This window comes from Balaenoptera borealis (genome assembly GCF_965194805.1).
Source record: "Balaenoptera borealis genome assembly, chromosome: 14".
Lineage (NCBI taxonomy): Eukaryota > Metazoa > Chordata > Mammalia > Artiodactyla > Balaenopteridae > Balaenoptera > Balaenoptera borealis.
The window spans coordinates 32,787,146-32,859,234 of NC_138875.1; positions in this window are offsets into that span (position 1 = coordinate 32,787,146).

Here is a 72,089-nt window from a genome sequence, read left to right on the forward strand (position 1 = left end):
CTCCCTCACTCCTGGCAACCAACTTTTTGTTCTCTGTATTTACAACTCTGTCTCTGGTTTGCTATGTTTATTCTTTTTTTTTTCTTTTTATTTCACATATAAGAGAAATAATATATTATTTATCTTTCTCTGAAAATTATTTCACTTATCATAGTACCCTCTAGGTTCATCCAAAGCAAATGACAAGCTTTCATTCTTTTTATGGCTGAGTAATATTCCTTTGTATATATACACCAAATCTTCTTTACCCATTCATCTATTCATGAGCACTTAGGTTGCTTCTATATCTTGGCTATTGTAAATAATGCTGCAATGATCATAAGGGTGCATATATCTTTTCTAATTAGTGTCTTGGTTTTCTTTGGATAAATACCCAGGAATGGAATTGCTGGATCATATAGTAGTTCTACTTTTAACTTTTTGAGGAATACTCTTACTGTTTTCTATAGTGGCTGCACCAATTTACATTCCCATCAGCAGTGAACCAGTGTTCCCGTCCTAGCCAACCCTTGTTATTTGTGGTCTTTTTGATAACAGACATTCTGACAGGTGTGAGGAGACATATCATTGTAATTTTGATTTGCACTTCCATGGTGATTAGTGATGCTGAGAATCTTTTCATGTGCTTGTTGGACATCTATACTTCTTCTCTGGAAAAATGTCTATTCAGACACTCTACTCATTTTTTTAATCCAGTTGTTTGTCTTTTTTTTCTTTTTTTGGGTGTTTGGTTGATTTATCTCTCTTGCAATTAAGAGACATGGATGCACCAGGGGTGTGGAGAGCTCTCTTACATGGTAAAAGGACTACAAGGGGTCAGCCAATTCACCCTCCTCTTTGTTTTTTATTTTAATACATCTTTATTGGAGTATAATTGCTTCACAATGCTGTGTTAGTTTCTGTTGTACAACAAAGTGAATCAGCTATATGCATACATGTATCCCCATATCCCCACCCTGTTGAGCCTCCCTCACAACCTCCCTATCTCACCCCTCTAGATCGTTGCAAAGCACTGAGCTGATCTCCCTGTGCTATGCTACTGCTACCCACTAGCTATCTATTTTACATTTGGTAGTGTATATATGTCAATGTTACTCTAATTTTGCCCCAGCTGCCTCTCCCCCCATCCCGTGTCCTCAAGTCCATTCTCTATGTCTGCATCTTTATCCCTGCCCTGCCACTAGGTTCATCAGTATCATTTTTTTTTTAGATTCCATATATATGTGTTAGCATACGATATTTGTTTTTCTCTTTCTGACACTTCACTCTGCATGACAGACGCTGTTTATCCACCTCACTACAAATAACTCAATTTTGTTTCTTTTTATGGCTGAGTAATAGTCCATTGCATATATGTGCCACATCTTCTTCATCCATTCATCAGTTGATGGACACTTATGTTGCTTCCATGTCCTGGCTATTGTAAGTAGTGCTGCAATGAACATTGTGGTGCATGTCTCTTTTTGAATTATGGTTTTCTCAGAGTATAGCCCAATAGTGGGGTTGCTGGGTCATATGGTAGTTCTATTTTTAGTTTTTTTAAGGAACATCCATACTGTTCTCCATAGTGGCTGTATCAGTTTACATTCCCACCAACAATGCAGGAGGGTTCCCTTTTCCACACCCTCTCCAGCATTTATTGTTTCTGGATTTTTTGATAATGGCCATTCTGACTGGTGTGAGGTGATACCTCATTGTAGTTTTGAATTGTAATTATCTTTGATGATTATAAAGTTGCATAATAAATTGTATTTGTATTTGTAGGAATATGAGAAAAGTTAAAGATCAACATTCATTTGGTTAGAGACAGCATAACATATGCCAAATAGTTTATGTGATGATTCACCAAATAAATGCTACAGATTTTTATGTAGTAACAATTAATTGAAGAATGAAAGCACTTCCAAATTCAATGAGAAATAAAATGAATAAAGCTATTCTAATTTTCAATATTGTTTCTTTTCTAAAAAACACATTAGGTAACCTTATTTGCTGGGTTTGGAGGCCAGTACATTAGAAAAAATAAAAAGCACAAGACATAATTCCTCTGTTTTGAGCAAAGTTAAATGGACCCACATGTGAAAATATTTTCTCTGGCTAGTCCACATGTTCATTTATGACAATGGATGGGTCATAATACTTGAGGGTGAGGCGGGTTCCCTTTTCTCCACACCCTCTCCAGCATTTGATGTTTGTAGATTTTCTGGTGATGCTCATTCTAACTGGTGTGAGGTGATACCTCATTGTAGTTTTGATTTGCCTTTCTCTAATGATTAGTGGTGCTGAGCAGCTTTTCATGTGCCTCTTGGCCATCTGTATGTCCTCTTTGGAGAAATGTCTATTTAGGTCTTCTGCCCATTTTTTATTGGGTTTTTGTTTTTTTAATATTGAGCTACATGAGCTGTTTATATATTTTGGAGATTAATCCTTTGTCTGTTGATTTTTTTGCAAATATTTTCTCCCATTCTGAGGGTTGTCTTTTTGTCCTGTTTATAGTTCCCTTTGCTGTGCAAAAGGTTTTAAATTTCATTAGGTCCCATTTGTTTATTTTTGGTTTTATTTCCATTACTCTAGGAGGTGGGTCATAAATGATCTTGCTGTGATTTATGTCAAAGAGTGTTCTTCCTATGTTTTCCGCTAAGAGTTTTATTGTGTCCGGTCTTACATTTAGGTCTTTAAGCCATTTTGAGTGTATTTTTGTGTATGGTGTTAGGGAGTGTTCTAATTTTATTCTTTTACTTGTAGCTGTCCAGTTTTCCCAGCACCACTTATTGAAGAGACTGTCTTTTCTCCATTGTATACCCTTGCTTCCTTTGTCATCATTGACCATAGGTGCATGGGCTTATCTCTGGGCTTTCTATCCTGTTCCATTGATCTATATTTCTGTTTTTGTGCCAGTACCATACTGCCTTGATTACTGTAGCTTTGTAGAATAGTCTGAAATCAGGGAGTCTGATTCCTCCAGTTGCATTTTTTCCACTCAAGTTTGCTGTGGCTATTTGGGGTCTTTTGTGTCTCCATAAAAATTTAAAGTTTTTTTTTGTTCTAGTTCTGTAAAAAATGTCATTGGTAATTTGATAGGGATTGCATTGAATCTGTAGATTGCTTTGGGTAGTATAGTCTTTTTCACAATATTGATTCTTCCAATCCAAGAACATGGAATATCTCTCCATATACCATGTTTGTATCATCTTTGATTTCTTTCATAAGTGTCTTATAAAAACTTGATAGTTTTTTGATGCTATAAAACTAGAGATAAATGGTGGTTCATAATTATTGTTTAGCCTAATATTGGGCTGAATTTCTTAACATTTTTAATAGAATCTGTTCAAATACATCAGAGGAAAAAATAAATTTTCCAACAGCAAAAATAAGCTATAAATACAATTTGCTTAGATGTACTAAAGTCTAATAGACAGCAGTCTCTTTAAAGTGGCCTTAAACATGACATATCCATAAGATGATATGGTTATTATAGCTGAAATAAGAATGAGAATAAAAGGAACCACAGAAAGTGGAAGAATATTAATCTATGTTTAAAGAGAATTTCTGACATATGTGGAGTAGTATTTTGGTGTAGATAAGTTAAGCACTACATGATTTGCTATGAACCAGCAAACAGGATTAATCTCTACTCATCTATCAGGAAGACTGATGGTCTCCTTTGTCTGGTTAATGCAGGGTCCTTTTTCAGTATCAGTTTTCTTAGTGATGCAAGTTTTATGGCTCAACAATTTTCCAAGGTTACTCTATTTATAGTGGAAAGTAATTTTCCAATTTAACCACTGTTGTTTGGAGTAACATTCATTCTGCTCTTCAACTATACGTTCATATTTATTGTGATATGTGATGATTATATGTCACTGTTGAGTAAGATCCAGAACGTTTACTGTGGTGACTAAAAAGCTGTCAAAACTCAACCCCAAATTTGTTTCTTTGGATTTAATATATAAAAGAGCTTATATACACATTTGTTGTTAACTAATTCTCTTATTTACCTCTTTATGCTACAGCATTTCTATTATCTTTGTTCTGTTCTTTGTTACAATTGGTAAAAATAGAGCCAGTATTTTTTAAAACTTCTCCTGGAAATTTGTATTAAAATTTAGCCAGTTTAAATTATGCTTTATAAGATGCATTTGGTCTGGAAGGAAGAAAAAGTTAAAAATATATCCAACATCTATTGGGAGCTTCCTGTCACATGTATTATTTCATTTAAATTATAAAATATTTTATTACTGTGAATATTTCATAAGTGTCTGTAGGATGCAAGAGTGAGCTGTATTTTGGAAACAGTGTAATAAATATATCTATGGCTCAAACACAAAGCATTTCCACAGCTAAATTGCAAAGCTATTCTAATTTAAATGTGAGCAGTAGCCAATCCAGAAATCTGGAATAAAATACATAGAAGGTCCTGAATTCAACTATTATTTACAAAATGCTGCTGAGGGAGCAACACTATTAAAGTCTGTGTGGCTATCAAGTGATAATTTAAAAATTCATTGAAAGGAGATGACACCATGGACCAAGTAGTTTGAGAAGGCTATAGAGGGATATTTGTAGAGAGAAAGGTAAGAGAAACAAGGGGTGCAAGGTAGAGATAAGGAGAAAGTACATGAGTCAAAAAGCAGAGGTAGGAAGGAGCAGGTGGGAATCATGTTTCTAAGATAAGGACAAAGTGAAGATTGGATAGACATTGGATAAATATATGTTTCCTCATATAGTCCTTTTAATTTGATAACTTTTTGTCTGTCAGTCTCTGATTTCTCAATAAAAATGTTTCCACAGGCCCCTTGTAATATCAGTTGGTGAGAGCTCTCCCAGAGATCTCTGTCTCAATGCTAAGACTGAGCTCCACTCAACGACCAGCAAGCTCCAGTGCTGGACAACCCATGCCAAACAACTAGCAAGACAGGAACACAACCCCACCCATTAACAGAGAGGCTGCCTAAAGTCAGACTAAGTTCACAGACACCCCAAAACACACCACTAGATGCAGTCCTGCCCACAAGAACACAAAATTCAGCCTCATCCACCAGAACACGGGCACCAGTCCCCTTCACCAGGAAGCCTATACAACCTACTGAACCAAACTTACCCACTGGGGGGAGACATCAAAAATAAAGGGAACTACGAACCTGCAGCCTGTGAAAAGGAGACCACAAACAGAGTAAGTGAAGCAAAATGAGAAGACAGAGAAACACACAGCAGATGAAGGAGCAAGGTAAAAACCCACCAGACCACACAAATGAAGAGGAAATAGGCAGTCTACCTGAAAAAGAATTCAGACTAAGGATAGTAAAGACATTCCAAAATCGTGGAAATAGAATGGAGAAAATACAAGAAACGTTTAACAAGGAACTGGAAAAACTAAAGAGCAAACAAACAATGATGAACAACACAATAAATGAAATTAAAAATTCTCTAGAAGGAATCAATAGCAGAAAAACTGAGGCAGAAGAATGGATGACTGACCTGAAAGATAAAAGAGTGGATATAACTATTGCAGAGCAGAATAAAGGAAAAAGAATGTAAAGGACAGCCTCAGAGACCACTGGGACAACATTGAACACACCAACAATTGAATTATAGGGGTCCCAGAAGAAGAAGAGAAACAGAAAGTAATTGAGAAAATATTTGAAGAGATTATAGTTGAAAACTTCCCTAATATGGGAAAGGAAATTGTCAACCAAGTCCAAGAAGTGCAGAGAGTCCCATACAGGGTAAATCCAAGGAGAAACATGCCAAGACACATATTAATCAAACTATCAAAAATTAAATCCAAAGAAAAAATATTAAAAGCAACAAGGAAAAAGCAACAAATAACATACAAGGGAATCCCCATAAGGTTAACAGCTGACCTTTCAGCAGAAACTCTGCAAGCCAGAAAGGAGTGCAGAACATATTCAAAGTGCTGAAAGAGGAAAACCTACAACCAAGATTATTCTACCCAACAAGGATCTCATTCAGATTAGACGGAGAAATTAAGACATTTACGGACACGCAAAAGCTAAGAGAATACAGCACCACCAAACCAGCTTTACAACAAATGCTAAAGGAACTTCTCTAGGCAGGAAACACAAGAGAAGGAAAAGATCTACAATAACAAACACAAAAAATTAAGCAAATGGTAATACGAACATACATATCTATAATTACTTTAAATGTAAATGGATTAAATGCCCCCACCAAAAGACATACACTGGCTAAATGGATACAAAAAAAAAGACCCATGCATATGCTGTCTACAAGAGACCTAGTTCAGACCTAGGGGCACATACAGATGAAAGTGAGGGGTTGAAAAAGATATTCCATGCAAATGGAAATCAAAAGAAAGCTGGAGTAGCAATTCTTATATCAGACGAAATAGACTTTAAAATAAAGAATGTTAAAAGAGACAAGGAAGGACACTACATAATGATCCAGGGATCAATCCATGAAGAAGATATATAACAATTATAAATATATATGCACCCAACATAGGAGCACATCAATACATAAGGCAAATGCTAACAGCCATAAAAAGGGAAACTGACAGTAACATAATCATAGTAGGGGGATTTAACACCCCACTTTCACCAATGGATAAATCATCCAAAATGAAAAATAAATAAGGAAATACAAGCTTTAAATGACAGATTAAACAAGATGTATTTAATTGATATTTATAGGACATCCCATCCAAAAACAACAGAATACATTTTCCTCTCAAGTGCTCATGGAACATTCTCCAGGATAGATCATATCTTGGGTCACAAATCAAGCCTTGGTAAAGTTAAGAAAATTGAAAACGTATCAAGTATCTTTTCTGACAACAACACTATAAGACTAGATATCAATTACAGGAGAAAAACTGTAAAAAATACAAACACATGGAGGCTAAACAATACACTACTAAATAACCAAGAGATCACTGAATAAATCAAAGAGGAAATCAAAAAATACCTCGAAACAATTGACAATGAAAACACAATGAGATAAAACCTATGGGATGCAGCAAAAGCCATTCTAAGAGGCAAGTTTATAGCAATACAATCCTAGCTCAAGAAACAAGAAAAATCTCAAATAATCAACCTAACTTTACACCTAAAGCAATTAGAGAGAAAAAACTAAAGTAAACTAAACTAAAAAAAAAACCTCAAAGTTAAGAGAAGGAAAGAAACCATAAAGATCAGATTAGAAATAAATGAAAAAGAAATTAAGAAAACAATAACAAAGATCAATAAAACTAAAAGCCGGTTCTTTGAGAAGATACAAAAATTTGATAAACCATTAGCAAGACTCATCAAGAACAAAAAGGGAGAAGACTGAAATCAATAGAATTAGAAATGAAAAAGGAGAAGTAACAACAGACACGGCAGAAATGCAAAGAATCATGAGAGATTACTACAAGCAAGAATAGGCCAGTAAAATGGACAGCCTGGAAGAAATGGACAAATTCTTAGAAAAGCACAACCTTCTGAGCCTGAACCAGGAAGAAACAGAAAATATAAACAGACCAATCACAAGCACTGAAATTGAAACTGTGATTAAAACTCTTCCAACAAACGAAAACCCAGGACCAGATGGCTTCACAGGTGAATTCTATCAAACATTTAGAGAAGAGCTAACACCTATCCTTCCCAAACTCTTCCAAAAAATAGCAGAGGGAAGTACACTCCAAAACTCATTCTACGAGGCCACCATCACCCTGATACCAAAACCAAAGATGTCAAAAAAAAAGAAAACTACAGGTCAATATCACTGATGAACATAGATGCAAAAATCCTCAACAAAAATGTGAGCAAACAGAATCCAACAGCACATTAAAAGGATCTTACACCATGATCAAGTGGGGTTTATCCCAGGAACGCAAGGATTCTTCAATATATGCAAATCAATCAATGTGATACACCATATTAACAAACTGAAGGATAAAAACTATATGATCATCTCAATAGATGCAGAAAAAGCTTTAGACAAAATTCAACACTCATTTATGATGAAAACCCTCCAGAAAGTAGGCATAGAGGGAACTTACATCAACATAATAAAGTCCATATATGACAAACCCACAGCCAACATCATTCGCAATCGTGAAAAACTGAAATCAATTCCACTAAGATGAGGGAGAAGAAAAGGTTCCCCACTCTCACCACTATTATTTAACACAGTTTTGGTAGTTTTAGCCACAGCAATCAGAGAAGAAGAAGAAATTAAAGGAATCCAAGTCAGAAAACAAGAAGTAAAACTGTCACTGTTTGCAGATGATATGATACTACACATAGAGAATCCTAAGGATGTTACCAGAAAACTACTAGAGCTAATCAATGATTTTGGTAAAGTAGCAGGATACAAAATTAATGCCGAGAAATCTCTTGCATTCCTATACACTAATGATGAAAAATTTGAAAGAGAAATTAAGGAAACACTTCCATTTACCACTGCAACAAGAAGAATAAATATGTAGGAATAAACTTACCTAAGAAGACAAAAGACCTGTATGCAGAAAACTATAAGACACTGATGAAAGAAATTAAAGATGATACAAACAGATGGAGAGAGATACCATGTTCTTGGATTGGAAAAATCAATATTGTGAAAATGACTATACTACCTAAAGCAGTCTACAGATTCAATGCAATCCCTATCAAACTACCAATGGCATTTTTCACAGACTAGAACAAAAAAAAATCACAATTTGTATGGAAACACAGAAGATTCCAAATAGCCAAAGCAAACTTGAGAAAGAAAAACGAATCAGGCTCCCTGACTTCAGACTATTCTACAAAGTTACAGTAGTCAAGACAGTATGGTAACTGGCACAAAAACAGAAATATAGATCAATGGAACAGGATAGAAAGCCTAGAGATAAACCCCCGCACATATGGTCACCTTATCCTTGATAAAGGAGGCAAGAATATACAATGAAAAAAAGGCAGCCTCTGCAATAAGCGATGATGGGAAAACTGGACAGCTACATGTAAAAGAATGAAATTAGGACACTCCTTAACACCATATACAAAAATAAACTCAAAATGGATTAAAGACCTAAATATAAGGCCAGACACTATAAAACTGTTAGAGGAAAACTTAGAACACTCTATGACATAAATCACAGCAAGATCCTTTTTGACCCACCTCCTAGAGAAATGGAAATAAAAACAAAAATAAACAAATGGGACCTAATGAAACTTAAAAGCTTTTGCACATCATGGAAACCATAAACAAAATGAAAAGACAACCCTCGGAATGGGAGAATATATTTGCAAATGAAGCAAATGACAAAGGATTATCTCCAAAATATACAAGCAGCTTATGCATCTCAATATCAAAAAAACAAACAACCCAATCCAAAAATGGGCAGAAGACCTAAATAGACATTTCTGCAGACAAGATATACAGATTGCCAACAAACATATGAAAGATGCTCTACATCACTAATCATTAGAGAAATGCAAATCAAAAGTCCAGTGAGGTATCAACTCACACTGGTTAGAATGGCCATCATTCGAAAAATCTACAAACAATAAATGGTGGAGGGGGTGTGGAGTTTTACCCTCCTACACTGTTGGTGGGAATGTAAATTGATACAGCCACTATGGAGAACAGTATGGAGGTTCCTTAAAAAGCTAAAAATAGAACTATGACATAACCCAGCAATCCCACCATTGGGAATATACCCGGAGAAAACCATAACTCAAAAAGGGTCATTTACCACAATGTTCATTGCAGTGCTTACAATAGCCAGGACTTGGAAGCAACCTAGTTGTCCATCAACAGATGAATGGATAAAGAAGATGTGGCATATATATATAATATACACAATGGAATATTACTCAGCCATAAAAAGAAACAAAATTGAATTATTTACAGTGTGGTGAATGGACCTGGATTCTGTCATACAGAGTGAAGTAAGTCAGAAAGAGAAAACCAAATACTGTATGCTAACACATTTTCATAGAATCTAAAAAAAATAATAAAAAATGGCTCTGAAGAACTTAGTGGCCAGACAGGAATAAAGATGCAGACCTAGAGACTGAACTTGAGGACATGGGGAGGAGAAAGTGTGAGCTGGGATGAAGTGAGAGAGGCATGGACGTATATACACTACCAAATGTAAAATAGATAGCTAGTGGGAAGGAGCTGAATGGCATAGGGAGATCAGGTCGGTGCTTTGTGACCACTTAGAGGGGTCGGTTAGGGAGGGTAGGAGGGAGACTCAAGAAGAAGGGGATATGGGGATATATGTACACATATATTTGACTCACTTTATTATACAGCAGAAATTAACACACCATTGTAAAGAAATTATACTCCAATAAAGATTTAAAAAAAAAAAAAACTTTCTATAAGTCATGACACCATTATGCTTTTCTATCCGGCACTTTATAAAAGCTAAAGTAAATGATGAGTCTTCCTTTAATAAAAAAGTTGATAGTTAATAAATTTTCATGAGGGAACCCTCTTGCACTGTTGGTGGGAGTGTAAATTGATAAGCCACTATGGAGAACAGTATGGAGGTTCCTTAAAAAACTAAAAATAGAACTACCATAGGACCCAGAAATCCCACTACTGGGCATATACAGAGAGAAAACCATAATTCAAAAAGAGTTATGTACCACAATGTTCACTGCAGCTCTATTTACAATAGCCAGGACATGGAAGCAACCTAAGTGTCCATCGACAGATGAATGGATAAGGAAGATATGGCACATATATACAATGAATTATTACTCAGCCATAAAAAGAAACGAAATTGAGTTATTTGCAGTGAGGTGGATGGACCTAGAGTCTATCATACAGAGTGAAGTAAGTCAGAAAGAGAAAAACAAATACCGCATGCTAACACATATATATGGAATCTTAAAAAAAAATGGTTCTGAAAAACCTAGGGGCAGGACAGGAGTAAAGATGCAAACGTAGAGAATGGACTTGAGGACCGGAGATGGGGAAGGGTAAGCTGGACGAGGTGAGAGAGTGACATGGGCATATATACACTACCAAATATAAAATAGCTAGAGGGAAGCAGCCACATAGCACAGGGAGATCAGCTCAGTGCTTTGTGACCACCTAGAGGGGTGGGATAGGGAGGGTGGGAGGGAGACGCAAGAGAGGGGAGCTATGGGGATATATGTATATGTATAGCTGATTCACTTTGTTATAAAGCAGAAACTAACACACCATTTTAAACCAATTATACTCCAATAAAGATGTTAAAATATATATATAATTCAATTAAAAAAATAAAATAAATTTTCATGGTCCGTTTTATCTATTGCTCTAGTAAATATCCAAGTTTTCACTATTTAATCCTAGAGAAAGGGTAATTTTCAGCAAATTAGGGGACATTGTAAATTATATAACAATCTATAAGTACAAGGCTTTATTTTAGACAAAAAAAAAAAAAAAAAAACCACCAAAAGACATAAATGACAATGAACAAGAAGTCAATTATTAAATTGTTTGAAAATGATCTAAGTGACAATAGGCTTCATCAAGAAAGTACAAGTTAAATAAATAAAATGTATTTGTTGTTTCTATTTTATGGCATATTATATACTCAAGAATAAAATCAAATCAGCAAGGAAAACAAACATAGAGAAAGTAAAAATCACCCAAAATCCATCACACAGAGTTAATCACTATTTTGCTAAACAAATTTCCAGGCTTTTCTCCCTTTGTGTGTGTGTGTGTGTGTGTGTGTGTGTGTGTGTGTGTGTGTGTGTGTGTGTGTGTGTGTGTGTGCATGCTCACTCATGTTCATGTGTATGTGAAAATTATATAGAAGTATTATACATGATCCTTTTTGATGTGCCTTTTCTATTCTAAAGTACATCTTGGAGATGTAGCTTTCAATTTCAATAAGTAATTTGTTTAGTTAGTGATTATTTCATCATTGGAGATACCAATAAATAAACTCCTATTGTAAATGAAGGATACAGTATATATAACATCAATATTAATATCTGCATGTACACAAGTACTTATTTTATTCTTTTCTGAAGATAAATGCTTATAATTAATTTTTTCTGTATAAAATACTATGGACAATTTTAAATTTATTTACTTTTGACAAATGCTCATTGATCAACTATGATAAGCCAAGAATCTTCTACACTCAGGATGCAGCAACAAACCACATACAGTCAAACTCCCTGCTCTTGTGGTGTTTACATTCTAGTGGGGATGAGACAATAAACAGATACATACTAAATCAAGAAAGGAAATGTGCTATGAAGAAAAAGAAAGTAGGCTGTTGACATAAAGTTGACAAGGGAGAGCATTATTTTAGGTGAGCTTTGAGCAGTAACCTGGATGAAGTGAACACTTAATCATCTGGTGTTTAGGGAAGATTTGTTCCCACAGAGAGACTGGCAAGTGTAAGTGCAATGCCTCAGGAACACTGTTGGCTCATCAAAGCAGAGTGGTGGTGCTGGATTGAGCAAGGTGGAGATGAAGGCCAGGGTGGCCACGGACCAGATCACACAAATGCTGGAAGGTCACCTGTACTACTTTATCTCCAAAGGAGACCCCAGTAACCAAGTCTACTTGGAGGATGGGGACTCATACCCTTCCACACTGAAGCTGTCTGGGCCTCGGGCACAGATTAATAGATGCACTGTGACAGAAGTGACCTTTTGGGCCTATATCCCTAACAGGCCTACAAGTTTCTGCTAGTGGTTCTCTGGGGAGCCCTGAACCTCCATACAAGGAGTCGAACTACCCTGCTGGAGAGGCCACATGGAGGTAAAGAAGGCTTGCGATCACACGTGACATACATTCCTCAATGGTGATAAAAGGATTTGTAAATTTTAATTTTTATATAATAAAATTGTGCTTCAACATATTTACACAAATTCTTGCTCACCAACAATGTGCAAGCTATACCCTTTCTTAGAGAATTATTCTTGGCTGACAGGAGCCTTCTGGCCAGGGAGTTTAAGGATGTCCTGTACTCCACTTCCTCCTCCCAGCCGCCTATAGCAAATTACTGATTGAGGGAGGAGGGGGATACAGAAACCTGTTCCTCTGCCTAAAGAGGAAATAACCTTGCAGGGTTGTACTCCAGAGGTTCCCCCCTCCCCACAATAGATGAGGCAAGGCTAGACTTTTCCTGAGGTCACATCCTTGCTCTGCTCCTTCATCTTCCCTATCCTGCTTTATTCCTCACTTTTGGTTTTACTCATGAGCCCAAATTCTTGTCTCAGGCTCTGTTTCAAGGAAATCCAACTTAAGACGAGAAGAATCTTGTGGAAAAGAGATCAGCAAACTACTACCTGAGGGCCAAATTGGGTCAGTTGCCTGTTCTAGTAAATGAAAGTCTTATTGGAACATAACTATGCCCATTAACTTATGAATTATTTATGGTTGCTTTCACATATGATAGCAGATTGTTACAGAAACCATGTGGTTCTGCAAAGCTGAAAATATTTACTCTCTAGCCCTTGTCAAAAAACTTTGCTGACCCCTGATTTAGTGCAACTTTAGAGGATTTTATTTATTACTATAGTTTATCTATATATTAAGCAGCTATCTTCTCTACTTCATAAGGTATAAAAAATAGTAAGAGCAAGTTTTGCCTCTCAGAAAATTTGCCATCTAAAATAGGACAAATACCATGAAAACCAACACTAAGTTATACCAGAAGAGAGGTTACCTCTTTCCTCCTCTACACTCTATTCCTGGACTTAACCATCACTTGGCAGATATTAATTAATCATATACTTGTGAAATTAAATAATAATATGACTATTAAATTAAATATGATTTCATGTTAGACTAAACATAACTAGACTAAACATAAACAACTTATTGGAGTTAATATCTGTTGAATAGTGTTTTTTAATACTAACAACCACTTTTGTGGTATTTTTGTATTTGCCTTGAAATATAAATGTCTTTACTAATTTTCTTCCATCTTAAGACTATGTATATAAGAACTTTCATACTCATTGTCGTTAAAATCCAAAGGTCATTAGACATTTTCATGGGCACTAGGTAATTCCTTAGTGTTATGTATCCCTTCTTCAGTCATTCTACCACACCATTCTCACCAGCAGAATATGATCATGAAATTATTTGAAAAATATTTAGTGGAATTGGGACATTTACTCCTATAGCCACATTCATCATTGAAATGATGGGTAAAATTTCAACTTAAGCAATTTTAAAAGAAAGAGTCCTTAGTAAAAAAGACAAAGTAAGTGTCAAGGTTGGATATTACTAAGAAATGAAACTCCAGTCTTCAGTACCTCTAATTTTCCTGTTTCCACTGATGAACAGTCATTTGCAATCTTGTTTCACTGTCTTTTCTGGTAAGATACAGATTTTGTACTTTTGGAAAGTCAAAAATGATACACTTTTAAAAAGTCTAATATTGATTTAGCTGTTTATGAATAGTAAATATATAAAAGACTGTAACATGGAAGATCATATAGATAGATAAATGAGAAGTTGGCTAATGGGTGAAGACAACATATACATAGAGTTGAAACATAATAGCTTATGATTACTATTGTCAACAATTATAGTTAAGACTAGATGAGTTGAGAAGGTAGGCCAAGATCATGCCCAGAAATTTGTAGACTAAATAAAATTTCCTGTATCATCATTAAAATGACCTTTACTGCTGGATAAAAGGGTAGTGTGGACACAGTGTTGAGGTGTTGTCACCCTAAAGATGTAAGACACTGATAAACACTGAGATTATTTTAATGAGGACAGAAAACTTCACAAAGGAGCAGTTTTAGGGGGTTTTGCCATGGAAGAGGGGCTTATAAGTGTATGACTGTGAGAATTCAGTAGGTCTGGGTTGTCTATTTAAGGTGCCATGAGACTGTTTCTAAAGCTGAACTGAAAGAAAGGATTGTTTAGAAGTTGTGTTCACTCTATTACTTCGGATGCCCAAGGAGATATCAGTGATTTTCTGGACAGGGTCTCAGAGTAAAAACTCTCCCAGGATTTTAAGATCATTTGTGGAAAGGATTTTTAGATGTTTATTTACATAGCACCAGTAACTAATTCAGAACCTTGCACATGGTGGTTCAATAATTTTTTAAATTTAGATCAGTGAGTAACATATTCATTTGAAAGTGAAGTTTTAAGGAGTTTAAGAAAGTTTCAGGGGAAAAAAATTTTTTTTCAGTAAAATAACAGCAATAAGTCCAAAGGAACTTGACTTTGTCAAGCTCTAAATTTGGTCACTCCATTTTGGGGAAAATTTGATGGTTGAAATGTTTCTGAAAACTCAACTACAAATGATTTAGGTTTCTTGATGGGTTTATACAAAAGGAATATAATGTTTTAGACATCTAAGAATATTTTATGTCTTTCCCCTTAGTGGTCATAATTCTTACAGATTGCTTATTTCTCATGCTATAATCCAGAGCAAAAATTGAAATTAAAAATGTAAAAAGTAATTTGTGAAACTCAGTCCTGTTTCACAGTGGTCCTGGGTTAATGTGAACCATTAAGAATAAGCACATTAAATATTCACTTGCATTTTTCTCTGTATTTTATTATTATTTTTTACTTTAATTTTTTAACTTATCTCAAAATCTTTTAGAATATGGTATAAGATGAGGTGATAACTTGATTATTCCTCTAAATAATGTGTTAGGTAGTAAATAATGTGTTAGGTAGTAAATAATGTGATGTTTCTCTTGCCTTGCTTGTATTTCTTTATATATATATATATATATATGTAAATATATATATATATATATATATATACAGACATAGACATGGCACAGTATCTGTTTTATTCCAATAATCTATCAATTTTTACATTGTTGTTTGAATATTGAGTAAAAATACCCCCTTTTATTAATTTTTATTTTTTCAAAATATTTTAACTGCTCATTGTTTCAGACAAATGGATTTCATTTATTTTATTCAAGTAAAGTCTGTTTCTCATGACACCTTAATTCTCTTACTATAGTGTGAGATCAATAACTCACCAGATTTCTGGTTTTCCAGGATGCTTTGAACTCAAATCCATGCCCAATTTCAACAAGTGTCCCTAGCTGAAATTTTCTGTTAGAATTACCACACCCATTCAGTTATGGCTCTCTCTTTTTGTACTTTTGCAAGAATATGGTGTTAAATCTAAGATCCTTTTGTGAAACCTGATAAAAAACATAATAATACAAAACACATTAATAAAAACTGTAATTAAAATGTACAAACATCTTTGTACTCTTAAGCAAATTAAATTTAAATATAAAATAGAATTTATCTTTAAGGTAAATTATTGCCTTTTATTCTCAGAAAGCCTTTTAGCAGAGTTTTGCCTCTCTGGTCTTTAATGAAGCTTTCAGGATAGAAAGCAAAATATGCATTTGTCCACACTTCCTTCATATTATAGACTATTTACTGGCCACACTGAGTTATGTGTTTTAGTGGACATGCTCTGTTGGTTACTGCAGATATACTCTCCTTCCTTCTTTCAGTGCCGACATTTATAGACTTCATCAACGGGGTCCCTTACACTTTGCTTCTGGCTGGGTTCAGCCAGGTGATATATCAGTACTAGCAAGAGATAAGAAGAAGGGAGAAAAAAGAACTTAGAGTATTTATTCCCTTAGTTCTCTCTCTTGTTGGTGGGTGATTGTACAGCAGTGGCTGAGTTTCTATCCTCTGTGGTGTGAGCATCTCCTACCTATAGGTCTCACTTGGTCCATAATAGCAGTCTTCACTTATAATTGGTCCCTTGCTGTCACTAGCTTTTCCATTCCTTGTCAGTCTCCTTTAGTATTGCTCAACATTATAAATAGTCTTTATTAAATACTCTTTAATTACCTTCTTTGAGTTTTCCATCTCTTTCTTGTCTGTGCCTTAGCAATGCATGTGAGTTCTTATTTGCTTGAGCAGGAAAAGAGTTGACATCTCTGCTCATCCAACCCAGTCCCTCCAGCCTGTAAAAAGTCATGAGTTTCACCTCACATGGGAGAAGTCAGAAAAAGTAGCTGTATTGGACAAATGATGTGATACATTACACAACTGATTAATTTATAATGTACTGAATATAAGAGAATAGTTCATTATATTTTGATGTAATTTAAATTGTCTTAATGAAGATTCTACACTGATACAGTAAACCATAGAAGTGGGTTTTCTTTCTACTGTTCATCAGCAGCAGAAGGAATTGGTTCTATTAAAGGACATTAGAAGGTGGAAGATGGACCTTGCCCCAGGGTGAAGAAGAAACATTGTCTTCTTTCTGAGACATTACGTCAGTTGGGCCTGGGTTACAGGGCATGATGGATCCTCAGCATTTTTTGTAGGTGTAAGCTGAGTTTGCATGAAGTAGAATATTGGATAGAAATACTCCATTCCAGCCTTGGAATGTCCAAATACTACTGCCATTTCAATTAGCATGAATACTTCTTTATATTATACCTTCTTTCCTTAGCATGATTTTACAAAAAGTTATCAGATTAATAGAATGATCTAGTAATTCTAGGCCTATGGACTGATTAAGGTGTTGGCAGCACAGAGTGATAACTGAAGGATAGTTGTGTCCAGGATAAAGTCATTTTAAGAGGGTCATAATCACAGTAGGAAGCAGCAAAAACATATTGATATCAGGAGCTTGTTCTTGAACCTACAGAAAATTGGGAACCATTTGAATAGGCTAATTTCTGGCAATCAAGCTGGCAAGACCTCATGCATGTGAACCTTGGTTCCTGGCAGAATCTTTGACTCTATAATTAGTCATTGATAAAACTAGGCTATTTGTACTATAATGGTTTAATGTCTGATAATAAGTTCTAAGTTCATTTCAAACTGGCCTTTTACATTTCTTCAGGTTTTTTTGGCTAACAGGATATGAATACAAAAAAGAATGGTTAGATACACATGAAATTGATATGTATAAAAAGGGAAATAATGGATAGATGAAAGAGGCAATATTGTATAGTGGGTGAGGACCATGAGTTTTAATAGCTCTGAGACCACAGGAAAGTTGCTTAACACCTCTTTGCCTCAATTTCCTCATTGTGAAGTGGACCTAATAAAGTACTTAATACATAGGGTTATTGTGAAGAATTAAACCTTTTAATATATGTAAAGCACATAGACCAGTGCCAGTCATACATAGTAAGCTCCAAATAAGCCAGCTATCAATTATACAACTATAATTGTTATTATTACATTACTACCAATATTTAAGAAAATCATTATAGAAAGAAATTGGATTGAAATTGAATAGTAGTGACAGCTGAGACATTTGTCTTCTAAGATATATTTCATTAATTACCACTAATTGTTTTAGTTAGCAAACTCCTATGTTTGAACTACTCTTGTTTTATTATACGTATACACAACTGTGTATAGAACCTTCCTTTTTCATCTGTCTCATGTATTTTACAGCCATGGGATTTCCCCACATTTATCATTTCCTAGAGACTAGGCATTTTCTCATGCTCCCTTTCCATTCCTTCTTGGATCTCTTACGTTGTTGAATAGAGAGCTCCAGCACAAATTGTGCTTACAAAACCACAGGAAGTGATTAGGCAGGAAATTGTTATGAACATTTAAAAAATTACTAATATCTCCACATTATTAATTTAGACAGTAATTAGAAATTATAACTATTGCATCAATAAGACATAAAGAATTTGATTATTTTTCTCTTTATGTTTATAGTTTCTCTTTCACTATATTACATTGGATAATGTGAAAATGCAGGGGTTAGAAAGCCAGAATATACCTGTCAGCTTTAGGAGAAATGATGGTGAACATGATATAGGTGAAATACGTTTTATGTCCAGCATGAATGCCCTGAAGGCAGAGGAGTCCAGTACACTTAGACTATAGCATTAACACTATCCCAGCAAACTCCTTAGAGATACTGGCTTTACATAAGCATAAATGGTAGCTGTTTATATTTTTACACAACTTATGATATTTGAAAAAGGTCCTATTTGGTCAAAGACATCTCCCCAATAACTAAATGCCTGAAATTTCATTATTAATTTTTTTCCAGAATATGATGCATTTCTCTCCCTACCTCCTTTAAAAATGTAAAGAATAAGGAAGAGGGAGAAATTAAGGCATTGTACAGGTTAAATATCTTTTCAGACCTTCCCTAAAGTAAACAATAACTTGGAGTGAGGGGCAATGGATACAGGTAATAAAGGAGAAAGAATCTGGCCTCACGAGTCAGGCAACTTGGATTCTAAAGCTGAGTCTCCCACTACATTGGAATACAAAGTTTTGCAAATGTGTTCATTGCTTTTAGTATTATTTGCTCATTTATAGAACAACTCTAGGAGCAAAACATGGCTTCCAGTCTCGAGAATATTTCAGTCTATTCAAAGAAATAGGATGGCCTATGTCAAAAGTTAAATACCAGGACAGTACAATATGTGATTCTCAAATGACTGGTATAAAAATATAAAAACTAAAAGGATAGGAGATTACTATGAACTGAGGTAAGGAATATAGGATCTGAGGAGTCTGTAAAGGATGAAATGGGCTGAGGTCTGGCAAAAAGTACAGTGTGAGCTAGTAAAGTGAATTATATTAGGTAAGTCTTTGGGTATACAGTTGGGATACAAACTTTTTATGACTTATTTGAAATTATTATAATGAGGACATTTAGTTTTATGTTCTCATTAAAATTCCTGATAGCTTTTATAGACTCTATACTTCAATCTTTATTCAGTTTGTTAGCTAAGAGTTAGCATTTGCTGTTTAACTCAGAGTTTATGTAGGAGATAAATAATTGGGAGATCTATTTTCTCTCTGCTTTAATTAAAAAAAAAATTTTTAAAATGTCAAATGGAGCCATCAATTTTTGTTTCAAACTAAGCAACTACAGTCTCTGATAAAAATGAAGAATTTCCTTTTCAGCTGATAAGGCACAGAGTATTTATCTTTGGTTGATCATAGAAAGAAGTTGGCCTGGGCTATCCATCTGCCTTTATGAGGCTTTGTTAATATAAAAGAGACAATGAGACTGAAAGTGGCTTTTGACTTATTGAATCCTTTTCATATCTGACACCCCTTCATGAAGGAAAAAAGAAGTCAGGTGGCAGTTAAATTAGATGAACTTTTCTAAAGTAAAAACAAATGTGGGAAATGATAGGTTTCTCTCATCATTCTCAGGAGCTATATGAGAATTAATGTTGCTTGTGATTTCAAATAATACAGTTCACTTTATCTCCCTGGCCTTGATGGCATGTGCTTAGCACAACATGTGAAAAAGGAAAGAAACATAAGTATTAATCCCACACTAATACATTTTAAAAACCTCCTTGACAATTATCTCAGTGTCCAGGTTGTCCTCTATAGCCAAAAGTTGAGTTATAACTACTACATGGTACGGCCAAACGCTCCATAGGAAGAGAATAATAGTTTTTGCTCTGTATTGAAAGTTAGCTCTATAGTGTGTGCCGACCTCCACAAACATTTTTTAAACATATTAAGAATTAGAATGTCTCAAAAGCATTGACTATTTTAATGATAACCTTAAGTTTCATTTTGGAAGTGAAGTCCACTTTCTTAGTCCTTTATTTTTGCATCTATACCTTAGGATAAGGAGAAACAACCTCAGTGTCTACTTTATTTGCAGAAATAGAATCCTTTGTAAGGATTCTTACGTGTTTCTTCAATACCTGTTTGAACAGCACACTAAGTGGGGGTCCTACCCACGGAGTCATCTGGTCCCATTGTGCATAGTTCAATTTGTCAGGCAACCTCTCTCTTTGGCCGAATCTTCTCTTAATATACACTGATTAGCAATAGTTTTTACAACATAAACAATGTTCTGTCTATATATTACTATTTCAGACATTTTAAGAACTCCTCTTTATCTTATTTTTCTTAGCTTTCTCTTTTATTGATATAACCACCTGCTGTAACTCTTAATCATGTAACTTTGTTTCTAAGCTTCTTATCACCCTGGCCATTCTGCTGCAGATTTGCCTTAATGTATCGGTAATTCTTTTACATATTTTATGTAGAACTGACCACTGTATTCTAGGTGTGAGCTGATAAGTGTAGAATACAGGAAAGTGTGATATAGACAGTATTTTTGTTAAGATAAACCAATGTTGATTTTCATAGCACTCATATCATGTAACTTGTCAACAAAAATCTTGAAATTTGTTTTCAGTCTCATCTGCTGAAAAATACTTTTAGATAGATACTTTAAAAATTTTAGGTAGAAGATTTAACATTACTTCTGTTAAATTTCAACTTGTCTTTTGGGCTTGAATTTGCTATTCGCAGGTGTTGTACATTTATGATCCTAGGATTTCAAGGACTTAACCTCAAACTCTAATTACAAATATCATAGAAAATTGTCATCGACTGTAATTTCAAATAAAATGAAGCCCTTCAGTACTTCATTGTCAATAGTCATAGCATAATGCTTTCCTCCCACAGACTTGCTCTTAACCTTCCCTAAAGAATTTAGGCCTAACAGTCGTGTTTCAGTTCAAGTCAGGTACAGACTAAAGGGATGCTTCAAGAACTAAGGCCTGTCCTTTTCTCCTAAATGCAGAGCTTTTGACAAAAATTTTAATTATTCCCAGAGAAAGTAAAATGAAAGAAAGAGAGTATTAATAAAGATTGCAGTACTTTCAGAAAGGGGATTTTTACACCTATAGAATAAGCAAGTCCATGTAAGGAATTCTCATCAAAATAATCAACAAGTAACATTAAAGCTATTCATGGTATAGGAGAGGGCTAGACATGATTCAAACTCTAAAGGAACAAATATTCTAATCAGGGTATTTAGAGAGAACAAGACGAACAAGTGAAGGAATTAAGAAAACTTAAATGTTTTAAATAGATGTTTCAGCTGACAACATAGCAGAAGTTACAGATAAGTGGATGAGTAATTGTGAAATGAGTGTCATAGATAATGAATGAGGTGGTTGTGTGGCAGCATGGTCCAAGGAAGCTCTGACAGGAGGGATATCTTGAATGGGGCTTTTATGGGTAAGATTTTGGGGACAGTGTTCTAAACAGAGGAACAGAATGAATTGTCTTCATTGACACCTACTTAGTTCATACTCTGGCATAATTTGGCACTCTGTTCATATGATTAAGGTCATGTTTATTTTGGAAAATGAATTTAATTGCACTACAACTCTTGAGACAAGTAATTATTAGTGGTTCCAAGTAATGCAACTAAGTTTTAAACAAACACTGGAATTATGTAACCTAATGAAAGTTATTTTTCCTTTTGTTCCAAATGAGGACCATGGCAAGCTACACATCATTCCTGGAATGCTGAGAAGGAAATTGGAAGAGCAATGATACAGAGCAGTACCAGCATGCTGAAGGATACAGGCTATGTGCAACTCAAAGAGGCCAGGTCTGGAAAGGGTCATGAGTCTCAGTAAACAGAAATTCAAAGAGGTCTACAGAGTTTTCTAGAGAATTTTGAACCACAAAGTCCAGGAATAAGACTAAATTCAGGAATGTTGCACTTTGTCAGGAGATAAAGAATGTTAATTTGATCTTATATAAGTTTCAGAATTTGTTCAGATCTCCTTCCTCTGAACTGTTTTTATCAGTCTCCTTACCTTAGATGCTCTTAATGGGTACCAATGGGCCTATTACTCTATATACTTAGACCAAAGATGCTGTTTTGCTGAAAACAATCTTAGATATTCTCCTTGGGAATTTCCATAAAGCCTGAGGTACATTGTTTGGAATATGGTCATTGGATTGCTTAATTAACAATTTGAAACACAGTAAATTCATGAGACTTATGTTTTTCGCATTTTGTCAACTGGATCTGAAGATAAGCCCAAAAGAAGAGTTGCTGTAATATTTGAGCCCCTTGTGAATAGCTACAAAACTATAACAGTGTCATACAGTGAGTGCTTTAAATAATAACGTTCACCGGAGTGCATAAGTTTTAATCTACTCATAAAAATATCAGTTCCATTAATTTAAAATCACATCAGGCACTATAATTATGAGCCTATAGGATTGAGATGCAGATAATTATATGTTTTTTGAAAAACATAATGTATCTTTCCTTTCAATTTATAAATAATTTTCCCCATATTAAAAGGCAAAAGAAGTATTCATAGTCTTCTTATAACTAAGATAATTGCAATTTTTAAAACTGAATGATTTTAAATTTGGTTGCAACATCAAAATGCCAAAATTTTATTTACTTATTTTATTTTTTTAAATTGGAGTATAGTTGATTTACAGTGTTGTGTTAGTTTCAGGGGTACAGCAAAGTGAATCAATTATATATATATATATATATCCCCTCTTTTTTAGATTCTTTTCCCATATAGGCCATTATGGAGTACTGAGTAGAGTTCCGTGTGCTATACAGTAGGTCATTATTAGTTATCTATTTTATATAGAGTCGTGTGTATATGTTAATCCCAGCCACCCAGTTTATCCCTCCCCCCTTTACCCCCTGGTAACCATAAGTTTGTTTTCTATACCTGTAACTATTTCTGGTTTGTAGATAAGTTTATTTGTACACCTGTTTTAGATTCCACATATAAGGGATATTTTATGATATTTACCTTTCTCTGTCTGACTTACTTCACTCAGTTATGACAATCTCTAGGTCCATCCATGTTGCTGTAAATGGCATTATTTAACTCTTTCTTATGTCTAAGTAATATTCCATTGTATGTATGTACCACATCTTCTTTATCCATTCCTCTGTTGATGGACATTTAGGTTGCTTTCATGTCCTGGCTATTGCAAATAGTGCTGCAGTGAACATTGGAGTGCATGTATCTTTTCTTTTCGAATTATGGTTTTCTCCAGATATATGCCCAGGAGTGGAATTGTTGGATCAAGTGGTAGCTCTATTTTTAGTTTTTTAAAGAACTTCCATAATGTTATCCATAGTGGCTGTACCAATTTACATTCCCACCAACAGTGTAGAAGGGTTCTCTTTTCTCCACATCCTCTTCAGGATTTATTGTTTGTAGATTTTTTGATGATGGCCATTCTGACCGGCGTGAGGTGATACTTCACTGTAGTTTTGATTTGCATTTCTCTAATGATTAGTGATGTTGAGCATCTTTTCAAGTGCTTTTTGGCCATCTGAATGTCTTCTTTGGAGAAATGTCTGTTTAGATCTTCTGTCCGTTTTTTAATTGGGTGGTTTGTTTTTTTGATATTGAGCTCCATGAGCTGTCTGTATATTTTAGAGATTAATCCCTCATCAGTTGCTTCATTTGCAAATATGTTCTCCCATTCTGAGGGTTGTCTTTTCATTTTGTTTATGGTTTCCTTTGCGGTGCAAAAGGTTTTAAGTGTCTTTAGGTTCCATTTGTTTATCTTTGGTTTTGTTTTCATTACTCTAGGAAGTGGATAGAAAAAGATGTTGCTGTGATTTATGTCAGAGTTTGCTGCCTATGTTTTCCTCTAAGATTTTTATAGTATCTGGTCTTACATTTATGTCTTTGATCCATTTTGAGTTTATTCTTGTGTATGGTGTTAGGCAGTATTCTAATTTCATTCTTTTACATGTAGCTGTCCATTTTCCCAACACCACTTCTTGAAGAGACTTTCTTTTCTCCATTGTATATTTTTTGCCTCCTTTGTCATAGGTTAGGTGACCCTAGGTGTGCAGAAATATAGATCAATGGAACAGGATAGAAAGTCCAGAGATAAATTCACACACCTATGGTCATCTAATCTATCACAAAGGAGACAAAATTTTGTATATTAGAAAAGGTATCTGGAAAACTTCCACAAGGTGCTACACTAAATAATGATGCCAGGGGCTAGAATGGGGAGCAGAGGATGGAGAACCCATGAGGGATCACATGGACTAGGTACCCTTCACCCCGGTCTAGAAGCACTTTTTAAATTCATTAATTGTCATTTTGGTCTCTATCAACAGGGTAATAAAGAATGGAATATGGCAGAATGGAATATAATTTGACCATCCTGAGTCTCCATATACTTGGTGATTGTGTGGACACTTTCCCTTTGTATTGTTTTTCAGTCTTAACACTGACATCTTTGACCAACTAAAACTTGAAAGCAACTGTCTTGGAATTTCTGAAGTTTAAATTCGTGAACTTAAGATTATATCCAGCGCTTCTTTTCCTTACTGTACTGACATGATGTATAAATCTTGAATTTATATGCATCTTAATTAGGAGCAAAATGAGAGATGGTATGAAAAATAGGCTGTCTATAACAGAAGAACAAGTATATTGAAGCGTTCAAAATTAATTTCCTTTGGTTGAGAAAGTGGAAGTCCCTCTCAGCTACAAGAATTGGTGCGAGACTCATGGGGAAAGATTGTGTCTTAGTGAGTAGAGAGATCCCGTGAATACAATGTTACTGGTTTCTCCTTCAAGTTCTGGGCAAGGTTCCTGCAGGAATATACCCCTATAATGCCATAGCACAAAACAGAAAACTTCAGAAAATGTGCAATCTTTATTTGCTTTTTATAATATACCTATGAAGAAATGAATGAGGAGTCCCAAGGCCTAACTGAAAGACTACAGATGAAATTTTGAATCCTGTCCCTATCATGGTGATCCTGTGTGTGTTACTAAATATCCATAGGCCTTGGCTTCCTCACTGACAAGTGGCAATATTAATCCTTACCTCATGTACACTTAAGTGAGGATTAAATGATAGTAAATGTAGTATCTGGCCAAGATCCAAGTGGGCATAATATTACCACTATTTTCAAGTTCTATGTTTGGACTAACTTTCCTTTAGTTTCTTTTAGCGTGCATTTTTTGTTTCCCTGAAGTCTAAGAGGTTCTCTCTTGGAAGGCCAATCACTAGTCTCTTCACAGTATTATCAAGGTTTACTTTCTTTTGAGTTGTTTATTTGCATGGCCATCTTCCTCTGTGGGTTGTTAACTCCTTGGCAACAGGCCTCACATGTGTTATACATACTTGTAACTTAGTTCCTCCTACCTCTCATAACGCCCACAGCCAGTCCTCACTCACTTCTTCATCTAGCCTGTGTTCCTCATTGGTGAAATGACAAGGTTGGAGAAGTACATATTAACTGAGGGAAAAAAATAGCCCCTGCCAAATTTATTTAAATCTCCTCTGCTATTTTTCTTTTTCTATTTCCCAGCTCAGTTCCTCAGTCCTTCTTGCTTCTTTCTGACCTTCACCGACTCGACAAATCCAGTGCATTTGTCAGCCAGGTTATCATTCTGTCGCTAATCAATCTACTTCTGACCCATTAAAAATTAGCTTGTTCATGTTCCCATTTACATTGATCAGTCATGATATTTTATATTAAATATCAAACAAGGCACAATTATAATGCACTTAATAAAATTAGATTGGAGGGAGGAATGCTTCATTATTAAAAAAAGAAGGAAAAATAAGCACTTACACACCTGATAAGTAGCTTCCAGGGCCTGCCTGTGCCATGTACCTCTTGACTACACTTCAACATGCAGGAAACCTACTTCCACTCTAGAATTGGCATGTGAATGGATCCAGCTTCTTCACCTTGGCATTCATGTTCTTTATAGCATGCCTTTTTCTAAAGACTGAAGAGTCAGGGAAGGGTTAGTGATGATCAAAATGGAAAGGACATCATCAGAGAATCCATAGTCTTAAGAAAGCTACAATAGTTTGATTTGATATTTTCTCATTAGCTGTAGTTGGTCTACAATAATGTGTTTAGATGGTGCAGTTCAATTGGTCTGGGTGTCTTTTCACCTCCTCCGCCTTTGCGAACTGGGCCAGCCTTCAGTTTCCAAACCATCCCTGGCCTCTGGCAGGCACCAACAGCAAACTCACATTTAGGTACATTTGAAGGTAAGATTCTCTTCCTAATATTCTCAAATTCATCATAAAGTTGACCATACACTGTGCTTATATTGTAAGACCAATTTACACAAGATCCCCATGCAATCTCAGCTAATAGATAGCCCTAAGTATTTTATGCAAACTCATTATATGAGTGGATCGAGACAGAAGTTGATATCTAAAGCAATATCACAGAAAAACCATGCTGTACACATTCAAAGTGTTTAAGAAATGTCTTTAAGAGAGATGGTTTCTAAATATAATCAGAAAAAGTACCTGAATTATTTTTCATCTGCAAATTGGTAATCAAAATTTGGCATACTTTGTACATCACAGTAAAATTTTCTTATTTTCTATTCAAAATTTCCTATTTTCTATCCAAATTAAAATGTGGGTTATATCAACTGGTGTTTTGGAAATGGTAATGAAGCATGTAAACTAAAATAAGATCATTCACCTGTGGCATATGCTGATATGAAGTGTGAAGTGGATTTTTCCAACCTGACTGTCAGTTTACTTCTGTCATATCTAGTGTTGTTGATTCCCAGTTCCTCTTCAAAATTTAAGTTTTTGTTTAAGTTTTAATTTTTATCCTGGCCTTTCTGGGCTTATTAGAATCTGTAAACTGTGAACAAGTATAACTTTTATTTTAATTTTTATTGTATAAAGAACTAATAATTTTATTTACAAAGAAAAATGACAGGGAAGGAGAACTCCATTAAGCCTGTTTGCATGTATAACTGATTTCTTTCCTTCTTTTTAAAATATAGGATCTGGGAGAGCAGCATACTCAATATTTTTCTGATTGACCTTCAATTAAGAGTGGCTCCAAACCCTTTAGCTTTAAGTTTCACTTCCCCTTCTCCTCATTCCCCATGGCTTCTCAATCAAATGGTTGGAGACAAATGTATTGGGAGACTGGGATGCTATTAAGAAACACTTTGCAAGGTGGACTTGTTAAAGGGAACAATAATTTGCTAACGTATTAGCAAGTTTTTACTGAGGTGTGTTCATTTTTTAAAGAGAGGCCAGTCTGTCCTAAGCGTTCATGTGATGCAATCGGAATATTATTATGTGGATTACACATGAATATTACACTGAATATTCACAGTGCAGGCTTTCATTGAACACAGGTTAATTTCATTGGAGGAAGGTGATCTTTGCCAGCCCCCCTCCCCTTTTCTTCTTTCCTGTGATTCAAGTGTTCTTACCTTGTGTGAGAAGAATATTCAAATAAATAATTCTAGGAGGGTGCTGAGACATTAACTAGGTTGCGGTCTGTTGAAGTTTCAAGTACAGTTTAATTTAACTCAGTTTAATATATGAGCCCAGCACTATGCCAGGTGCCATTAGGGTTTCAGAGGAATAATCTCCATATTTAAATGTTTGACCATCCATTTAGTGAAATCAGTAACCGTCACAAAAGTAAAGGGAGGATTTGAATGAACATGCATATGCAAAGAAAAAGGAAATTATTTTAACAAGTGCACAGCTAAAGATGCCTAAATAAAAGCATAGAATCCTGGTTCTGAGTCATCTCATTGTATCCAGAAGTGCTCAGTGATACTGGAAGTGTTATGCTAATTTTTAGCCCACCATTATAAGAGCAACTCTGAGAAACTGGATAAGATATGCACAGAGGAAGGTAAGTAGTATAATAGAGAATGTGTCTGTCAAGAGAAACCCTAGTAGTAACAGGGTACTTGTCTCCAAAAGGCAAATCTAATCTGGAGAAAAATAACTACCTCCAAACATGTGACCATTTATTTTTGAGAAGGATGTATTTGCTCCCTGCTGTTGCACACAGTAAAACCAAAGCAAATGGGAAGAAATTACAAAGAAACTAATTTTACTTCAATATATTATAGTCCTCAAAAAGAACTAATAATGAAAGAACCATATACCCTATGTTTGTTTTACATTTTGTAATAAACAAAACCCAGCTATATTTTTATAGTCTGTGGTGGATGTTATTTCTATTTTCATATATATATATATATATATATATATATATATATATATATATATATATATATATATATATATATATGGAAATTCTAAAGCATAGTGCTTCATCCTTGCAATAAATGGCAGAGTTAAGAATTAAATCATGTCTTTTGGTTCTAGGTCCCTAACTGAGCTATCACTGGCACCTTGGATTCATGCTGAAGACTAGGTTTGCTGTCACTGAAGGGATTCAAGCAGAAACAGCAGGACCATCTGTGGGGGTCCCTAATTAAGTGGCAAATTTTGCTGGGACAAACGCTCAACACTTCTGCAGCTCTAAGACTTCTTTTTATTAGTTGTAGAATCTTCATAAGACTATTTCTGTTAAACTTGTTCATTGCTAAGAATGACTTAGATATGTTATTTTCAACTGATCCTTTTCTTGTTTGAAAATCTAATTTTCTGAGAACTCCTGTCTGTAAAAAAAGCCCAGCTGGGCTTCAAGTTGGAAGACTCTTACTCTCTATTTTAAGCATATATCAGATATCTACTGATATTTCTGCCTCAGTTCTTAGCCAACCTCATTCCTTTCTGAGACTGCAAAGAACTGAAGGCTAGGTGAAGAGTAATCCTTTCCCTTATGTATCCTGATCTTTCTTCTGCAAACTCAATAAAACCTCAGCAATATTTTTGATCCTTTAAAAGGCTTAATGTGTGTACTTAGAGACACCTACCAATCTTAATAAGGACTTTGTCTTACTTTTAATTTGTCTAACATTTAGCTCACATTATTTCCTTAGAGTTCCCAATTGGAGATTAACCACCAAAATCCACTACACTTTATATTCCTGGTCTATTTTGGGGTATTTATGAGATGTACTAAGTGCATCAGCGAGCAAGAAGAAATGCACAGCTAGTGAATATATCATGGCTTCTGCTTTTCAAGAAGTTGGTTGAGACATTTCTGCATCTAAGCACAAATCCACATTTGGAAAAAAATGGAGGCTGTGCCATATATATATATAAAACAGCAATTAAACCCAAGAATTACTGCAGTTGGGATTTGGGGCCACATAGAACAATACTGAAGGTTTGTTGGATACTACAATTGCATGTGATTTTTATCATTTCTTCCAGCCTCACTTTAGAAGGATCATATTTATGTTAGTTATCTGGGTGGACAGACAGACATTATATAGTTTTTCTAAGATAAAGCAACAGGAAGAATTTAGAAGAGGCCTTTTATATGAGGGTAAGTAAGATACTGAAGTCTTTAATCCATATCACAAAACCATTACAGAAACCTGTGGTGTTGTGCCTAGAAAGAAGAGCAAAAGAGGACACAGTAAATGTGCTAAAGAGTGCAAAGGGCTTTCTCATCAAAGTGGGACTACACTGTTACCAACTCACTTCCAAAAGCAGAACTAAAATAAGTAGAAGATATCAAGAGAAAGACTTCAACTCAATATAAATCAACTTTTTGCATAATCACGATGTTAAAACACTGAATTAGTTCACCCTGAGCTCCAAATCTCTGAAGTATTGAGGCAAAGCTACATAAATGCAAATCTGGGATGTGGAGGAGGATGTTAAGATGCGGACTTAGGTCTAGGCAACTGAAAAAGTCTTTCTATTCTGGAGTTCATGACTCAGATTATCTTCCTGGAAGGTCAAATTTAAACCAGAATTCTGCTCAATAGGCACAGAATTAACATGATACAAGGTGCTTAAGGCAGCTGCAGGCTCTAATGGCTCTTAAGTTAATTGCTGAATTAAACTTTAGTCCACTCGCCCAATGTGAAGCAAAGTCAAACAATCTACTGACACCAGGTTGTGGTGAAGGAAACTACAATGCTTATTGCATAGTGTCAAGCAAGTAGAAAGAGTAGTTTGTGCTCAAAAGATCCAAACTCCCCAATGACCTTCAGGGAAATGTTTTTAAAGACGGTGTGATGGAAAGTGTCACAGGGTGCTTGATCAGCTCATGCACAATTCTCTGATTGGTTGACGGTGAGGTAACAGAGTGATGTTTCAGGAATCTCAATCATCAACCTTCTTGTTCTGACTGTTCTGGGGTCTATTTGCTGGTAGTCAGCATGCAGTTAACTTCTTCCACCTGGTAGGCATTTTAGTGTCTGCAAAGCAGCTCAAGGATGTGGCTAAGGATATTATCTATAACCCTTGAGGAGGAACTAAAGGTCCTTGATTTTGTTTTATGGCTAAACTCATTGTTTTGCCTTGACTGGTTTCTTTTATTTCTGGATTTTCTCACTTCTCTGATTAAATTTGCTCTTCAGAACTCAGGGGAGGCCTTGGAGGCTAAAGTTTTTCTACAAAAAGGAGGCGAGTGACATGGGAGCATGTTCCAAGGAAGTTCCCACAGGTCATGCTTGGTTTCAAGTTCTCCTCATCACAAACAGAGGCTCTTGATCTGACAAGGTACATGGACTGAGGCTCTGGAAACTCTTTCACCACTGACTCCCATTTCACTCTTTAGGTTTCATACATCTTTATTTAGATCATATAAATAAAGGCATCTTAATGAACTGTGCTCAGTAGCAAAATAAGACCTCTCATGTGGGCTCAAAACCTGACACATTAATTACTTATTTGGAGTGATATAAATAACATATTTTCTGGAAATCAGATCCTCTCTAGGTAAGGTTGGCCCCTGGAAGAGCTATTTCCCATATAACATGTGAAGACATCTAATTAGACATGAATTTTTCAGTTCAGGAAATATCTCCTGGCTGGATCCCCCCAGTGTCTGATTTGGGTTCTTTTGTTTTTTGTTTTTCCTGATATTTCTTTGTTTCCACAGTACTGGTGTGATGTCAAACTCTTTCCTCAGACTAACCACTTCTGGCTTCTGTTTTGATTTCTTTCCAAGATGCCACTCCTTACATTTCTTCCCCAGGGAACACATGTAGCAGTTAACTGCAAAAAAAACTTTTTTTTATCTGCCCTACACCTGTTCCTGCAGCAGCTGGTTTCTGACCTTATCGTTTAACTGTTGTGTTGCATCAAAACTAACACTACACACAGTGTATTCATTCTGCACTTCTCTAAGAGGAATAGTAAGAAAAATGAATTGGGTGAAAGTCCCATGTCCTCCCTCTCTACCATTTATTTCTTCATTGTCATCAACTTCCTTTTCCTCTGCATCTTAACTTTTTCCTCCACTACACTGATTTTAGTTTTAATAATGTCAAATATGATTTTACCTTCAGTTTGGGTTTAAAATCCGTTATTGAAACATGTTTCTTTTCATTTTTCAATACTACTTTCTACTATTTTTTATCGGTCTCTTGTTGTTGCATACAGGAGCTGATATTTAATGAGAACCCACTATGTGCCAGTTCTGGTGTTTGGTACTAAAGTAACTTGCACCACTTTATAATTGTTATATTGTATCCCCTACCACTGTATTTTAATCTGAGTTCTATCTCTTTGTACAGCATATATACTACTTTTGTATAAAGACTTTTCTCTTTTTAAGCTTTCTACTTTTCCATAGAGCCCATGTTCTAGCATACTCTTAAGAATTTGTGAATATTTTTTGGAGCAAAAATTACAGAATTTGAAGATTTTCATAGATCTGATTTTTCTCTTTGTCATTGTGATAGCATTTCTTTTACTTTTGCCACATATTTTTTTAGAAAACTCCCTTTCTGATTACTATTCCTCAAATGTGTAGATCTATCTAGGCTTATTCAATAAGACTGCTTGGGCTTCACTCTTAGTTTCCTGAACAGGAGTACTTATGTAATCCACAATATCTAGCATGTCTTCTTTCTAGGGCTATTCATTTTTCTGGTTTTGTTGAGACTAACTTTCCAGAGTGCAGTACTTAACTATCTATGCCCCTCTCATGTACCTGACACACTGCCATTTTCTGTGAGTTGCAATTATATATAGATTTTATTAATGGTGATGGGAAAGTGGGCTTCTGATCATCTCAAAAAACAGGAGTAAGAAAGTGGAATAATCCACTTACAATTTCATGTTTGGTTCACACCCTCATCTCTAAGCCAGGGGGGAGATTGCAGGAGGTTTCACAATTTTCCATATTGATTTTTAAGACAGCAGACTGGTTGATTTCATCAAGCCAAGTCCAAAAATGGCAGTGATCTTTTTTTTTTTTTTTCTAGTTAGCCTGATTTTTCCTTGGCTTTGTCTTCAGTGTGATTGTGTCTCTGTTTTCTACATCTTGATAAGTATGTTGGTTAGAATTTTGGAGACGTTATTTCTAGGCTTTTTGCTAGATATCATTTCAAACCATTAGCTTTCCACCATAGTTTCTCTTTGTAATACTGACAAGCTATAGAGAGGAGTTGAGAATGCTAAGTGTCAAATTAGTGACCTCAAAAATAATAAATATATAGACATTTCACCTAGTTCCATATCACAGGAATTTGAGAAAGCCCCCAAAATTTAATAGAAGAAAAGTAGCTTCAGTTAAAGATTTTCTTTTAATCAGAAGCGTATGTCATTCACTGTTCTACTTCAAATTGGACATCGTGCTTTGCTAAAGCTTAGATAGATAGATAGATAGACAAAAAAGAAATTCACACTGTATGCAATAATTTAAAGTTCTTTGTGATTCATCTGTAATCCAACTTTTAGACTGTTTCTATGTTTTTATGCACCAACCACATATCATTAACTTGCAGTTCACCAAGCACCCTATTCTCTAAACTTTCAATATCCCTGTGTTTAGTAATTTCATCCGTTTGAATTCCTACTTTAAATCTAGCCTGAGGTACTGTACTCCCCCTTCCTGGCATCTTACCTTGTCTTCCTATTTGTAATCAGTCTCTCCTTCCCCCGTGTTCCTATCAGACTCTGCTCATTCATTTATTCAATTACCTGAGACATTCTGGCTTATTCCAGTGATTGGTATGCAGGTGTCTTTCTCCCACATGAGGGTATAATCACTTTGAGCTCATGGACTATATTGTGTATTCCTTTATTTTTCTAAAAACCCTAACACATTTGAATAAATTATTTTGAGAATGAGCAAATTAATCCATATTTTATGAATGAATCTATGTTGAATGAATAAATGAACGAATACAGCTTATTTAGATCTCATGTAAGATTCCACTTTTCAGATATTTCAACCTTAATTAGTCTTCTGGAATAAAGTGAATCCTTCCACAACCAGAGGCATTAACACCTACTGTGAATTTTACTGAATATGCTTATGAGATCAGTGTGATAGAGAAGTCTGTACCATGCAAATGGGACTCTGCCTCCTATTTACAAAGTTAGCTCTTTTCTGTTAATCCCTTGGCTTTGATGTTTCCAGTTCACTTTTTTTTTTCCCCAGTTCACTTTCTGCCATGAGTCATTGTGCTATCATCTTGTTTACAAAGGTCTTAAATTTCATGCTGAGAATGCACATGACAAACATTAATTTACTCAGAGATTATCAACTAAGTTGCAATTTCTTCCCTCCCTGATTTATCTTTTCATTAGGGTATAAATAGTAAATAATACAGTTTCAAGGTTAATTTCATTAATGGTGAAAATAGACAGTCACTCAGTGCAATTAATTCCTTCATTTAACAAGAATGTCTTAGTCATCTAGCACATGCCAGGTACTGTGCTAAATTCTAGAGAGATAAAGATGAATTAAGGTAGGGTCATCACTTTTTAGTGAGGTGAACTGCAATGTAAATAAATCATGGTAATAAAGATTGTAAATGCTCTAATAAAGAGAAGAATGTCTTTGTAGACACAGGTGTCATGAGCTCTGCCTATCAGTGACTGAAGAAGTGAGAAAAGAACTCTCGATGTGCCAAACTTCCCCCTACAGTGAAGTAGGGTGTCACTTACAGTAACTGGATGCCTTAGCAGTTCCTAGAGGAGTTTAGAAAGATATCCATATAAATAGAGTTAATACATTCGCTTTGAAGGAATTGCTTGTTAAGTTAGTTTCTCCTTTTGTCCCCTAAGAAGGATTGGAAAGGTGAGCAGCAGCTGACAGAGCTGAGGTAGAGTGTACTTTGATCCTGCTCAAGGAGTTGAGTGGCTCTGAATAAACACTGAACACCTGGGTCTTCACTGATGGAGATGAGCACTCAAAGGGAATCATGTGACATTAAAAAGGATGGCAAGTGCCAGAGTAGGTTAGAGGAAGAAAATGCAAACGTCAATCATTTAATAATTTTCCCAAGAGCAAAGCAATCTGCCATGTAATGATTTTGGTTACTTAAAGATTCATATCGATCATCATTTACACACCTGGAAGATACTTCTCTCTCTCTCTCTCTCTCTCTCTCTCTTCCCCCCCCCCCTTTTCTCTCTCTCTCAAATAGACACATACTCTCAGACTCTTGGGTGCACTCGTCAAGGCATGAGGTATGCAAATTCACAAAAGTTCACTAATAAAACTGAAACTCTGTAACATTAGAATGCTCCAAAATTCAACCATTGTCAATGAGGATGTCTTGTGGCCCTTAGTAACTTAGAAGAAGGGACTAGAGTAGAGTGATATAGAATTTCAAAGCAGAGGCAGAGAAAGAGGACTTTGTAGCTAGGAAAGTCCCCTTGCACTTTACGTTTTTCATCTTCTGTGTAAATAGGGGAAAATCTTCCTTACTTCCATTTGAGGAATATGAACAGATACATTAAACATTGAGATTAAAGCCAATTCACTAGCTAAATTTTCCTCTCTGTGTCCATTGATATTTGGCAAGCCATTCATTCATTTACTGTAAAAGGACATTTCAATGTACTCCTTTCTCTTAACCAATATTGAAATAAGTATACCAGAGAAATAAAAGCATCAAGAACACAACTGACATGGCAATTTGTGTGCTTTACCACCAAATCAGAATGGCTGACATAGTCAGAGTAGCAGAATGGTGGGACAGATAACCAGAGGGGCAACATTTTTCTTCTTTTTTCTCCTCTGATTCCTCTGGTAAGATGGAGGTAGAAAATGAAGCCAGCTGCTCCCCCAGCAGATCATCAGTCAGGGCCAGAGAGTACACAGAGGTAATGCTGGGAGCAGGAGGAGTTGGTAAAAGCAGTGAGTTTTAATACCAAATGATGGGAAAGGAGGGATTTCTGTAGAGGCAACCCTATAGAGTGAATAATAATAATAACAACAACAAAAACAACAATCCTGATGCTGCCAGAGGTTAGTTAGCTGTAGCTGTTAAATACCAAGTATTTGGCAAAATGTTTAAAAGCATAAGAACTGTAAAAGGAATGTTGATGGAGAATAGAGAGATAGCAGGTGACAACATATAGAACTTTAAGAAAATCATTTTTTCCTTTGTCTTCCTGCTGGGTGACATTTGATATTAATTTATATGTCTATTAAAAAATATTAATATGATATTTATGAAATAGCCATGGTATGAGAAAAATGTGCTCCTGATCTCAAAAATGCTCACATAAAGAAAGAAGTGCTATGAATAGTCAATGAAATATATATACAAACACAGACACACATATCATTGCTGATTGTCGTGTTTGTTTCTTTGATTAGGAATTTCCTGTCTCCTTTTTCTTATCTGTGATCTGACATAGTATATGTGGACTTTGGATACCGAAAGGAAAGTTGTTTTTAGAAAGTTACAGGAGTTTAAGAAATTATATTCATTGTGGGACCTATGCAGGGGGATCAAACCAAATTTTATGGTTAACTGAATTAAAAGAGAAAGTTACAAGAATAAAGAAATACAGGGTATTAATGAAAGTAAAGACTGGTAATTTTTTTTTTTTTGATACATAAGAAACAGAAGTTGTCAGTGGTTGGGTTTCTGGAGGGGCTTACAAGGCTGAATATAACAAATTAAAGAAATAGGATTGGCTGGCAAGAGTAGAAGAACGTGAGCTTATACTTTCTTATAAAAACATCAAAATCACAATTAACTGCTGCACAACCATTGACAAAAAAAAAAAAAAAAAAAGCTGGAATCTACCAAAAACAACACCTTACACCCAAAGACAAAAAGAAGCTACAACAAGACAGTAGAAGGGGTGCAATCACTATAAAATCAAATCCTATACCTGCTGTGTGGGTGACCCACAAACTGGAAAATAATTATACCACAGAAGTTCTCCCACAGGAGTGAAAGTCCTAAGCCCCATGTCAGGCTTCCCAGCCTGGGAGTCTGGTAATGGGAAGAGGAGCCCCCAGAGAATCTGGCTTTGAAGGCCAGTGGGGTTTGATCACAGGAATCCACAGGACTGGGGGAAACAGAAACTCCACTCTTGGAGGGTGCATATAAGGTCCCTTGTGCACCAGGACTCAGGGAAAAAAGCAGTGACCTCTTAAGATACTGGGCCAACTACCTACTTGCTAGTATTGGAGGGTCTCCTGCAGAGATGGGGGTAGGTGCTGTGACTCACTGCAGGGACAAAGACACTGGCAGTGGCAATTCTGATGAGTACCCATTGGCATGAGCCCTCCTGGAGGCAACTATTTCCTCCCCAAGACCTAACTCCACCTAACAAACAGTAGGCTCCAGTGCTGGGATGCCTCAGGCCAAACTACGAACAGGGCAGGAACACAGCCCCACCCATCAACAGAGAGACTACTTAAAGTCTTACTGAACACAGTCCTACCCACCAGAGGGACAAGATCCAGCCCCACCCACCAGTGGGCAGGAACCAGTTTCTCTCACCAGGAAGCCAGCACAAGCCTCTAAGACAGCCTCATCCACAAGTAGACAGACAGCAGAAGTAAGAAGAACTACAGTTCTGCAGCGTACAGAATGTAAACCACAATCACAGAAAGTTAGACAAAATGAGATTGCAGAGTAATATGTCCCAGATAAAGGAACAAGATGAAACCTGAGAGCAACTAAGTGAAGTGCACACAGGCAATCTATCAGAAAAAGAATTCAGAGTAATGATAGTGAAGATGATCCAAGATATCAGAAAAAAACATGGAGGCACAGATAGAGAAGATTCAAGAAATGTTTAACAAAGACCTAGAAGAACTAAAGAACACATAAACAGAGATAAACAATACAATAATTGAAATGAAAAATACACTAGAAGGACTCAAAAGCACAGTAACTGAGCAGGAGAATGAATAAGTGACCTGGAAGACAAAATGGTGGGAATCCCTGCTGCAGAACAGAATAAAGAAAAAAGAATGAAACAAAATGAACACACTCTAAGAGACTTCTGGGACAACATTAAACACACCAACATTTGCATTATAGGGGTCCCAGAAGGAGAAGAGAGAGATAAAGGGCCTGAGAAAATATTTGAAGAGATAATAGCTGAAAAATTCCCTAACATGGGAAAGGTAGCAGTCACCTAAGTCGAGGAATCACAGAGTGTCCCAAGCAGGATAAACCCAGGGAGGAATACACTGATACACAGAGTAATCAAATTGATAAAATTAAAGACAAAAAAAAAATTAAAGACAAAGAAAAATATTGAAAGCAACAGGGGAAAATAAAGAAATAACATACAAGGGAACTCCCATAAATTTATCAGCTGATTTCTCAGCAGAAACTCTGCAGACCAGAAGGGAGTGGTATTTAAAAAGATGAAAGGGAAGATCCTACAAGCAAAAATACTCTACCCAGCAAGGCTCTCATTCAGATTTGTTGGACAAATCAAAAGCTTTACAGACAAGCAAAAGCTAAGAGAATTCAGCACCACCAGACAAGCTTTGTGACAAATGCTAAAGGAATTTCTTCTCTACTCTCTAAGCAGAAAAAAAAAAAAAAAAGCCACTACTAGAAACAAGAAAATTATGAATGAAAAAGCTCACCAGTAAAGGCAAATATAGAGTAAAGGTAGAAAATTATCTGCACACAAATATGATATCAATACCAGCAATTGTGAGAAAAAGGAAAGCACAAATGCAGGATATTGGAAATGCATTTGAAATCAAGACCAGCATCTTAAAATAATCTTGTTTATGTATACACTGCTATATCAAAATCTCATGGTAACCACAAAATGAAAATCTACAATAGATACACACACAAAAAAGAAAAAAATCCAAACACAACATTAAAGTTAGGCATCAAATCACAAGAGAAGAGAACAAAAAAGAAAGGGAAGAAAAAAGACTGACAAACACAAATCCATAAAAATCAAGAAAATGGCAATAGGAACATATGTATTAATTACCTTAAATGTAAATGGATCAAATGCTCCAACAAAAAGACATAGACTGGCTGAATGGATACAAAAATAAGAACATTCTCTAGGATTGATCACATGATGGGCCACAAAGCAAGCCTCAGTAAATTTAAGAAAATTGAAATCATGTCAAGCACCTTTTGCAACCACAATGCTATGAGATTAGAAATCAACTACAAGGAAAAAAAACTGTAAAAAACACAAATATATGGAGCCTAAGCAATATGCTACTAAGCAACAAATGGATCACTGAAGAAATCAAAGAAGAAATCAAAAAATACCTAGAGACAAACGAAAATGAAAGCATGACAATCCAAAATCTATGGGACATGGCAAAAGCTGTTCTAAGAGGGAAGTTTATAGATATACAATCTTAGCTCAGGAAACAAGAAAAATCACAAATAAACAACCTAACCTTACACCTAAAGCAACTAGAGAAAGAAGAATAAACAAAACCCAAAGTTGTAGAAGGAAAAAAATCATAAAGACCAGAGCAGAGATAAATGAAATAGAGACAAAGAAAACAATAGAAAAAGTCAATGAAACTAACAGTTGGTTCCTTGAAAAGATAAACACAATTTATAAAGCTTTAGCCAGAGTCATCAAGAAAAAAGGGAAAAGACTCGATAAAATTAGAAATGAAAAAGGAGAAGTTACAGTGGACACCACAGAAATACACAGGATCATCAGAGACTACTACAAGCAACTATACAGTAATAAAATGGACAACCTAGAAGAGATGGACAAATTCCTAGAAAGGTAAAACCTTCTAAGACTGAACCAGGAAGAAAGAGAAAATATGAATAAACTAATCACAAGTACTGAAATTGAAACTGAGATTTAAAAGCTTCCAACAAACAAAAGTCCAGGACCAGATGGCTTCACAGGTGAATTCTATCAAATATTTAGAGAAGAGTTAACCCCTATCATTCTGAAACTCTTCCAAAAAATTGCTGAGGAAGGAATACTCCCAAACTCATTCTATGAGGTCAACATCATCCTGATATCCAAACAAGACAAAGATAACACACACACAAAAAAAGTTACAGGCCAATATCATGACGAACATAGACACAAAAATCCTCAACAAAATACTAGCAAATAGAAACCAGCAGTACATTAAAAGGATCATACACCATGATCAAGTGGGATTTATCTCAGGGATGCAACATTTTTCAATAATCACAAATCAATCAATGTGATATATCACATCAACAAATTGAAGAACAAAAATGTTATGATCATTTCAATATATACAGAAAAGCTTTTGACAAAATTCAACACCCACGTATCATAAAAACTCTCAAGAAAGTGGGCATAGAGGGAACTTACCACCACATAATAAAGGCTATACATGAGAAACCTACAACTAACATCATACTCACTGGTAAGAAACTGAAAAAAAACCTCTTAGATCAGAAACAAAACAAGGATAGCCACTCTCACCACTTTTATTCAACATAGTTTTGGATGTCCTAGCCATGGCAATCAGAGAAGAAAAAAAAAAAAAAAAAAAAATAAACGGAATCCAAATTGGAAAAGAAGAAGTAAAACTGTCATTGTTTGCAGATGACATGATACTATACATAGAAAATCATAAAGATGCTACCAGAAAACTACTGGAGATCAACAATGAATTTGGTAAAGTGGCAGGATAAAAATTAATACACAGAAATCTTTGGTGCTGCATTCTTATACACTAAAAATGAAAGATCAGAAAGAGAAATTAAAGAAACAATCCCATTTACCATTTCAGCAAAAAGAATAAAATACCTAGGAATAAACCTACCTAAGGAGACAAAAGTCCTTTACTCTGAAAACTATAAGACACTGATGAAAGAAATTGAACATGATGCAAACAGATGGAAAGATATACCATGTTCTTGGATTGGAAGAATCAATATTGTGAAAATGACTATACTACCCAAAGCAATCTACAGAATCAATGCAATCCCTATCAAATTACCAATGGCATTTTTCACAGAACTAGAACAAAAAATTTTACAATTTGTACGCAGATCCAAAAGACCCCAAATAGCCAAAGTAATCTTGAGAAAGAAAAATGGAGCTAGAGGAATCAGGCTCCCTGACTTCAGACTATACTACAAAGCTACATTCATCAAACAGTATGGTACTGGCACAAAAACAGACATACAGATCACTGAAACAGTATAGAGAGTCCAGAGATAAACCCACACAACTATGGTCAATTAATCTACCACAAAGGAGGCAAGACTATATAACGGAGAAAAGACAGTCTCTTCAATAAGTGGTGCTGGGAAAACTGGACAGCTGCATGCAAAAGAATGAATTAGAACACTCCCTCACATTGTACACAAAAATAAAGTAAAAATGGATTAAAGACCTATTGTAAGACCAGATACTATAAAACTCTTAGAGGAAAACATAAGCAGAACACTGTCTGACATAAATCACAGCAAGATCTTTTTCGATCCACCTCCTAAAGTAATGAAAATAAAAACAAAAATAAACAAATGGGACCTAATTAAACTAAAAAGCTTTTGCACAGCGAAAGAAGCCATAAACAAAACAAAAAAACAACCTACAGAATGGGAGAAAATATTTGCAAATGATGCAACTGCCAAGGGATTAGTCTCCATAATTTATGAACAGTTCATGTGGCTCAATATCAAAAAAACAAAAAACCTAGCAAAAAATGGGCAGAAGACCTAAACAGAATTTCTTGGCTGGCCAAAAGGAACATGAAAAGATGTTCAACATCACTAATTATTAGAGAAATGAAAATCAAAACTACAAAGAGATATCACCTCACACCAGTCTGAATGGCCATCATCAAAAAATCTACAAACAATAAATCCTGGAGACGGTGTGGAGTAAAGGGAATACTCCTACATTGTCAGTGGGAATGTAAATTGTTACAGTCACTATGGAGAACTGTATGGAGGTTCCTTAAAAAACTAAAAAAAGAGCTACCGTATGATCCAGCAATTCCACTCCTGGCATATATTCAGAGAAAAACATGGTTTGAAAGGATACATGTGCCCCAATGTTCACTGCAGGGATGTTTACAAAAGCCAAGCCATGGAAGCAACCTAAATGTCCATCAACAGATGAATGGATACAGATGTGGCACATATATACAATGGAGTACTACTCAGCCTTTAAAAGGAATGAAATAATGACATTTGCAGCAACATGGATGTATCTGGAGATTATCACACTAAGTGAAGTAAGTCAGACAGAGAAAGACAAATATCTTATGATATTGCTTACAAAAAGAAATAATACAAATGTACTTATTTACAAAGCAGAAACAGACTCACAGACTTAGAGAATGAGATTTTGGTTACCCGGGGGATGAAGAGTTGGTGTGGGGGAGAGATAGATTAGGAGTTTAGGATTGACATGTATACACTACTATATTTAAAATAGGTAACCAACAAGGACCTACTGCATAACACAGGGAATGCTGTTCAATATTCTGTAAATACCTAAATGGGAAAAGAATATGAAAAATAATAGATACATATATATGTATAACTGAATCACTTTGCGGTATACCTGAAACAAACACAATAGTGTTAATCAACTGTGCTCCAATATATATTAAAAATTTTAAAAATAAAGAAATAGATATGTAGTAGGCTTTGAGGTGATTAAATGTTGACTATCTTGAGGCTATGGATATCACTAGAAAATAAACAGGTAAATATAACTTTTTATATAAATATAAAAAAGACCCCCATGGGGGATATATCTTTGGGGATGCCAAAAGAAAGGAGAAATATTAGAGTTAGCATGGAAAAGATATATACAAAAGACTCAATAGTTTTAGTGCTTTACAAAAGGACTCAAAGTCAAGGCAACATTCTTGGCATAACAAAGAATAGTATAATCCCCAAAAAGCTGTTCATTTTTGTGGTGGGTCCACAGGTGATAAGAAAATTGATCCATAAAGAAGAGGAAAAGGGAATATTCCTTTAGCAGACAGCAAAGGTAAAGAGATTGGAACAGTAGCAAGAGACACAAAATTAAACACCACAACACACTTCCAGCCCCACCTCAAAAAAAAAAAAAAAAAAACACAGGGATAAGTAAAAAGAAAAGAAATAGGTAGACCTGGATATGGTCAATCACTAAATGTTTGTCAGTGTGAAGTGAAAAACTTCACAACTGTATGTGAATGAGGAATTTTCTAAAAGCTTTCCTTTAAAAAGATGTAATAGTTTGAAGGAGAACGAATCAAAATAGGTAAGGATTAGGGAGGGAGGCAAGGATGAAGGATAAAAAGAATATAATCCATATAAAATAAAACTATGTTTTGAAAGAATATAGTAAGTCTGACTCAATGAGGGAGAACAATATGAAAATAAAATGGAGAGATGAGAGAGAAAAAGATCTAAGGAAAAGGTGACAGCCTAATCAACAGAATTGTCACGAGCAGTATGTGAGGTCAGAGAGGTGCTGTGTGGGTCCCATAATGTGCCCATGTAGTACCTTTTTTTTGCTGGCTTGGTATTTTCTTGTTTCACCAGGAGCTTGGGAGACGTGGGGATAGAGTGACTAGTTTTCAGTCATTTATTCCAGGGAAATGGAACTTGGAGAGATGTTGGATAGTAGCATCCTTCAGCAATATACTTACCCTGGAGGTGATATTTTCTATTTTGACCCCGCCTCAGTATTAATTGTACTGACTGATCATTGTCACCATTCCAACACCTGAAAATTTTTAACATAACAAATTGGCCAGAAGTGGGACCTGGGTTACTCTCAAATTCACTATGTACCAAAGAAGTCAGTTCATAATTAAATACTTGAGCAAACCCTTCTAATGTGATAAAGAGAGGAGTAGTCAGCTTACCTTAGAGATGGTTAAGAATGAATGAGTGGTAGCATCTTTAGGATTCTCGATGTATAGTATCATGTCATCTGCAAACAGTGACAGCTTTACTTCTTCTTTTCTGATTTGGATTCCTTTTATTTCTTTTTCTTCTCTGATTGCTGTGGCTAACACTTCCAAAACTATGTTGAATAAGAGTGGTGAGAATGGGCAACCTTGTCTTGTTCCTGATCTTAGTGGAAATGGTTTCAGTTTTCACCATTGAGGACAATGTTGGCTGTGGGTTTGTCATATATGGCCTTTATTATGTTGAGGAAAGTTCCCTCTATGCCTACTTTCTGCAGGGCTTTTATCATAAATGAGTGTTGAATTTTGTCGAAAGCTTTCTCTGCATCTACTGAGATGATCATATGGTTTTTCTCCTTTAATTCGTTAACATGGTGTATCACGTTGATTGATTTGCATTTATTGAAGAATCCTTGCATTCCTAGAATAAACCCCACTTGATCATGGTGTATGATCCTTTTAATGTGCTGTTGGATTCTGTTTGCTAGTATTTTGTTGAGGATTTTTGCATCTATGTTCATCAGTGATATTGGCCTGCAGTTTTCTTTCTTTGTGACATCTTTGTCTGGTTTTGGTATCAGGGTGATGGTGGGCTCGTAGAATGAGTTGGGGAGTGTTCCTCCCTCTGCAATATTGTGGAAGAGTTTGAGAAGGATAGGTGTTAGCTCTTCTCTAAATGTTTGATAGAATTCGCCTGTGAAGCCATCTGGTCCTGGGCTTTTGTTTGTTGGAAGATTTTTAATCACAGTTTCAATTTCAGTGCTTGTGATTGGTCTGTTCATATTTTCTATTTCTTCCTGGTTCAGTCTCGGCACATTGTGAATTCCTAAGAATTTGTCCATTTCTTCCAGGTTGTCCATTTTATTGGCATAGAGTTGCTTGTAGTAATCTTTCATGATCGTTTGTATTTCTGCAGTGTCAGTGGTTACTTCTCCTTTTTCATTTCTAATTCTATTGATTTGAGTCTTCTCCCTTTTTCTCTTGATGAGACTGTTTAATGGTTTATCAATTTTGTTTATCTTCTCAAAGAACCAGCTTTTAGTTTTATTGATCTTTGCTACTGTTACCTTCATTTCTTTTTTATTTAAACTACTAGAGCTAATCAATGAATTTGGTAAAGTAGCAGGATACAAAGTTCTTGCACAGAAATCTCTTGCATTCCTATACACTAATGATGAAAAATCTGAAATTGAAATTAAGAAAACACTCCCATTTACCATTGCAACAAAAAGAATAAAATACCTAGGAATAAACCTACCTAAGGAGACAAAAGACCTGTATGCAGAAAATTATGGCAATGATGAAAGAAATTAAAGATGATACAAATAGATGGAGAGATATACCATGTTGTTGGATTGGAAGAATCAACATTGTGAAAATGACTCTACTACCCAAAGCAATCTACAGATTCAATGCAATCCCTATCAAACTACCACTGGTATTTTTCACAGAACTAGAACAAAAAATTTCGCAATTTGTATGGAAACACAAAAGATCCCAAATAGCCAAAGCAATCTTGAGAACGAAAAATGGAGCTGGAGGAATCAGGCTCCCTGACTTCAGCCTATACTACAAAGCTACAGTAATCAAGACAGTTTGGTACTGTCACAAAAACAGAAACATAGATCAATGGAACAGGATAGAAAGCCCAGAGATAACCCCACGCACATATGGTCACCTTATTTTTGATAAAGGAGGCAAGAATATACAGTGGAGAAAAGACAGCCTCTTCAATAAGTGGTGCTGGGAAAACTGGACAGGCACATGTAAAAGTATGAAATTAGAACAATCCCTAACATCATACACAAAAATAAACTAAAAATGGATTAAAGAACTAAATGTAAGGCCAGACACCATCAAACTTTTAGAGGAAAACATAGGCAGAACACTCTATGACATAAATCACAGCAAGATCCTTTTTGACCCACCTCCTAGAGAAATGGAAATAAAACCAAAAATAAACAAATGGGACCTAATGAAACTTAAAAGCTTATGCACAGCAAAGGGAATCATAAACAAGACCAAAAGACAACCCTCAGAATGGGAGAAAATATTTGCAAATGAAACAACTGGCAAAGGATTCATCTCCAAGATTTACAAGCAGCTCATGGAGCTCAATAACAAAAAAACAAACAACCCAGTCCAAAAATGGGCAGAAGACATAAATAGACATTTCTCCAAAGAAGATGTACAGATTGCCAACAAACATATGAAAGAATGCTCAACATCATTAATCATTAGAGAAATGCAAATCAAAACTACAATGAGATATCATCTCACACCGGTCAGAATGGCCATCATCAAAAAATCTAGAAACAATAAATGCTGGAGAGGGTGTGGAGAAAAGGGAACACTCTTGCACTGTTGGTGGGAATGTACATTGATACAGCCACTATGGAGAACAGTATGGAGGTTCCTTAAAAACCTAAAAATAGAACTATGATAGGACCCAGGAATCCCACTACTGGGCATATACCCTGAGAAAACCATAATTCAAAAAGAGTCATGTACCAAAATGTTCATTGCAGCTCTATTTACAATAGCCAGGACATGGAAGCAACCTAAGTGTCCGTCATTGGATAAATGGATAAAGAAAATGTGACACATATATACAATGGAATATTACTCAGCCATAAAAAGAAACGAAATGGAGTTATTTGTAGTGAGGTGGATGGAGTTAGAGTCTGTCATACAGAGTGAAGTAAGTCAGAAAGAGAAAAACAAATTCAGTATGCTAACACATATATATGGAATCTAAGGGAAAAAAAAAAAAAAGGTCATGAAGAACCTAGTGGCAAGATGGGAATAAAGACACAGACCTACTAGAGAATGGACTTGAGGATATGGGGAGGGGGAAGGGTAAGCTGTGACAAAGAGAGAGAGTGGCATGGACATATATACACTACCAAACGTAAAATAGATAGCTAGTGGGAAGCAACTGCATAGCACAGGGAAATCAGCTCTGTGCTTTGTGACCACCTACAGGTGTGGGATAGGGAGGGCGGGAGGGAGGGAGATGCAAGAGGGAAGAGATATGGGAACATATGTATATGTATAACTGATTCACTTTGTTATAAAGCAGAAACTAACACACCATTGAAAAGCAACTATACTCCAATAAAGATGTTAAAAAAAAATAAAATAAAAGAATGACAGAGTGTAAATAGTTCACTTGTACTGATTTTATAAATAACATACTTGGCTATAACTTCAGAGCTAATTCATAGTACAGTTCCAGGCCTGGAAAATGCTGTCCTGATGGCTATATGTTTGGAATCAGAGTGATGGAATCATATCTTATCCTTTGGCTTTGCCCCTATGATGCATTTGATGTTACCAGTATATAAATGTTCAAGTGTTGACTCTCAATATAACATTCTTTTGAAGGTTAAAATGTTTCCTTTCAAATGAACTGTTGATAAAATATTTTTAAAATTATAAAGCCACTTTTTGTATTGCTGAAGATTTGTATCAATACAGGTACAATTTACTTTCCTTCCCACAATTTGAGTGCTTATGCAAAAGGACTGTACATGCTAATTGAAGTGGGTTATATGAAGGGATTTCAAGAAGGCTGCTTTTCTGAAGAATCTAAAGAAGATTTATCTATTTCAAATCCTAAGTTAGTTCCATGTCAGCCTTAACATGAATGAGAAACTCAATTTACTGGGACCATATGTTTTAAATGAACAAAATCTTGGAGATTTTCCATGCTTACTAAGAAATTAAGGTTTTTTTCTATCTATATTTTACTAAGATATAGTTTTGTGAGTAGGGAATTTTGAAAGGATTTGCAACTTTATTGGAGCACAAATTCTCACAAGATTTAAAATGTATAGGTAAATAAATAAACTGTGTGTGAGAAATTTCAAAACCCAAGTAATTGATCAGCAAGTTATTCAGTACACACTATGCATAGGTCCTGTACTAGTTACTACAGAGGGGAAACAAGAAGGAAGTGAATATTTATGAAACACCACTGTGTAGCAGGTATTAGCTATGTGGTTTTCATGCATATATTCAATCCTCATCACAATCTGACTAGTTGTTCTCATTTTATAGATGGAAAAACTGAAGCCCAGGGCAAAAACTTGTGCCTGGAAATAATAACTTGTGTCATGGAGGTAATAATTTATAGAGTTCTGTGAGATTTTATCTAACTCTTTTACATTATTTTTAACACCCTGGAGAGGAAGAGGAAAGAGTTCTACTAGCCACTATTAAGAAGAAAATAGGGCTGTTGGTATTTCATTCTCTACATCCTGAAGGTTATATTTAGAAGAGATCTAAACCATCTGAACCAACTTTCTCTTTTATACATTCATGCCTTTTTAATATTTAAATTAATATAATTGAACATTATGTATTATATCCTATATAAATAAAAATGTATTTATTTTGTTTTATATATGAAACATTACACCTAATATTATCTAAGAATTCTATAAGTGCTGAGAAAACAGGATAAACCAAAGTCCCCACTGTATTTGAAAGATGGTGAAACTGAGGTCCCAGGAGTTGAAGGGACTTGCCAAATTCATGTACACAGTAGTATCAGAGTCACATTTAGAATGAAGACTTCATGACCCCCATTTAAGCTGTTTTTCTACTACACATAAATTTTTACACAGGGTAAGCTAAATAAAAGTTGAACCAATTTTCCAATGAATTTCATGTAACTTGGGCCCATTCTTAGCTTTCTCTCTTTGTTCCACTGCCTACCATCCCTTCCCCTTGCTCAAAAAACAAAACAAAAGTAAAATCTCACAGGTACACTTTAAGATTTAAATGGAGTTTTAAAAAATACCCTATAACTGTTTTAAATATTGATCTTTCTATGTGTTTGTGGTTTGATATATAAAGGCTGTTCCTCAGTGATAGAGCATGATTAGTGTCCGCTTACTTTCCCTGCATTCACATCTGGTTCTTCCAGTGCAGACTCAGGTTTTTCAGCAAATCTTACCCAGTAATTATAAGATTTTACTTTCCAAAATGCATTTTATGTATTTTGTTTTTTACTCTTATTTGAGGATAAAGAGGGTAAGTCTTATTATAAAATAAGATTTTATAATCTTATTTGAGAAGGCAAATAAATGATCTATTCCCTATGTTCAGATGAGACATCTGAGGTCCAGAAATGTTAACAGATTTGTTCAGGAGTACACAGAGGTAAGTAAGAACTATGAAAGGAATTCAAGTTTTCTAACAATAAATTGATTCTCCACCAAATTTCATGAGAAAAGTAGAGAAATATCCAAATATCAGATGAGATCTACATGTTCTTCTCTAGTTCTGGGACACATCTTGAAATTACCTTGATAAAATTTTGTCAAGTGTAAAGTATGTATGAAATATTATACAAGTCATTGGGCAGGGAGAGAGTGTTATTCCTACATACTGTTCCTGACATGATCCCTTCCCTCTAGGAGTTCACCATCTCATGGGAGAAAATAATGTATACTACAATGATAATGTATATTACAAAATGATAAGTTTGCATTAGGCCTCTGACATAAGAGCTGTGGAAACTCAGGGTAAGGGGTGCTAAATCTGCATGCTAAAGTTAAGAAGGAATCACAGCAGTGATGATATTTGAATTGTGTACTAAAGGATGAGAAGTATTTCTTGAGGTTGAGAACAGAAAGTAAAGGGAGTGCTGGGGTTGGAGAGGATGAAAATTTAATGGTAACAGAGCATGCAAAGACAAAAAGGAATGCGAGAGTTAGTTACAATTTTTTATGAAGTGATCTTGATAGCTTGATGTCTTTTGGGGCAGTTGAAAAAACCTTTCCTGAGATTTGCTTAAAATCTATCTTAGGAAAACTGAAAACTAAAACAAAATAAAACAAACTGAAAGCATATAACTTATTAGGGAACTCAGAATTTATTAGAATGCATCCGTTGTGGATTTTTTTGTAATGGGAAAACTAATTTGTAATGTAAGTAATCATACTCTGCCCCACACCTTTCTTCAATTTGGCTCTTTTTTACATTGAGTTTTGTGTAGCAGGATTCTATAAAATGAAAGCAATAGGGATATTTTCTGCTGTAAACGGAAAGCAGCACAAAGCCAATCCTTCAACCACAAAGAATTGGTATAAGAAGGTAGAAGATCAAGACTTTATCTGATGAATTAAATCAAGGCCAACAACCAAGTGCATCAATCACTTCCCTAAGGCACTGTATTTTACCTCATTAGTAGAACTTTGGATCTGACAAAGGTGAATAATTGTCAAATCATGACCATGTGTTATTTGAACGCTCTGAATTGCAAAGACAAAAGAAAAGATAAACATGGGAAAAATGAAAGTATTTCAAGACTTAGTGAGCCCTCTGCTGTCACCCTTAATTGTCACCACTTTAATTACACTGTAGATCATCACTCACTTGCAATATTGTCAACAAGAATTATCCAAGTCCAAATAAGGCTCAGTAGTAAAGCAAATTGGTGCCTACCCACTGAAGTAATGATTGAAAGTATAATTCATGTAAAAGATGTTGACTGATAATATGTCTAAGATTATATGCACTCTATAGATTTTAAATTGATTTAAAAAAGGAGTTAGTACAGTGATGTCTTTATCAGAGAAAGGGCCTGGAGATGGATATGCTTGTATCGGTCCCTGACTACCCGCATGTTGCTGGGCTCCTTCACAGTCACACATTTACTCTGGTGTCCCAATGGCTAAAGGTCTCTCAAATTCACCTGGCCCCCATTTATTCCCTAATTTGATCTTGTGAGGTAAGCATAAATGCTTACACTTTGTATGTGAGGAAACTGAGGCCCACAGAAAAAAAAAAAGTAATATGCCCAGAGACAGAGATATTAAATGATGGTCCTGAGGTGCCTACACATACATTTCTAAGTTCAATGGTTACACTATTTTCATTTCCCACCCTAAGAAATTTTATTTTATTTCTTGAGGATATGATACAAAGAACCTGATTTCTAATTCAGCTGAATCTTCATAGATACATTTTAGACATCAGACAAAATCATGTACACCAAAATACTTGAAAATTTTAAATTTTCTATGCAAACAACATGGAGTGTTACCTTTATTAGGTGGGGCAGGGGAAAGTATGGGAAGGTCTGACCAAGCATTTCAGCATGTATGGATCAAAGACATTATGTTCTGGTCCATTCAGGGACCCCTGGAGGCCTTGACCACATAGAGAAGGGATGATAATTCTCTCAATTTGAGAAAATCAAGTACTAACCCAGTAATAAAAAGAAATTATTAAAGTCTGCGATCATACGAATGAAGAAAGTAAACAAGGTCTACTAGGTGCTCATCTATTACAGGGACAGTGTTCTTTCTTTCTCTCTCTCTCTCAATCCCTGTGTGTGTGTGTGTGTGTGTGTGTGTGTGTGTGTATTACAGAGTAATTGATAGAAACTATAGGTCACAAATAGAAAATACATTCCCTCTCCATTTATTTAACAAGATTAAGGGTTGTGGTGTGTCTGTGTCTGTGCCCAGACCTTGAAAGGCCCTGAACTGTTACCAAGAATTAGACATAATCCTCACCCTGTCCAGTGGGATAAAAAGGATGTATAAATAGAGAATTATAATGCAGTGGGGTAGGCACAAAGATAGAGATGTATACGTGGTATTTTGAAAGCAATGCAAACTGTGGCTCAGGAAGTTAGTTACCTACCACAGGTTGCTCAGCTGCTCAGGCATAGCATTGGGACCAGAAGACTCTGAAATTCCTGGATCACGGATTTTTTTTTTTTTTTTCCCATTAGATCATGCTGCCTCCCATAAACCAGCATAAAATCTGCTTCTCCTAGTTGGAGTTTAGGCTGCTTATGGTGACTCTTTTTGAGTGTGTATGTCTTTGCAGTGGTGGAATTGTGACTGTATACACTGATAGGCGGCAGTCCTCTGCATTGCTTACAAGCATGTAAGAAATTCTCTTATCACTGAATTTGGCTGTTATTTGCAAAGCCCATCAATGATCTCAACTCAGTCAATCAGGCTTTGCTCATAAATGTCAGCTCTTTGATGACTGTCACCAAACAGTGCTACCTGCTCTTCTGGTTCATCAGCAGGCATCAGCTAAGTGCTGTTACTGGCAACGTGCCAGGTAATCTGTTCTGCCCTTTCTGCTTGCTATAACCCTACTCCAGCTGACACAATAACATTATCATTGAAACATGACCTATTCTTGTCTCCACACTCTCAGGTACTTCAATCCTGCCACTACCAAGTATATTAGAGGGATAGAAGTATGTGCCAGATTCTCCCTAGAGTATGTGTGAAGAATGGATTATGCTGGAGTATGTTGAGGATGATGGTTTCTCTGGGGATGTTGTATTGTGGTGGGAATCAGAGGATACACACAGTTCAGAATCCCAGGAAAAAAATCTTTAACTAAACTGTAGTGAAATTGTATAGAAAATTTGTTGTCTCACAATGGAACACCAGACAAGGACTTTTAACTGGTTATATAAGTTGTAGAGGCTTTTATTCAGTGGACTGCTTGAATAGGGAAGTGATTCTTTGGGTAGTCACTAACTGAATGGATAAGAAAACCTTAGATAGTTTATTACCACATAGTTCCTCTTAATATGCTTTAAAATGAGAAACAATTATGTCAGAGTACATGTCGTGTATATAAATCTCTGTGCACTCACAAGGAGGAATGATTGTTGTTTTATCTAAACTATTTCTCTGTCTTTTAATTTCTTCCCCCAATGAAAAGCAGAATGAGAACCCACATCTTTGAGTCATACATATGTCTGACCCTGTTCAAAGTGCTTTATGTACATTATTTCATTGAATCCTCACAAAAATGCTAAGCATATTTGTGGTGATTATCCATAATTCACAGATGAGTAAAGTGAGGCTTGAAGAGGGTGAGAAGTTTGCTCAGGAACACAGAATCTGTGTCTGGGTAGATCTTAGTCACCTCCAAATCCCAGGTCCTTAACACTGTCTACTATGCCACTCACCATCCCATGTTCTTAATCTATCCTTGATCTTCAGCATAAGGCCTCAGCATAAAAATTATGACAGAATAATGTGAACTGGAGGCTTTAACATCCTAGCAAATACAGATTCGTGTTTTCTCACCTGTGAATAAGGAATAACAATAATAGATACTGCAATGACTGCTATTTATAGAGCAGTTATAACAAAGCCTGGCACATGGTAAGTGCTGAGTAATGCTTGTAACATAAAGGCATAACTTTGTTTTTAATTATTTGTCTTAACAGAATTTGACTTTGAGCAGGTCACTTAAGCTCTTTGTTTTTCATTTTTATTGAGGTATAGTTGATTTAAAATATGTTAGGTTTAGGTGTACAATATAGTAATTAAACATTTTATAGACTATAATCCAATTAAAGTTATAAAATATTGGCTATACACCCTATGTTATAAAATATATCCTTGTAGCTTATTTATTTGTACATAGTAGTTTGTATCTCTTAATCCTCTACCCCTATCTTACCCCTACCGGCTACCTTCTTCACACCGGTAAACAATAGTTTGTTCCCTATATGGGTGAGTCTGTTTCTGTTTTGTTATATTCACTCATTTGTTTTATTTTCCACAAGTAGTGATAACATACAGTATTTGTCTTTCTCCATCTAGCTTACTTGACTAAACATAATATACACTTCAGGTTGAACCGTGTTGTTGCAAATGGCAAAATTTCATTCTTTTATATGGCTGAGTAGTATTCTATTGTGTGTGTGTGTATGACATCTTCTGTACCCAATCATCTGTTGATGGACACTCAGGTTGCTTCCAAATCTTGATTATTATCAATAATGCTGCTACGAACATTAGAGTGCATGAATCTTTTCAAATTAATGTTTTCATTTTCTTCAGTTATATACCAAGGAATGGAATTACTAGATTATATGGTAGTTCTATTTTTAGATTATTAAGGAAACTTCAAATTGTTTTGCACAGTGGCTGTACCAATTACATTCCCACCAACAGTATACAAGGAATCCCTTTTATTTGCATTTTGCTATTTGTGGTCTTTTTGATGGTAGCCATTCTGACAGGTATGAGGTGATATTGTGATTTTGACTTGCATTTCTCTGATGATTAGTGATGTTGAGCATCTTTACATATGTCTATTGACCATCTGTATGTCTTCTTTGGAAAAATGTCTATTCAGGTCTTCTGTCCATTCTTTAATTGGGTTGTTTGTTTTGGGGATATTGAATTGTTTATATAATTTTGATATTAACCCCTTATCTGTCATATCATTTGAAAATATTTTCTCCCATGTAGTAGTTGTCCGTTTATTTTGTCAACTGTTTCCTTTGCTATAAAAAGTTTTTAAGTTTTAGTAGGTCCCATTTATTTACCTTTGCTTTTATTTCCTTTGCATTAGGAGAAAGATTAAAAAAAAAAAAAAAGCAACAGTGCTATGACTTATGCCAAGGAGAATTCTGCCTATCTTATCTTAGAGAAGTTTTATGGTTTCTGGCCTTAAATTTAGGTCTTTAATCAATTTTGAGTTTATTTTTGTATGCAGTGTGAGAAAATGTTCTAATTTCATTATTTTACCTGTAACAAATGACTTATTGAGAGTGCATTTTTTCCTCATTGTACATTCTTGCTTCCTTTGTTGTAGATTAATTGACCATAAACATATGGGTTAATTTCTGGGCTCACTGTCCTGTTCCATACATTTCTGTGTCTTTTTGTTGTTGTTGTTCCAGTACCATACTGTTTTGATTACTATAGCTTTCTAGTATAGTTTGAGGTCAGGGAGTGTAACACCTCCAACTCTGTTCTTCGTTCTCAAGATTACTTTAGCTATTCAAGGCCTTTTGTGCTTTTATAGAAAATTTTAAATGATTTGTTTTAGTTTTGTGAAAAATGCCTTTGGTATTTTTTTTTTTTTTTTTTTTTTTTTTTTGCCCTTGGTATTTTGATAGGGATTGCACTGAATGCCTTGGGTAGTATAGTCAATTTAACAGTATTAATTCTTCCAATCCATAAACACAGTTTATCTTTCCATTTGTGTCATCATCATTTTCTTTCAGCAATGTCTTATAGTTTTTTGAGTACAGGCCTTTTACTTCCTTAGCTAGATTTATTCCTAGGTATTTTATTCTTTTGATGTGATTGTAAATAGTATTGTTTACTTAATTTCTCTTTCATTATTAGTTTATAGATATGCAATAGATTTCTGTATATTAATTTTATATCCTGCAACTTTACTGAATTAATTGATGAGCTCTAGTAGTTTTTGAGTGGTGTCTTTGGGATTTTCTATGCATAGTATTATGTCATCTGCAAACAGTGAAAATTTTACTTCTTCCTTTGCAATCTGGGGTCTTTTTATCTTGTCTGATTGCTGTGCCTAGTACTTCCAATATTATGTTGAACACAAGTGGTGAGAGTGGCCATCCTTGTCTTGTTCTTGTTTTTAGAGAAAATGTTTTTAGCTTTTCACCATTAAGTATGATGTTAGCTCTGCTTTTGTCCTATATGGCCTCTATTATGTTGATATATGTTCCTGCTATACCCATTTTGTGAAGAGTTTTTATCATAAATGAATGTTGCATTTTATAAAAAGCCTTTTCTCCATCTATTGAGATGATTATATGATCTTTATTCTTCAATTTGTTAATGTGGTATATCACATTGATTGATTTTCAGATATTGAACCATCCTTGTATCCCTGGGATAAATTCTAGCTAGTCATGTTGTATGATACTTTCAACATATTGTTGAATTTGGTTTTCTAATATTTTGGTGAGAATTTTGCACCTATTTCTTCAGTTTTATTGGCTTAAATTTTCTTTTTTATGATATCTTTGATTGGTTTTGAGATGAGGGTGATGATGACCAAATGAGTTTGGAAGCATTCCTTTCTTTGCAATGTTTTAGACTAATTTGAGAAGGATAGATGTTAACATTTCTCTAAATGTGTGGTGGAATTCACCCTTGAAACCATCTGGTCCTGGACTTTTGTGTGTTGGGAGTTTTAAATTACTGTTTAAGTTTCATTACCAGTAATTTGTCTGCTCATATTTTCTAATTATTCCTGGTTTAGTCCAGGGAGATTGTATATTCTAGGTATTTATCCATTTCTTCTGGGTTTTCCAATTTATTGGTATATTGCTGTTTGTAGTAATGTCTTATGATCTTTTGTATTTCTGTGTTGTTGGTCGTAACTTCTCCATTTTCACTTCTGATTTTATTGATTTAGGTTCTCTCTTTTTTTCTTGATGAGTCTGGTTAAAAGTTTGTCAATTTTGTTTATCTTTTCTAAGAATTAACTCTAAGTTTCATTGATCTTTATTGTTACTTTAGTCTCTATTTCATTTATATTGGCTCTGATCTTTATGAGTCTCTTCCTTCTACTAACTTTGGGTTTTGTTTATTTTTCTTTTTCTTGTTCCTTTAGGTGTAAGATTAGGTTTTTTATTTGTTTTTCTCTTGTTTCCTGAGGTAGGCTTATATCACTATAAAATTTTCTCTGCATCCCATAAATTTTGGATCATTGTGTTTTCAACTTTATTTTTCTCAAGTTATTTTTTGATTTCTTCTTTAATTTATTCAGTGACCCATTGTTTGTTTACTAGCATATAGTTTATCTTCCATGTGTCTGTGTTTTCTCCAGTTTTATTTTGTAGTTATTTTCTAGTCTCATGGCATAAAAGTCAGAAAAGTTGCTAGATATAATTTCAATTTCCTTAAATTTATTGCAACTTGTTTTGTTGCCTAGAATTTTATCTATCCTGGAGAGTGTTCCATGTGCACTTGAAAATAATGTGTATTCTGCTGCTTTTGTATGCAGTGCAAACATACAAATATATATAAACATGAAAAAATTATATGTATATACTAAACCTTTTGGTCTAATGTGTAATTTAAGTTCAGTATTTTCTTATTGATTTTTTGTCTGGATGATCTGTCCATTGATATAAGTGGTGGTGTTAAAGACCCCTATAATTATTGTATTACTATTAATTTACCCCTTTATATCTGTTAATATTTGCTTTATGTATTTAGGTGCTATGTTGGGTGCATATATATTTACAATTGTAAATATATTCTTATATATTGTTATAAAATTGTTGTATCTTCCTCTTAGATTGACCCCTTGATCACTATGTAATGTCCTTCTTTGTCTTATTTTGCAGTCTTTGTTTTAAAGTCTATTTTGTCTAATATCAGTACTGCTACCCCAGCTTTCTTTGATTTCCATTTGCATGGAATACCTTTTTCCATCCCCTCACTTTCAGTCTGTGTGTGTCTTTAGAACTGCAGTCACTCTCTTGTAGGCAACATATGTACCAGTCTTGTTTTTGTATCCATTCAGCTACTTTATGTCTTTGATTGGAGCATTTAGTCCATTTAGATTTAAAGTAATGATTTTTTTTTTGAATTTTTGAATTTTATTTTGCTAATTTTTTATACAGCAGGTTCTTATTAGTCATCCATTTTATACACATCAGTGTATACATGTCAATCCCAATCCCCCAATTCATCACACCTCCACCCCCACCCCCCGCCACTTTCCACCCTTGGTGTCCATACGTTTGTTCTCTACATGTGTCTCAATTTCTGCCCTGCAAACCAGTTCATCTGTAGCCTTTTTCTAAGTTCCACATATATGTGTGAATACATGATATTTGTTTTTCTCTTTCTGACTTACTTCACTCTGTATGACAGTCTCTAGATCCATTCACGTCTCTACAAATGACCCAATTTCATTCCTTTTTATGGCTGAGTAATATTCCATTGTATATATATACTACATCTTCTTTATCCATTCATCTGTTGATGGACACTTAGGTTGCTTCCATGACCTGGCCATTGTAAATAGTGCTGCAATGAACATTGGGATACATGTGTCTTTTTGAATTATGGTTTTCTCTGGGTATATGCCCAGTAGTGGGATTGATGGGTCATATGGTAATTCTATTTTTAGTTTTTCAAGGAACCTCCATACTGTTCTCTATAGTGGCTGTATCAATTTACATTCCTACCAACAGTGCAAGAGGGTTCCCTTTTCTACACACCCTCTCCTACATTTGTTGTTTGTAGATTTTCTGATGATACCCATTCTAACTGGTGTGAGGTGATACCTCATTGTAGTTTTGATTTGCATTTATCTAATAATTAGTGATGCTGAGCAGGTTGTCATGTGTCACTTGGCCATCTGTATCTCTTCTTTGGAGAAATGTCTGTTTAGGTTTTCTGCCCATTTTTGGATTGGGTTGTTTGTTTTTTTAATATTGAGCTGCGTGAGCTGTTTATATATTTTGGAGATTAATCCTTTGTCCATTGATTCATTTGCAAATATTTTCTCCCATTTTGAGTGTTGCCTTTTCATCTTTTTTATGGTTTCCTTTGTTGTGCAAAAGCTTTTAAGTTTCATCAGGTCCCATTTGTTTATTTTTATTTTTATCTCCATTACTCTAGGAGGTGGATCAAAAAAGATCTTGCTGTGATTTATCTCAAAGGGTGTTCTTCCTATGTTTTCCTCTAAGAGTCTTATAGTGTCCAGTTTCTAATCCATTTTGAGTTTATTTTTGTGTATGGTGTTAGAGAGTGCTCTAATTTCATTCTTTTACATGTAACTGTCCAGTTTTCCCAGCACCACTTATTGAAGTGACTGTCTTTTCTCCATTGTATATCCTTGCCTCCTTTGTCATAGATTAGTTGACCATAGGTGCGTGGGTTTATCTCTGCGCTTTCTTTCCTGTCCCATTGATCTATATTTCTGATTTTGTGCCAGTACCATATTGTCTTGATTACTGTAGCTTTGTAGTATAGGCTGAAGTCAGGGAGTCTGACTCCTCCATTTCCGTTTTTTTTTTTTCCCTCAAGACTGCTTTGGCTATTCGGGGTCCTTTGTGTCTCCATACAAATTTTAAGATATTTTCTTCTAGTTCTGTAAAATATGCCATTGGTAATTTGATAGGGATTACATTAAATCTGTAGATAGCTTTGGGTAGTATAGTCATTTTCACAATATTAATTCTTCCAATCCAAGAACATGGTATATCTCTCCATTTGTCTGTATCATCTTTAATTTCTTTCATCAGTGTCTTATAGTTTTCTGCATACAGGTCTTTTGTCTCCCTAGGTAGGTTTATTCCTAGGTATTTTATTCTTTTTGTTGCAATGGTAAATGGGAGTGTTTCCTTAATATCTCTTTCAGATTTTTCATCATTAGTGTATAGGAATGCAAGAGATTTCTGAGCATTAATTTTGTATCCTGCAACTTTATCAAATTCATTGGTTAGCTCTAGTAGGTTTCTGGTGACATCTTTAGGATTCTCTATGTAAAGTATCAAGTCATCTGCAAACAGTGACAGTGTTACTTCTTGTTTTCTGATTTGTATTCCTTTTATTTATTTTCCTTCTCTGACTGCCGTGGCTAGGACTTCCAAAACTATGTTGAATAATAGTGGTGAGAAAGGACATCCTTGTCTTGTTCCTGATCTTAGAGGTAATGCTTTCAGTTTTTCACCATTGAGAATGATGTTGGCTGTGGGTTTGTCATATACGGCCTTTATTATGTTGAGGTAGGTTCCATCTATACCCACTTTCTGGAGAGTTTTTATCATAAATGGGTGTTGAATTTTTCAAAAGCTTTGTCTGCATTTATTGAGATGATCATATGATTTTTCTTCTTCAGTTTTTTAATATGGTGTATCACATTGATTGATTTGCATATACTGAAGAAGCCTTGCATCCCTCGGATAAATCCCACTTGATCATGGTGTATGATCCTTTTAAAGTGTTGTTGGATTCTGTTTGCTAGTATTTTGTTGAGGATTTTTGCATCTATAATCATCAGTTTTATTGGTCTGTAATTTTCTTTTTTTTGTAGTATCTTTCTCTGGTTTTGGTATCAGCGTGATGGTGGCCTCATAGAATGAGTTTGGGAGTGTTTCTTCCTCTGAAACTTTTTGGAAGGGTTTGAGAAGGATGGGTATTAGCTCTTCTCTAAATGTTTGATAGAATTCACCTGTGAAGCCATCTGGTCCTGGTTTTTTGTTTGTTGGAAGATTTTTAATCACAGTTTCAATTTCATTACTTGTAATTGGTCTCTTCATGTTTTCTGTTTCTTCCTGGTTCAGTCTTGGAAGGTTATACCTTTCTAAGAATTTGTCCATTTCTTCCAGGTTGTCCATTTTATTGGTATAGAGTTGCTTGTAGTAGTGTCTTAAGATGCTTTATATTTCTGAGGTGTCTGTTGTAACCTCTCCTTTTTCATTTCTAATTTTATTGATTTGAGTCTGCTCCCTCTTTTTCTTGATGACTCTGACTAATGGTTTATGAATTTTGTTTATCTTCTCAAAGAACCAGCTTTTAGTTTTATTGATCTTTGCTATTGTTTTCTTTGTTTCTATTTCATTTATTTCTGCTCTGATCTTTATGATTTCTTTCCTTCTGCTAACTTTGGGTTTTGTTTGTTCTAGTTTCTCTAATTGCTTTAGGTGTAAGGTTAGATTGTTTATATGAGATTTTTTTTTTTTTCTTGAGGAAGGCTTGTATTGCTATAAACTTCCTTCTTAGAACTGCTTTTGCCACATCCGATAGGTTTTGGATCATCTTGTTTTCATTGTCATTTGCCTCTAGGTATTTTTTAATTTCCTCTTCGATTTCTTCAGTGATCTCTTGGTTATTTCGTAACGTATTGTTTAGCCTCCATATGTTTGTGCTTTTTAAGGTTTTTTCCCTGTAATTGATTTCTAATCTCATAGTGTTGTGGTCAGAAAAGATGCTTGATATGATTTCAATTTTCTTAAATTTACTGAGGCTTGATCTGTGAACCAAGATGTGCTCTATCCTGGAGAATGTTCCGTGCCCACTTGAGAAGAAAGTGTAATCTGCTGTTTTTGGATGGAATGTCCTATAAATATCAATTAAATCTATCTGGTCTATTGTGTCATTTAAAGCTTGTGTTTCCTTATTAATTTTCTGTTTGGATGATCTGTCCATCAGTGTAAGTGAGGTGTTAAAGTCCCCCACTATTACTGTGTTACTGTCGATTTCCTCTTTTATAGCTGTTAGCAGTTACCTTATGTATTCAGGTGTTCCTATGTTGGGTTCATATATATTTATAATTGTTATATCTTCTTCTTGGATTGATCCCTTGACCATTATGTAGTGTCCTTCCTTGTTTCTTGTAACATTCTTTATATGAGTATTGCTACAGCAATATCTTTCTCCATCCCCTCACTTTCAGTCTGTATGTGTCCCTAGGTCTGAAGCGGGTCTCTTGTAGACAGCATATATATGCATCTTGCTTTTGTGTCCATTCAGCAAGACTGTGTCTTTTCTTTGGTGCCTTTAATCCATTCACGTTTAAGGTAATTATAGATATGGATGTTCCTATTACCATTTTCTTAATTGTTTTGAGATTGTTTTTGTAGGTACTTTTCTTCTCTTCTGTTTCCCACTTAGAGAAGTTCCTGTAGCATTTGTTGTAGAGCTGGTTTGGTGGTGCTGAATTCTCTGAGCTTTTGCTTGTCTGTAAAGCTTTTGATTTCTCCATCGAATCTGAAGGAGATCCTTGCTGGGTAGAGTAATCTTGGTTGTAGGTTCTTCCCTTTCATCACTTTAAGTATATAATGCCACTCCCTTCTGGCTAGTAGGGTTTCTGCTGAGAAATCAGCTGTTAACCTTATGGGAGTTCCCTTGTATATTATTTGCCATTTTTCCCTTGCTGCTTTCAATAATTTTTCTTTGTCTTTAATTTTTGCCAATTTGATTACTATGTATCTCAGCATGTTTCTCCTTGGGTTTATCCTGTATGGGACTCTCTGCGCTTCCTGGACTTGGGTGACTATTTCCTTTCTCATGTTAGGGAAGTTTTCAACTATAATCTCTTCAAATATTTTCTCTGGTCCTTTCTCTCTCTCTTCTCCTTCTGGGACCCCTATAATGTGAATGTTGTTGCATTTAATGTTGTCCCAGAGGCCTCTTAGGCTGTCTTCATTTCTTTTCATTCTTTTTTCTTTATTTTGTTTTGCAGCAGTGAATTCCACCATTCTGTCTTCCGGGTCACTTATCCGTTCTTCTGCCTCAGTTATTCTGCTATTGATTCCTTCTAGTGTAGTTTTCACTTCAGGTTTTGTATTGTTCATCTCTGTTTGTTTGTTCTTTAATTCATCTAGGTCTTTGTTAAACATTTCTTGCATCTTCTCGATCTTTGCCTCCATTCTTTTTCTGAGGTCCTGGATCATCTTCACTATCATTATTCTGAATTCTTTTTCTGGAAGGTTGCCTATCTCCACTTCATTTAGCTGTTTTTCTGCGGTTTTATCTTTTTCCTTCATCTGGTACATAGCCCTCTGCCTTTTCATCTTTTCTATCTTTCTGTGAATGTGGTTTTTGTTGCACTGGCTGCAGGATTGTAGTTCTTCTTGCTTCTTCTGTCTGCCCTCTGATCGTTGAGGCTATCTAAGAGGCTTGTTCAAGTTTCCTGATGGGAGCGACTGGTGGTGGGTAGAACTGGCTGTTTCTCTGGTGGGCAGAGCTCAGTAAAACTTTACTCTGCTTGTCTGCTGATGGGTGGGGCTGGGTCCCCTCTCTGTTTTATTTGGCCTGAGGCGACCCAACACTGGAGCCTACCTGGGCTCTTTGGTGGGGCTAATGGCAGACTCTGGGAGGGCTCACGCCAAGGAGTACTTCCCAGAACTTCTGCTGCCAGTGTCCTTTTCCTCACGGTGAGACAGAGCCACCCCCCAACTCTTCAGGAGACCCTCCAACACTAGCAGGTAGGTCTGGTTCAGTCTCCTATGGGGTCACTGCTCCTTCCCTTGTGTCCCGATGCACACATTACTTTGTGTGTGCCCTCCAAGTGTAAAGTCTCTGTTTCCCCCAGTCCTGTCGAAGTCCTGCAATCAAATCTCACTAGCCTTCAAAGTCTGATACTCTAGGAATTCCTCTTCCCGTTGCCAGACCCCCAGGTTGGGAAGCCTGACGTGGGGCTCAGGACATTCACTCCAGTGGGTGGACTTCTGTAGTATAAATGTTCTCCAGTTTGTGAATCCCCCACCCAGCAGTTATGGGATTTGATTTTATTTTGATTGCACCCATCCTACCATCTCATTGTGGCTTCTCCTTTGTCTTTGGATGTGGGGTATGTTTTTTGGTGAGTTCCAGTGTGTTCCTGTCGGCGATTGTTAAGCAGTTAGTTGTGATACTGGTGTTCTCACAAGAGGGAGTCTAAATTAAATATTGGTAGGTATGTTCTTACTGCCATTTTAAAAATTGTTTTCTGGTTGTTTTTGTAGTTATGTTATGTTCTTTTCTTCTTATTTTGCTGTCTTCCCTTGTGATTTGATGACTAATTTTTCTCTTTTTTTGTGTGTGTGTATCTATTATTGATTTTTGGTTTGTGGTTACCATGAAGTTTATATATAGCAATCCATATATTTATTTGATTATTTTCAGTTGCTGGTCTCAAGTTCAAATGGGCTTTAATAACCCTTCATTTTTAGCCTCTTCCCCAGACAAGTGTCCTTGACATCATATTTTACATCTTTTGGCTTAGTGTATCCCTTCTCTACTTATTGCAGATAAAGAAGATTTTACTACTTTTGTCTTTTAGTCTTGCTATTAGATTTGTTCATGGTTGAATTACTACCTTCACTGTATATTTGCCTTTATCAATAATTTTTTTGTGTGATTTTCATTTTTCTAGTTGTGAACTTTTGTTTTTTGCTTAGAGAAATTCCTTTAACATTTATTATAGAGCTGTGCTGGTCATGCTGAACTCTTTTACCTTTTGCTTTTTTGTACAAATTTTGACCTCTCCATCAAATCTGAATGACATGTTTGCCAGGTCGAGTATTCTTCATTGTAGATTTTTTACTTTAGATACTTTAAATATATTATGCCACTCCCTTCTGACCTGCAGAATTTCTGTTGAAAAGTCAGCTTATAGTCTTATGGGAGTTCCCTTGTATGTAACTTATTGCTTTTTCCTTGCTGCTTTTAATATTCTCTCTTTAATTTTAAATTTTGCTATTTTAATTACAATATATCTTCTTTGGGTTAATCCTGTTTGGGACTTTCTGTGCTTCCTGGACTTGAATGTCTGCTTCTTTTCTCAGGTTAGGAAAGTTTTCAGCTATTGTGTCTTCAAACATATTCTCTGTCCCTTTATCTCTCTCTTCTCCTTCTGAGACCCCTATAATGCAAATGTTAGTATGCTTAGTGTTGTCCCAAAGGTCTCTTAAACTGTCCCCATTGCTTTTTATTATTTTTATTTTCTTGTATTCAGCTTCAGTAATTTCCACTACCCTGTCTTCCAGCTTGTTAATTTGTTCCTCTCTACTATCTAATCCACTCTTGATTTCTTTGAGTGTATTTTTAAATTTTAGTTATTGCATTCTTCATCTCTGTTTGGTTCTTTAATATTTTCTAACTCTGTTAAAAACTTCTAATTGCCCACTCTGTTCATTTATTCTTCTCTGAGTTCTTTGATTATCTTTGTCATCATTACCTTGTACTCTTCATTGGGTAAATGCTCATCTCATCTCCATTTCACTTACTTCTTCTGGGGTTTTATCTTGTTTCTTCATTTGAAAAGTGTTCCTCTGTTTTCTCAATTTGCCTACTTTGCTGTTTTTTATTTTTATGTGTCTGGTAGGTTGGTTTCATTTCCTGACCTTGGAGGAGTGCTTTTTTGTAGATGTCTTGTATATCCCAATAGCACACTCTCCTCTGGTCAACCAGAACTATATGCTCTAAGGATGCCCCCTATGTGTGTTGTGTGGGTCCTTCTGTTGTGTCAGACTGACTACTGTGAGCAGTCTGGTAGGCATGACTGGTGTCTGGTCCAGCTGGTTGCCTGGCTCTGCCTTTTGCAGAGGCTGCCAGCCACTGGTTGTTGGGGCTGGATAATGAGGCTTCTGGCTGCAGAACCCCAGGAGGTCCCAGCCCTAGTGCTGGCTCACTGTTGGGCTGATCTGGGCTCTGGGATGGGTGGTTATGAGTCCACAGTTTCCGTATCTAGTGTCTGTCTGCTGGTGGGTTGGGCCAGTTTCTGACATGCCTGTGGGTTCTGGGGTGTCCCAAAGTTGGTGCTGGCCCTCTCATGCATGGGGCTGGTTCCTGGTGAGGCTTTCTGAGGAGTCTAAGTTATCTTGGAGCTGGTATTGCCCTCCTGGTAGGTGAAACTGGGGCCCCAGGGACCCCCCAGGAGCTGATTCCCACCCACCAGTGGGTGAATTGGGTCCTAGAGATAGTGCTGAGTCATTGACAGGCAGAGCTGGGTCCTGGCATCTCTGATTGCAGGGCCTGGGATTCCCAGAGCTGGTGTTGGACAACTGGTGGGTGGGGCCAAGACCCAAATGATTTCAGGGCTATTGCTGGCACACTAGTGACCAGAGTCAGGTCTTGGGATCTCTGGCTGCAGAGCCCTGCGGTCCCAGAGCTAGTGTTGGCCTTTGGTGGTTGGTGCCAGTTTCTTACACAGCTGGCTCTGGGCTCCTGAAGCTCATGTTAGCCCACTAGTGGGTGTGGTCAGATGCCAGGGAAACTGGCTTGGGGGCCCAAGGTGTCTCAGAGCTGGTGTTCACCTGCTGGTGAGCAGCACGGCCATTGCCCATGTTGTCCAGGGCTAGTGCCAGACTGCTGGTGGTAGGGTTAAATTCTTCCACAGTATGTTGTGGGGATGTGGTGGTCCTGGGACTGGTGTCTGCACATTGATGTGTGAGGCTGGTCCCAGGGATAGTGCCAGGCCCCTCGTGATTAATGTCAGGGTCCAGCGTCTTGGGGTCCAGGGTCTGAGGATCTCAGAGCTGCTGTTGTCCTGCTGGTGGGTAGGGCCCAGGACCTTGTAGGCCCAGGTTTAGTGCTGATTCACTGGTGGGTGGAGCCAGGTCCCAGGGTCTCTGGCCACAGGGCCCTTGAGGTGTGGGGTTGGGTCCTGGACCTTCTGGTGGACAAAGCCATATCCCAGGGTGACTGTGAGCTAAGAGGGTCTTAAGTCAGCCTGCCTGCTTGTGGGTGGAGCTGTGTCACTTCCTGCCTGGCTTCTCGGCCTGAGGTATCCCAGTACTGGAGTCAAGAGGCTGGTGGGTTGTTCTGGGTCCTCGTGCTTATAAGCTAGAGGAGGATTCCAAAATGATGCTTGCCAGCACCAATGTCCATGAAGTAGAATAAGCTCCCAAAATTGGCTGTCTCATTTTCTATTTCCCCAGGTTGGGCTCCAGTTGCCTCCTGCCTCTCCAGGAGACTGTGATCAGAAGATGGATCTGACCCAGGTTCTTTATTTATTTATTTATTTTACTTTAATTATATATTTTTATTTTTCCAATCTCTTTTTCTATTATGCACATTTCTATTCCCTGATAGAAATTTACTGAAAGTATATAAACTAATTTATAGTATTTCACAGGTGATTATATATATATATATATAGATAGATAGATATAGATGATGCTTATTAAAATTTAACTAATATATAAAGGAGACAAGCCAACTTAATTATTTATTAACTAATTCATGATGTGAAAATTAAATATTTAATGTTTTAACGTTACAAAATCATAATTCTCTTCTTTTATCTTTATTTGTTCTTCCAGTTTTATTGAGGTATATTTGACACAGGAGCACTGTATAAGTTTAAGGTGTACAGCATAATGATTTGACTTACATACATTATGAAATAATCATCACAGTAATTTTAGTGAACACATATCATCTCATACAGATGCAAAATTAAGGATTAGAAAAAACTTTCCTCGTGTTGATAACTCTTAGGATTTACTCTCTTAACAATTTTCATATATAACATACAGCAGTGTTGATTATCTTTGTAATGTTGTGTATTACATTCCTAGTACTCACCTAAAACTGGAAGTTTGTACCTTTTATTTTTTTAATGGGAAGTCCTTGTTGGTTATCTATTTTAAATATAGCAGTCTCCTTTCAAATTACTTCTTCTGCTCTGGGTTCCAGGGCATGTGAGCTTTTATGTGTACCCTTTAATAGTGGAGTCTATTTCTGACAGCCCTCTGGCTCTCCTGAAAGAAAACACTGATGGCCTTCAAAGGCAAACATTCTGGGGGCTTGTCTTCCCAGTGCCAGGGAACTCAATGTGCATCTTAGACCCATTGCTCCTTGGCGAGAACCTTCTGCAATTATAATTATCCTCCTGTTTGTGGATTCACCACCAGGGTATGGTTCTTGAGTATACCACAACTCTTACTCTCATACCTAACTTTTTGTAGTTCCCCCTTTATATCTTTAGTTGTAGAAGATCTATTATGCTAGATTCTGTTTTTCCTCTATCAAAAGTTGCTCTGTAAATAGTTGTAATTTGGTGTGCTCATGGGAGTAGGAGAGCTCAGGGTCTTTCTACTCCATCATCTTGGCCAATCTCCCTTCACTTAAACTCTTTGAGTCTACATTTTCTTCATCCTAACAATGGCACTAATTAAAATTATCTTAGAGAGTTGCTGGGTAGATGACATTAGAAAATATTAAATTAAAAATGTGAATTATAGTGTCCAAGATATTACATCCTCATTAAATCTATTGTCTACTGTTCTTTCTTCATTCCTTCATTTGTCCATTCGTTCCTTCCCTCCCTCCTCCCTTCTCTTCCTCCTCTTTTCTTCCACTCCTCCACCTAAGGCAGTTTACATCAGTGGAGTAAGGGAGGGTAGTGACAGAAACTCTTTCAGGTGGGTATCAGGAAAAATGTGATTTAGTTTCAACATTATATGTCATTGTATATCCACCTGCTCTATACCTATCCTTGCTCTCTGTATCCTTATATTGATTAGTTTCAGCTTTAGTCTCTTAAGTGGTAATTTCGGTGACAATAATAATGGTAGCTTGCTAGTTTATTTATCCTAGTTGACCCATTACACACACACACACACACATACACACACACACACACACAGGACTGCCTGTTAGAGAAAGGATTTGAGAACAATTGCTTGACCTGCTACAACAGCTACAAAGGGCCTGATTAGAGTGGCTGTATTTTATAACAGAGCATGCCAGTAAATGAACCTGGACTGTAACTAATTTTTCCAATACTTGTGTTGTTTTAGTAAATTTTGAATAATTAATAAGATGTTCCCTTTTTTCTCCACAGTAACATTGTTTGTTACCTTTAAATGGAAAGAGTCATATTTAACAGTTGCAGGAAAAGTTAACAATAAGCTACACACATATAGAGTTTTTGTAAAATGAAGAAATTAGACTCTTTATTTAGAAGCACAAGGGACACTCTGTTATTTGAAATTGTAAAGATTTTACAAGTCTTTACAATTACAATTCTAATTGGTCCCTGCCTATTATCTTTTAAGAGACCACATCCCACTACATTTTGCTTTCCACTCCACCATCAGGCCAATTGTCCTGAGATTCCATTTTGCTTCTTCTGATCAAATGTCTTCAGTGACTTGCTCACTGCCAACAGACTGACATCCAAAGCCCACAGGACTCCTGATGTTTGAGACTTGTGAGATTATCTGTCAACTAAACAAAAAGGAGGTATCCCTAAGGCAAGTCAGATGGGGAGGACTGTAGTGTTGAATGGCACAGAGAAGTCAAGCCAGAGAAGGCAGCATTGGAAACCAGATAACAGAGACAAATGTCAGGAGCCAAGAGGGATCAGCGAGATTTGAAACAGAGTCAAAAACATCTTGACAATGAAGTTAGGTGAAGTGCAAATGGGAAGATTTAGAACTGAGGTTACAAATGTTGAGTTGCTGCCAAAATGTTATTTTATGTGGGCCCTCATATGATATGATTTTTTAGACTGTATCTCTCATCTCACTCTTGGTCTCTCTCTGTGTCTCTGTGTCTCTCTTCCTCTCTTTCCCCTTCCCGGAGTGTGAACTATACTCCAATTTTAAAAGACCCATAGCCACTAGAATTATCCTTTTAGCATGGTATCTGTCTTCTAGACAAATTATTATACTCTTATTCTACCCCCAAATTCTTGAGACTTCTTCCCTGTTTTATTTACATAATAACTCAAACATAAGCTCTCGTCTCCTTTCTCTCAATTTGTCTGGCTTTATCTGCTCTTCTAGATTCTGCACAAGTATTTCCTGCTTCTTAATATTGTCCCTATCTAATTCAGTTTAACATAGCTTCTCCCCTCTATAGCACTTAAAACTATTTATTTCATAACTGTTCATAATTATATACGTTCTTCCAGTGTCTGGTTTGTGGTCTTAAAATGTTATTTAAATCTTGTAGTTTTATTTAACTTTGTGTCTTTTAAAATTTATCTCCCCATCTTGGTTACAAATTCCTGCAGAATAGGAAATAAACTTTATATAGTTTTTTCTCTCCCATGAAAAGATATGGTAGTAAATTCTCAAAAATATTTACAAATGTAATTTCCCTCTTTCACCTTTGGGAAAAAGCAGAGAATAAGGCACAATACATACCCAGTGAAATAAAATTAACAATATTCTAAAATTTCATGATACAAAGAGCCATGGATATAAAGAAAGAAACTGGCACCAATAGAAATGTAATACATTGTAGCTTGGGAAGAAAATAGACTCAGGCTAGCATGTGTAGACTTTGGTGACAGTGGTTTTGACCACTCTATGTTTAGCATGTTCAGTAAAACAAAGAAGCCAAAGTAATATTGTGGGCCAAAATTTAACAGATAGGTAAGAACAAATAAGATGAAAATTCCACGTTATAAGAAGTGATCATGTGCAAGGCAGATACAATAGAATCAGGAGCTGTGCACATTCCTTTAAAGAAAAAGGACAGAAACAGCTGGCAGCCAAATACAAATGAGACATTGAAAATAACTCATGTTTAGTTTTCCAAATAATTTTTCAATGGACACCAGGAAGAGGAAGGGGAAAGAAAATTATTTTATAAAACGTTATGGGAAAAGCTTGGTAAACAAGCCTGCAGAATTTTGTTTACTCCTGTGTTTTTTGAGTTCAAAATGTGTATAACATCTCAATGAAAAAAATATTTCTTGGTTAACAGTAAGAAAAAACGAGTTAGATTGTGATTGTAAACCTGAATTCTGAAGAAACTACAAGTTTCCATAAATTTTTCCTGTGAGGATGAAAAACACCCTGGGTGGTGATTTAATTTTGGCAACCTATATTCTAATGTGAAAAGAAAGAGGAACACCTAGCCCCTAAGAATAGCAGACAATCATAGGAGCAGATTATAATCAAGGCATTATATCTTCTCCCTAATTTCAGGACGCTCTAAAATCAAGATGGGAAGAACCATTTCATAGGTAAAATTGTTGCTGCTATTAAAAGAAAAAAACAAGCACTTTCTTTGCTAGTATTAAGAGCTTTTCTTTTCTATTTTTCCCCTTGACTTACCTCACTCCTTACTCCTTTCTTTTGCTTCGTTATAATGAAAGAGCTTAAACAATTTAATATCAGTTTCCACCATTTTTTAGACAACTCCACAAAAGCCTTTAATATTTTTTACCCTTGAAAAAAAACAAACAAACTGTATCGCTCACTTACTTCATCACAGAAAAGCAAATGGAAAACATTTTTACATAGAATACTCTGTTGTGACAAGCACACAAGTTATCTGCTTCTCTGAGCTTATCTGCATTTTCCTTGAGTATAATTCTGAGACAACCAAGCATGTTTGAAGGTGGAGAGACAAGCACTGAAATTCTGTTCTACTACTTATAAGGCAAATGACTTTGCTGGCTCTTCCTTTTCTTTCTGATCTTTGAATGTTGGAGGGCCCAGGGCTCATTTCTTGGACCTCAACTTATCTTTAACTTCCTAAATTATTTCATCCAGCCCTATGGATAAATTTATGTATCTTTATATCTTTAGATTAAATTAAATTAATATCTATATTAAAACTATAAGGAGATAATATTAAACTGGCTAAAATTAAAGAGACTAACAATATCAAATGTGGAGTAGGATGTAATGGGAGAGTAAATTGGTAAAACCACCATGGAAAATGATTTGTCACTGTGTGTTAAGTTGAAGAAATGCATAAGTTGACCGTATGATCTAGAAATTTTACTCTTAGCTATATATACCCAACAGGAATTCACATATGTGTAGACCAAGAGGCATGACCAGAGTATTCTTAGAACCATTATTCCTAATAGCCTCATATTAAAAGTTTAAATATTCATTAATATAAAAGTGAGTAGAATCAATTGTGTTAGAATATTATTTATACTATATATACTGTATACTATATATATGTACACATATACATACATTTGTACAATATATGTGTGTGTGTGTGTATATATATATAACCATAAAATCTAGGATATTAGTTACCTGTTGAGGGAGGTAGGAGGCAGTGACTGGGAAGGGCATGGGGATTCTGGAGTTCAGGAAATGTTCTTGCTTTATTATGGGTGGTGGTAGCATGAGTGTTCACCTTGTGATAAGCCGTAGAACTGTAAAATGTTCTGTTTTGTATCTTCTTAAGGTACATCAAATTTCACAATAGAAAAGATTTATGAAATTTTAAAACATTATATCTCCAGTCCAGACTTCCTTTCTAAACTCCAGTCACGTATTCAACTCTCTACTTGACATCTCCAGTTAAATAACTAATAACAATTTCAAACAAACAAACAAAAAATGTCCAAAACTGAAGTACTGATCTTCTTCCCAAACTTGTTTCACCTGCTGCCTAGGTCTTATCAATTGATTACAACTCCAACTTTTTAATTTCTCAGGCCCTAAGTCTTGGCCTGATCCCTTGCTCTTCTCCTTCTCTCATATCTCCACATCTAATATATAAGTAAATCCGTTTGCCTTTACCTTTTATACATATCCAGAGGTCTTCTTTTCTCAAAACCAGTTATTACCATCTTGGTCCAAATTACCATCCTCTTTTGCTTGTTTCTGCAATATTGCCCTAACTGTTCTCCATGCTTCTACTATAGCCCCCTACAATTTATTCTCAACACAGCAGCCAGAGTGGTTCTTTTAAGTTAAAATTTAGGTTTTGTCAATCTTTTGCTTAAAACCCTACCACAGGTCCTGTTTCACTCACAGTACTCCCAATGGCCTATATCACTTCTCTGATCTCATGTCCTACTACCCACTCTCTTGCTTCTCTCTCTTATAGCAACACCAGCTTCCTTATTCTTCCTAAAATATTCCAGACATGCACACTCTCCTTTTAAGGACTTTGTTCTATCTTTTCCATCTTTCTGGAATACTTTTCTCCAAATATCTGCTTGACTGCTCTATCTCTTACAATCATGGCTCTTTTTTATCTCAGTGGTCCTATCCTGACCAGTCTGTTTTGTTTAAAACCTCACCTCCTTACAATACACCCATATTCTTTTCTCTGGTCCACTTTCTTCTTTATGTAGCACCTATTATCTTCTAATTTAATATTTTTATATCATTGGTTATTGTTGGCCTTCCCCAACTAGAATGTCTATTTTGTTCTTCCAAGTCCCTAGTGCATAA